At 41.3% G+C, this 72,089-nt stretch overlaps 1 protein-coding gene across 2 annotated transcripts; it reads left to right on the top strand.

The window, feature by feature from the left end:
- The first annotated feature begins 21,582 nt into the window (after positions 1-21,582).
- PUM3 (pumilio RNA binding family member 3) lies at positions 21,583-54,881 on the top strand. Of its 2 annotated transcripts, none has more exons than XM_084899514.1 (18): positions 21,583-21,683; positions 23,824-23,915; positions 25,169-25,387; positions 26,169-26,304; positions 26,904-26,979; positions 28,770-28,863; positions 29,119-29,185; positions 30,933-31,107; positions 31,992-32,095; positions 33,304-33,382; positions 35,337-35,435; positions 36,306-36,359; positions 39,346-39,426; positions 46,487-46,629; positions 47,261-47,483; positions 49,570-49,657; positions 51,407-51,497; positions 54,539-54,881. In XM_084899514.1, exons 2-18 carry the CDS (start codon positions 23,834-23,836, stop codon positions 54,669-54,671), a joined length of 1,944 nt encoding a protein of 647 aa, XP_084755640.1. In that variant the 5' UTR covers positions 21,583-21,683; positions 23,824-23,833; the 3' UTR covers positions 54,672-54,881. The 2 variants fall into 2 exon arrangements, with proteins under 2 accessions (XP_084755640.1, XP_084755641.1); XM_084899515.1 differs by lacking the exon at positions 21,583-21,683 and adding an exon at positions 21,705-21,973.
- Positions 54,882-72,089: the final 17,208 nt, after the last annotated feature.

Below are 72,089 nucleotides of genomic sequence, written 5' to 3'. Positions count from 1 at the left end.
AAATGATGTGAATTTCCTGTTTTACAGTTTTCTGTCACCCATGTTATCCATGAGGTTACAGAAGTCCCTCCAGTGGTAGTTCGATGTATAAATAAACAGTACCCAGATTTGTCTGGGCTAAGGTGCACAAAGATAAAATGATTAAATATCCTTACCCATCTTGTGCATAATGAGAAAGTAAAACAATTTACAAAGAAATTAAATTATTAACAATGAAAGTACCAACTTTAATTTGTACTATTAAAAGATAGTGTGTGTGTGTAGAATTTATCCCAGCCTCTAGTATTTGGCAACATATTGATAAATATATCCTTACTATATGTATTATACATTATTGAATGTATTTATCCTATTTCATGTTTAATAGTCCCTCATGACCCATAACAAACATTTTGCAGAGAGACAGTATAAAATACAGTGGAGTTTCTTTTTATATAATTCAAAAAGAGAGAATAAAATATTTGTTTTCATTAAATATTCCTTAGCCTATATGAAAAGTCTGAAGTGTATTTGCATTACATAAAATTAATATATCTATGCATAGTACATTATTTATAATCACCAAACCAAACCTTATTCTCTATTTACTCTTCCATCTCTTAAGAAGCCTCCTTCTCTCCTTCACTTTCTACTTTATGGAACTCATTCATGGTGTTTTTATATTTGTAGAGTCAGTCAAATACTGCAGTTAAAAAAAAAAAAAGACGGAAACGTTTGCCATTAAAGAATTATTTGCATTTGCATTCCAATCTGGTCCATTCCTTTAACAAATATCGTTTGAGTATCTTCCACACAGGCAGCCTGTTCCAGGCAGTAGGGAGTTGAGGTGAAAAGACAAGTCAGCCTGCCCTCATGTGTAGTAGCATTTCAGCTGGAAACAGACAGTCCCGGAGTTGATACATAAATAAATAATCTCAGATAAGGATAGGAACTATGGAGAAAATAAAGTAGGGTAGGGATAGAGAGTGATAGGAAGGAAAGAGGGGAAGGAGGCATTTTATGTAAAATGATGTCAAGGTTCAAAAGTTGCCCTATTTTCTGTTACTTTAATATTGGACGTTGCTGGCTTTCATCCATTACTACATCCTCCCTCCCTCCTCCACCTCTGGGGCAGAAGAAAGGGGAGGGAGAACAAAGGACAAACGACTGAGTGGTGTTAGGGACTGAGTGAGACTAATCCTATGACTTCAGGTAAAGAAAGGGGGGAGCAAAGAGGTGCCAGGAACTTGCTTTGTCTTCATCCCAAAGAAGATTGGAGAGACTCCAGGAAGAGGAGGAGCAGAAACCTTAGTGCTTCAAGGAGGACAGAAAGGAGGACTAGGGGAGGAAGAACTGTGGACCAGGGGTGGGATAATAGCAGGGAAGGGTGGGAAGGGAAAGGGAATACAAGATCTTTAATATGAGCTTGGCTAGTTTGGCGGAGGATTTTCTTCCTTCGCTTGGCAAAATGCACAATAGACTGATTAAAGAGGCATGAACCAAGGATTATTCATCTGGGGTCTTTCAATCTATTAGAGATTGTCTTTTGTTGTTGTTAATTGTCACCCAAGGATACTTTTTCCATTGATTTTTTTTTTTAGAGAGGGTTGGGGGAGAGAGAGAGAGAGAGAGAGAGAGAGAGAGAGAGAGAGAGAGAGAGAAAAGAGAGAGGAGAAAGAGAGAAACATTTATGTGAGAGAGACACACTGATTGGTCAACTCCTGCACATGCCCCAATTGGGGCTGGGAATTGAACTTGCAACCAAAGTACATGCCCTTAACCAGGAATGGAACCCAAGACCCTTTGGTGCACAGGCTAACGCTCTAACCACCTAGGCATACCAGCCAAGGCTAAAAAATCATCTTTGAACAGAATCCAAGAGATCAAAGAACTTAAATGTTTAAAAAAAGTGAGAAGGAGGAGAAAGGAAAATGGAAGGAAGAAAAGATATCTATGAAATATTGAGAACATAAAATACATCTTTATTTTGACCAACTTCTAAGACAAACTAAGCAATCTCATCAAATATGATTGCAGGCCACATTACTGTTGTTGCAGATATAAGATGCCTTGAAATATAATTTTGCTCATTATTATTTCAAAATTATAAATAGATAGGAGGCCTACTTCTGCTTTTCATTTACTGCATTAAAAAGAAGTACATAGCCGAAACTGGTTTGGCTCAGTGGATAGAGCGTCGGCCTGTGGACTGAAAGGTCCCAGGTTCGATTCTGGTCAAGGGCATGTACCTTGGTTGCAGGCACATCCCCAGTGGTGGGGTGCAAGAGGCAGCTGGTCGATGTTTCTCTCTCATCGACATTTCTAACTCTCTATCCCTCTCAATTCCTCTCTGTGTAAAATCAATAAAAATATTTTTTTTAAAGAAGCACATACATTACTATGTCTCACGTTTTCTTAAATATCCTAATGACTGCGTTTCAGTATAATTGGCTCACTTTGTCATCCAATGCATTAGGTTCTATGCATCTAAATATATAATGCTGAGAAGCTCAGACGCCAATGCAGACTGCCAAAGGGGCTAAGCACCCCTGTGTTAAACTCTGCCCGGAGCGTGATGGGGAGACCAGAATCCTTCAAATCATCGGTGCGGGATGGGGGGAGAGAGGAACTGCCTCAGAACAGGCAAGGTCACATTCAGCCCTTGCTTGGGGGGCTCCAGGTACTCAACTTGGGGCGATAAATGATGATAAGGATTCTCCTCTCTAGCTGGTTTGGGAGTGTTTCTTACTGTGGGGTTGGGAACTGTCAGGCATTTCAGGGGAAACAGTGCCATCTGGTGGCCCATGCTCCTCCTCTGCTGTGACTGCTATTTGTCTGGCTGTTCAGCACATTTCGCAGCAAAACACACTGGCATTGAGACTGGTCAGTGCCTAGCTCGGCCCCGCTTTGTTCCACGGCGTGTGTCCGGTCTTTCCAATTCCCCATCTCACAGAGCCGATGCATGATAATACTCCAGCAAGATTCTGCACAATCATGCGTTCTGTCTCCTTCATAGAAATGTTCAGCAGGGCAGGCAGTGACGGGCAGAATTGGGATTTCAGTTCTTCACAAGGCTTCAATCATGGCGAAGGTCCCCCTCCCTCAAAACCAAAGTTCATTTGTGACAGTGCTGGGAGCATTTCAAATGCACGGTGCACAGGAGATGGGAGGGCTGTGGGTAGAAGAGCAGCCATTCCCATCTGTCTGGAGGCTTCAGTGGCATTGATCTCAGTGGACTCTCTGGGCGTCTGACACCCGGATCCAGGATTTGCTGCCAAGTTTTTGGTCAGCTTGTCCTGGAAGCGTCAGTTGTGAAGTTGGCAGCTCACAGGGTTCTGGGCCTTCTCCTCACCTCCCTGACCACTTCTCATGACTTCCGCTGCTCCCTCCCCAGCCCTTCCTCTAAGATGATAGCAACAGCCTCCTAACTGGTCTCCTGTCTCCACCTCTGTCCCTGTGAGTTCACTCACCACATGCAGAAAGAGTGACCCTGTAATGACACAAGTCAAATCATAGCCCTCCTCTGCTCAAAATCTTCCTCATCAGAGTAAAAATAAAAGTCTCCACAATACCCTATAAGGCCCTGGAATAGGGCCTGTCGGTAACTTTGTGGTGTCATCTCCTACTATCTTTATCCTCACTGACAATTCCAGCATCTTCGCTCCTCAAACAAACTAGACATGACTCTGTCTCAGAACATGTGTACTAGCTGTTGATCTGCCTAAAACACTGTTCCTTCAGGTACCAATATGGCTCATTTTCTCACATTCACAGAGCCAAGGGCCTGTACCCCTACCTTGTCTTATTTTTTTTCCACAGTACTTATCACCCGCTAACCTTTTATTTTTTTAATATATTTTATTGATTTTTTACAGAGAGGAAGAGAGAGGGATAGAGAGTTAGAAACCTCAATGACAGAGAATCATAGATCAGCTGCCTCCTGCACACCTCCTACTGGGGATATGCCTGCGACCAAGGTACATGCCCTTGATCAGAATCTAACCTGGGACCCTTCAGTCCGCAGGCAGACGCTCTACTGAGCCAAACCGGTTTAGGCCACCCTCTAGCACACATGTGTCAAACACAAGGCCCGCGGGCCAAATCCAGCCCGCCAGGCCTTGCAATGTGGCCCGCACCGCGCTGTCATCACTGCACTCCGCTGTCAGTTTATGACATTGTCAGTTTATGACTGTTCAGTAAACCATTCGGCCCGCGATTTAGGCTGGATTTTAGATTTTGGCCCCTTCTCTGATTGAGTTCGACACCCCTACTCTAGCATTTTATGTATTGTATGTACTGTCTGTCTCCCTCCACCTGCTGGAATATGATCTCCATGAAAATAGTGATGGTCATCTCTTCAGTTGCAGTATCCTTAATGTCTAAAAACATGCCAGTCACAGAGCAAAAGTCCAGTGTATGATGTGTGAAACACTATTATTTCCTGCCATCAGGAGACCACATGCTACCTAGTGCACAGACCTTCTTTCTCCACCTGCAGGAGATCTGCCCCCCCCCCCCACCACCGCAGACTTCCCTGGCCCCTGCGGTCACTGGGTGACCCTCTCAGGTTCTAAACTATAGCAGGTTTCTCTGCTGCTTATAGCATTAAAGCAAGACCCCAAAAAGCAGAGTGACCCCATATCTACTGTTCATGTCTAATTTGAAACTTGGGACACAAGATCACTGAGTTAAATGCTTTGACTACGATTACTTTGGGGAAGTAATTGCATCCAGATGGACGATGCTTGTATAGGATGACTATGCTTTAGTTTCGCCTCAGGAGCTTTTAAAAAATACCAGTGCTTTAGACCTTCCCACTGAGGGCTTCTGGCCCACATAGTCTGAGCTGGAAAGTCAGGCATTCATATTTTTTTAAAGCTATCAGGTGATTCTAATGTACTTAATGACAGACAAAGCACTTTCATGCATTTTTGCATGTGCCTCTCACAGTACATCCATGTGATAGTTGGGATGGTTGATGTTTTTGTCCCCATTTTATAGGAGATATTCAAGAGGATAATTTACTTGGCAGCCAGGGTGTCTAAAAGCTAAGTTTCAAATACAGGTCTGGCTCCAAATCCGGGTTTGTTTGTTTTTCCCCACCAGAGGATAGAAGAAGTCATCCCTAAATTAGGTGTGTATCCATGCAAAGCAGCCTCTACTTCTTAATAAAGTGTTTCTAATTGCATTTTATTGTCTGTTTTCTCCATTAGACACACTTGAGAACAGAGATCAGGCTGCCTCAGTCACTCAGAGGCTAGCATATTCTAGGCCTTCCACAAATTACTTGTTCAGTGAGTAAGTGACATTTGAGTAAGTGAATGAATGAATGAACAAATGAAAGAACAAATCAATGGAGCCATTGTACCCATGATTCATTTGCCCTGTTTTCTTGCAAATTCATTGTCCATCTGGTTGCTCTTGTCCTGCCTCAGTGGCTACACTGCCCAGAAAGTTACACTCATCTGCTGACTTGACTCCAGGGACATCGGAGCTCATGCTTCACCCAGTTCAGGGGAACGTCCAGGAACCTTCTTTTCTTCCCTTTTCCTCAGAACATTTGTGCAGCTGAAAGATTGACTGGGCCATTGGCATGGAGAAATTAAATGTATCTCTGCTCAGAAATCCCAAACCTGCGGGCTTGTCATCAATAGGTCTCAGTGGACTAATTCTCTCTCCCAGCAAGCCAAAGGGAAGGGAAGAATGATCTTCCTGTAAGATGTTTCACCCAGCAACTTCTTTCCAGATGAATCTGATGGCTCCCGGCTCTGGCAAAGTCCCCTCACCTCCCCTCACTTATAGTCACATTACCAAGTCTGGAGCCTGTGGACTGGTGTTTCCCAACCTTGGCACTATTGTCTTTGGGGGCTGGATGATTCTGTTAGAGGCCTGTTCTGTGCATTGTAGATCTGTAGCAGCAGCCTCTGCCGCAGATGCCAGTCACACACACACACACACACACACACACACACACACACACACACACACTCCCACCACCATGGTTAATTTTGTGTCCTCTTGTCTGGGCCACAGTGCCCAGCTATGTCGTCAACATTATTCTGGATGTTTCTGTAAGGGTGCTTTTGGATGCGATTGCCATTTAAATTGGTGGACTTTGAGGAAAGCAGATTGTCCCCTACAATGTGGGTGGGCCTCATCTAATCAGTTACACTCTAAGCAGAAAAGAAGATGGACTTCCTGGAGCGAGAGGGGATTCTGCTAGCAGACAGCCTTCAGACTTGCATCTCATCCTCGGCTCTTCGCTAGGTTTCAGCCCGATGGCCTTTCAATCCTAACTACAAATATTGGACTTGCCAGCCTCCACAATCATGTGAGTCAGTTCTTTAAAGTCCTTCTCTATGTATATACAAAGATTTTATTGATTCTGTTTCCCTGGAGAACTGTGACTAATACCGCCCTCCCCCGTATTAATTATCCCCCAAATTGTCCCCAACAGACCCCTGGGAAGCAAAAGAGTCTGTTGAGAACCACTGCTGTGGACAGACGAGGCAGGAATTCTCTCGGGCACGGTTCCTAGAGAAGTTGACTGGATGAGAATGATTTGGAACCTAAAGGAAACTAAACTATCTCCTGGGAGGTGTTTTCTATATGTGATTTGGTTGCAGATTGTGCCAAGCTGACCTGACAGCAGAGGTTTCAGGAATATCTGGAATAGCTTAAGCTAAAAACAATCAGCCCTCGCCTTCAGCCATAAAACCTTCTTCTACAAGAGCCATAGTATATATGCTTGAATTTCTCTCAAATAATAAAGCTTACTGAGCTCTTTCATTTATAGGGCTCTCTCTCTATTTTGTTGAAACAAAGTATTGCTTGGAGAAGATGAGCCATAAAGCAGTTTAATCAATGCAGATTTTGGATGCTTATATAGAGTACAGGAGAGAATCAGTTACAAAAAGAAGAAGCAAAGGAAAATACGTAATAGTTATTATTCCTGAGTTGTAAACTTTACTGCTCTAAGTCCTTCCTGAAAGCAATATGGGGTGACTCCAAAGATGCCAGTCCTGATGACAAAGACACTTCGATCAGAAATGAAGATAAAGGGTTTACTAAATGAAATGTGAGACTCAGAACCAGCAATATTTCTAAATTTTTGTATTATTTTCAACGAAGCTCTAAATATATACATGCCATTAAATGAATATGACAAGGAGACATTTGGCTAATTTACCTATATCTGTAAAAATTTAAGTAACCAAGTTGGCCCAAAGATACTTTGAGGAATTCTCTCGCTGGCAGAGGGATGGGGCGCATATATTCAAGCATATACGGTATTTGTTAAGGCTAAAGGATTAGAAGTGCAATAAGCCTCTCTTCTTTGCTCTGCTACTTTTAACCTTTGTTTCTCCACTTCCCTTTCCCATTCTTCTCATCCTCTTCTGCTTCATCCTCTCCCTTTGACTTCTTGTTCTCCTGGATTTGCTCACTCCCCTTTCTTCCTTCATATTCCTTTCAAGTATGTGGCTTTCCAGCACCTCCACCCCTTTGGTCATAAGCACCCATTCTTGTTCACATACCAAAGTCCGATGGAAGGAAGTGAAGAGGTAGGAAAAAACCAATTCTTGTTATGTCACTGAACATGTAAGCGTGTAGGAGCCTACACAGGATGGACAAGGTGGGAAAAGTCGGGCAGAGGATGGTTCTCACCATGAAGTTGGCAACTATTGTTCACTGCCTCCCATGTGAGCCTCAAAACGGGGATCCCCGGCACACAACTTTAAAAAGCAAACGGAAAATCAAAAGTGAAGGTTATATCTTAGTTATTCCCTCTACTGCTGGTATAAATTTGCTACAAGAATCAACTTTTTTTTCTTTTCTTCTTCTTTTTAAATCAGATTGATTTGGCTAAGCTCCCACCCACCAGAGGTAGTGAATATTTTCAGTTGGGTTCCTGGAAACCACTTTCTCACTCGTGGATCATAAAAAGTTCTACAGAACTGTAGCTGCCCATAACATTGAGGGGCACAGGGACCTTTAATTCATATGGTTGCTAAGAAAATGTCCACTCCCTAAGCCCCCTGACCTCCCGAGGCAGGTGCTTCTGGCTCACCTCATGTTCCCCCACATTTCAGGAGTCCCGGCCTCCCCATCCCCACCTCCACTCTACTTTGCATCACCACCTCCTTTTGCCCTTCTAACACCTACAGTGTTTCCCTGGGAGATTCTGAGAGGGCAGGGCGGGGCAAGGATGAGCTCCCAACTCCACCCCGCAGGGCGGAGTTATCCCTAGCCCTCAAAACCCCTGGACTGGGAGAAATTCGCGCTCTTCCGCCATGCTGCCGGCGTGGGTGGGAGGAGCACATGCTAGCATGGTGAAGGCTCTTTTGTTTATTGCATCGGACTTGGCTCCCTGGTGGTCCTTGGGGGATCACGAAGTCTGGGCATAACATATGGGGGCTCGTCCGGGATCCCCACCCAGGACCATGAGGGACCCCAATCCGGAGAGTCTGACTGGCCGCAGTAGGTGTGTGAGCGCTCTGGAGGGACGTAAAACCCCTCATGGAATTGGTGCCCGAAAACGCCTGGTGGACGCACCATGAAGGCCACGGGCAGGAGGATCAGAAGACGTTCTGACCTCCCTGGAGGGCCCTAGAGGGACCCTCATGGGGAGAGGAATGAATCCTCTCCAGGACAAGGTGAGCGGCGTGAGCCGTTGCCTCACCTGCGGAAAGTGAGCCTTTCCCAGGTCTGAGTTTGGTATCTGTGGGCGACATGGCGCCCCAGGATGGAGCCGGTGAAGTGTGGCCGGCGTGGCGGTGCGGGGGGGTCCCCTGGCGGCGTTGGGTCGGAGGGGGTGCTCCCGCGGGGCTCAGTCTGTGCGGTGGAGCGCGGCTGGGCAGTGGTGGCCTGGCTCGGGGAGCAGGCACCTGGGTTAATTTGCTGGCTGCCCGGAGAAGGGGAAATGGGGCCGGGAAGCCGCTGGGGCGACCCGCACTTTCTCTCTGGGGGCCGCCTGAGTAGCGTGGCTGGGGCTGCAGTGGCAGCAGCCTCGCTCCGGGGGCCTGGGCTCTGGTGGCCTGGGCCGGCATGGAGGCATCTGGTCCCTGGCGACATCGGGTACTGGAGAAGAGCTCAAGGGCGAATCTCTGTGCTCAGTAAAGTGAAAAGGCCAGTTCAAAACGAGTGCGCATAGTTTTGGGCTGTGCTTAAAACTTTTCTGTGTACAGAATGAGCCAGAATGAGGTTTAAAAATGGTGAAGATAACCGGGAGATAAATTAAAACTAGTTTCCCAAGTCATTGTAAGCAGCTTTTGAAATTCCCAGCCTTGAGGCAGAAACTAGACGATGATGGCGGAGAGGCTTCAGGTAAAGAATGTGTTCATTTGCATTTGAATGCTGCTCCAGCAGAAGGGAATGGCAGGTAATTGGTGGTGAAGAAGCCCACAATGGTTCCTCTTCCTTGTCATTGGTATCAACTAAGCAGAGTTATATAGCTACTTAAGTATGAATTGTGATTGACCTATGATTTCCTGACATTGTCTTAAATCCTAGTAAACTGCCTCTGGTGTGGAGAGGTCTAGGGGAGGCCGGAGAGCGCAAGACTATTAGCTCTCCTACAAAGAGATTATTCAGTGCTTTGTTTGAACTTCAGAAAAAAAATTTTGAGATCTGAAAAAACTGTATGATTAGATCTGTTGCTGAAACTTTACCCTAAATAAGCAGGATGTATTAGAAATGTAATGTTATTAATCTAAAAAAACTGCCAAATATATTTGACTTGCCAGCTTTAAAAGCTCAAAGTATAAATTGAATTAGGAAAAGTTAATTGCAGTAACTAGATGCCTAGAATATGGCAGGCTAAACTGTATTATATGTGTTAAGAATAAGCAGTAATGATCAAAGATCTCAAGGGTTGATTTATTCTCATTTGTCAGATGAAAAAGTATGTAATGCTTACACTTAAAAAATTATTTTAAGTCAGTTTTTCTGAAGTAATGTTTAATGTAACATGAAACTTTTATATTTGATTTGTTTTGTTTTGCTTTTCTCATATGCCATTGCTGTTGAATTTGGGCTTGTACCTGCATCTTGTATTTTGTTTAAACTTTGGGAATCATTTTTACTTTCAGTCATGTGTATCTACTTTATAGGTTTAAGTAGACTTCATCACAAAGGTTTATAATTTATTTAGAATTGTGTTAAAACAATGTGAAAACAATTATTTGTATGATTTAACCCCCCAAGACTGCTTGGACAATTTTCACCGATGTTCTGCGTGGGGGGAGTAGAGGGGCTTAGAAATGCTGATAGATCTGTATCTGTAGGAAAAATGTGGCATTTTAAATTTCGAGAGGCCTGGGAAAAGGTACTGGACCTGCTCCCTCCTCCCTTGCCTATTCTTTAAAATTTGAGGCATGGTTATGTATTTTTGGAAGATAAGATTTTTATAAAAATTATAAAGATTATGTCCTGGCAGGTTAGCTAGGCGAGGCAAGCCTGTTAGTTTCCTGATGGGCATTGGGGCACCCTATTTAGTCTTGAGAGAGCCAATAGGACCCGTACATCAGCCCAGGAAGCCACCGGACAAATTGCCTGTTTTCCTTGGACATCAAGAAGGACTGTGGTCCTCGGAAGGAACACGTACTGGGGGAATGCAGCTGTTGAACTGGTCCAAAGTGGAACAACGGATCTTTGAGGAGCTAAAGAAGGCTCTCATCTCAGCAGCTGCCCTAGCCTTGCCGGACGACGTGGAGCCCTTCCACCTCTACGTGAGTGAGGTAAGAGGCATTGCCAAAGGGGTTCTCATTCAGACTCTAGGCCCCTGGAAGAGACCTGTTGCCTATCTGTCTAAGAGATTGGACCCTGTGGCAGCAGGGTGGCCAGCATGCTCCCAGGCAGTGGCCACCACAGCATTGCTGGTGAAGGAAGGAGGCAGATAAGCGGACTCTGGACCAGGAGCTAACCTGGATGGGTCAGGCTTTTCTCCTGGACCAGCCCTATGTCTGGATTCATAAGACTCTGACCATCAACCCTGCCGGCCTGCTTCCAGATGATGATGAGGGAACCCATTCATGACTGCACAGAGGTAACAGATGACAAGGTACTGTTCACGGATGGGAGCAGTTACGTTCAGGATGGGACCTGATATGCAGGGGCAGTGGTAGTCACCTTGGACCACACCATTTGGGCACAGTTCCAGAACTTTTGGCCTTAATCCAGGCCCTTTGATGGAGACACTGTGCCATCCACAGAGGAAAGAGGGTTACCAACTGCAGCCAGAAGGAATTGGCTGAACAGAAGCAAGCCACTGAAGGACCAGATGGTTGATGGACCCTCCAGATGACAAGACTGTTGGTCCCAGAGGCTCTAGGTCAGAGTTGCCCGGTGACACCAGGTTAAGTGTCACCAACTTCTGAACTTCTGTGAGGCAGAGTTGCTAGAAGTACTGTCTGTGCACAGGTAAATGCTAAGCAAGGTAAGGGGATCCCCCCTGGGAATTAAGGTCCCAGGGAACCTCCCCAGGAGAGCATTGGTAGGTGGATTGCAGAGATTAAACCACCAGCATTAAGGTCTAGTTTTTATAGACACTTCAGATTAGGTTGAGGTATACACCACTGTCAGATAACAGCCCCACCTTGGTAGCTAAGGTATCTCAGAGAATGGCTCTAGCCTTAGGACAGGTAGGTGCGACTCGGGAGGAAGGGGGTTTAACTAAATGTGTCTTAGAATCGGTGAAAATTGGACCAACCCCCTGTCCTTTGCCCTCTTGAGGGCCAGGTGTACCCCTTACTGGGACAAGTTTCCCCTTTTTGGGAGGGGATCATGTATGGTAACCATTTTCTTGCTCAAGTTCTTACAGGCTCTGCAGTTTGCTTGTTCCAGATGCACTGCCAGTGCCCACCGCAGACCCTGTAGCCCTGGAACACAATGTGGGTAAAGAAATTCACTGCCCAAGGACTCAAAGGGATGCTGCACTGTTATCCTGAGCACGCCCACTGCTGTTGAAGTAGATGGCACCCAGACCTGACTACATGACTCCCAGCTGCATGGCCTGGATCCTGGCAACTACAGGCCAGGAGGAGAACTGGTGCCTGCAGGAGGGGAACTGGACTTCAGTGAGGACAATACTGATGGGAACTGTGGTACTAAGGGTCTTGATAACTGTATTTGTTGTTTATGCTGAAAGGAAGTAGGCTGAGTCAATGATTTGACTAGGCACATTAGACAAGGGGGGAATGAGAGGGCAGGGCGGGGCAAGGATGAGCTCCCAACTCCACCCCGCAGGGCGGAGTTATCCCTAGCCCTCAAAACCCCTGGACTGGGAGAAATTCGCGCTCTTCCGCCATGCTGCCGGCGTGGGTGGGAGGAGCACATGCTAGCATGGTGAAGGCTCTTTTGTTTATTGCATCGGACTTGGCTCCCTGGTGGTCCTTGGGGGATCACGAAGTCTGGGCATAACAATTCCAGCTCCATTCTCCCAAGAACCCCACTGCTGCCTTTCTCCTCCTCTTCCCCCTGACCCCATCCTCCCCCTCCTCCTCCTCCTCCTCCTCCTTCTCCTCCTCCTCCTCCTCCTCCTCCTCCTCCTCCTCCTCCTTCTTCTCCTCATCTTGAGGAGCAGGGGTGTGAAAAAAGGGAATGCCTCTCATTCTGTTAGGCACAGTTGTGAGAATGAGACTAAATTAATGTCTCAGTAAATTATTCTCCCATGCTTCTATTTTCTGATTTTCAGACTTTGGTGAGTTTTCGCAAAAGCTCCTGCTTGAAATACTTGAACAAACTGTTAGATTATTTTTACTTTAAAAAAAAAAAATCTCGGTTATTCCTAAGTATTGTTTCAAGGTTTGCATTATTTCTTTATTATTTTTTTCTTTTGTCCCCATGAAAAAGACAGGATGGATAACAGAAGCAAGTCTGAATGTGGGTGTATGTTGCACTATTCTCCCAGGGGTGTGTTTAAAAGCTTTCCCTACCTTTCCCAGGTCCTTCCTAATGTGTGTAATTCATGGGTATGTTAAAAGATTAGTCTTATGAATACTTATCTTTCCTAATGTATTTAAAAAGAATGCATGTGGGGCCAGGCCAAATCTTTTCTGAAGTTAACTCCAAAGTAATTAAATGGCCAGAGTCATTTGTTGCCTTATAAGGCAAAAGTCTGTAAGACCAATCCTTGCAATTTTTTTTCTTTATAAAACTCTTAAAATCTGTTCCTTTTTTTCACTCCCTGCTGTCAGCACATTGGCCTCATGTGACTGTCTAGGGGACTGAAATAATCCAGTTATTCCTGCCTGCAGAGGATCCTGCCAGTACCCTGTCCATATCCCCCTCCCTTCCTTCTTCATTCCACATTGCCCGGCCCTCTTACCCGCAGATGCATCTTTGCAGGTTTCTCTGATGCCACCAAATACCTTCTTTCTTCCTTTTTTAAAATATATTTTATTGATTTTTTACAGAGAGGAAGAGAGAGGGATAGAGAGTTAGAAACATCGATGAGAGAATCATCGATCAGCTACCTCTTGCACACCCCCCACTGGGGATGTGCCCGCAACCAAGGTACATTCCCTTGACCGGAATCGAACCTGGGACCTTTCAGTCCACAGGCCGACACTCTATCCACTGAGCCAAACCGGTTTCGGCCCAAATGCCTTCTTGATGCCCACATGATAGCCTGGAAGTTCTGGGGAACCACAACCTCTCCATCCCCAGGAGCAGCCCTCAACCCTTGACTGGTGAGAGTTCATGTATAAACACCCCAGCTCCTGGGCCCTGAGAGTGGGATCCGTCTGAGGTGTATGATCTGCGCTGGCTCCAGGAGTCCCCCAACAAGATTCCTCTCCAGTTACCCACAAGGAAAAACAGCGTGATGGTGAACACACTGTTGGCTGCCTCTGTCCCCTGTCTCTCTCCCTCAGTCCCACTCTAGTATTTCCTAGCCTTACCCCAAAGAATCAGTTCCTTCATGCAAATCTTTGTTTTAGGGTTGACTTCTAGTGGAACTAAGATACTGCCTCTCGTGTTTATCCCCATAAAACATGGAGGCAGAGTCTTGCTAAACTTTCTTTAAAAGTTCAAAGAGATTTAAAAAAAAAAACTTTGCAAACATCACCACTTCCACTTAGAACTCATTGGCAACTTCCAGTGGGTAAGGAGGTACAAATGGCCATGGTCTATGGTAGGGGTGTCGAACTCAATCAGAGAAGGGGCCAAAATCTAAAATCCAGCCTAAATCGCGGGCCGAATGGTTTACTGAACAGTCATAAACTGACAATGTCATAAACTGACAGCGGAGTGCAGTGATGACAGCGCGGTGCGGGCCACATTGCAAGGCCTGGCGGGCTGGATTTGGCCCGCGGGCCTTGTGTTTGACACATGTGGTCTATGGCCTGAGGCTCTGTGCAAGCAGCCTTTTCTATATACATGCTCTAATCCTACTGCCCGCAACCCCAACCTAACATGGAGGTTTCAACCGCCTGAGACTATTCACCCACTCGCAAGGGACACATTGCTCCTCTTAACCCCCAACCATCTGCTGGTGCTGCTCCCCTCACATGAGCGCCCCCACATACACACACTTTAGTGTATCCAAAGCTACCAACCAGCATCCCCTCTCTGAACTTTGTCACTGAACACACCATGACTTTGGCACTTTGCCCCTACTGCTTTATTCTGATGTTCACCGTATCTTGTTTATTCCTATCCTGGCCTTCCCATCTGGGCTGTCGAATGCTCCTAGAGTAGTTGAACCATTTTTCTAGAACACCCAGAATGCGGCTCTACAAACAGTAGATGATGAGACAAAATTTGAACTCTGGCCCTGGCCAGGCCAATAACTAGGATAAAGCTCAGCATAACCTAGCTGAGGGCATGCTGAGTGAGAAGAGAGACTACACCCCAAAGGAGCTGCAGGAATTGGCCTGCATATATGCCGTCCAGAGCAGGAGAATACCTAGGTACTGGATTATGAGGGTGCCTGACCAAGGGGGGAAAGGTAAAAGTAAACAGGAAAACACTGACTAGGGGGTCAATGTTCTAGAACTGTGTATGTAACACCAGGCTGGGGAGGGGAGCCCTAGGAGATGGACGAATACATTGCTATGTGGCTTTCCCAGGCCGGGAGCGCAAAGGTGAGATGCCTACGTTGTCAGAGCAGATGGTAAAATTGGATGAAAAAATAGACGAAAAATAGGATCGGAAACAGTTCATATTCCTTGGCATGAACAGTGATATTCATTTACAGTTTTGCACCAGGGCTATGTTAGCTCACCCACCTTCTTTCTTAATATAATTCACAGAGATCTGGACCATCTGGACCACGGATCAATTCCATCAATAAAATAAAGAATGGCTACTATGCTGGACATTTTGGTAAGAAACGCGTTGAAGAAGGCGGGAGACAAACTCTACAGGAATTTAGGGACAGACCATTTCAGTAAAGCTTTCGGGAAGCATCAAAGCGAGGACTTAAAAAGGGGGAAGCAAAGACACATCGCCTCATCTTGCGGTCTCTTAACACAAAGGAGGAAGTACAATGCCTGGTGGGCCTCTTCGGGCTCGGGAGGCCGTATAGTCCACGTGTGGGAATTCTGCTTCAGTCAATACATCAGAGGACATGGGAGGTCCCATTGTTAAGTGGGGCCTGCCTCAGGAGGGAGCCTGCTCCCTTAGACCGGAACATCGGCAGGCCCTGTGGAGTTGGAAGTGCCAGTGGTGGGAAGAGGGTGCAGGTAAGCCCGACTAGGAGGATCACACTCAGAGCCTTGGGGTTCTGGAGCGAGGTCAGACCACCTGTACTGAAGCATTATATAGGGCATCCTCAAAAAAAAAAAATGTATGCACACTTTAACAGCTGATAGCTCAATATTGAAAATGAAATGTATTTTAATAAACACTGCCTTTATAATAATTCAAAGAATGTGTACACATTTTGCGAGGACACCCTATACACAGCTCAAGAAGCAGCTCCTGGTGTGTCTCGGATCCCTGAGAGAGAATGCTTGACTAGAAAGTACCAAGGACCACCCTCTGCAACTGCCTATAGGAGCCGAGTTATGTTCCACCTGTTACTTCACAAAGCCAGTGGGCCCAGCACCAGTGCACTGTCAGATGGAAATGGTGCATCAGGGACTGAGCGCGATTAGGACAGGAGGGCATGCGTTCACTGCATGAGAAACAGCACAGACCTCCATACCGCCCACAGGACTGCACCAGTTCCCCTTTCTCAGCTCTCACCTTGGCCACGAAGCAAGGTGCCATCCAAACAGCTGCAAGAGGAAGAAAGAGCCCAAGCCTAGTGTACAGGTGAGTTGGCTCAGTATGTGGCTGCATGCTGAGACTAGAGGGCATCATTTAGGCCTCACTCAGGCTGAAACTGGAGAGAAAATCTCCCAGCGGCAGGCAGTGTACATGAGCATCCACTTCATGTGGAAGGAGATGGTGCCATGTGATCACGTGACCTCCTTTGCTATGAAGCCTGTCCACTGTTCAGATGCTACAGGCACTTCATGAACTTCTAGGACTAGGTGGTGGTGCTGGCTGGAACCCTGTGGACAAGCAGGAAAGGCAAGCCAGGGCTTGGAATAGGACTCTGTCCCTGTGAGGAGAAACTGCTGGCTATTCCTGAATGAAAGGAGCCCAGTGTCCTCCACTTACCAGCAGGCGGCCTGTTGGTCTCTGGGAATAATGCCAGAGCAGGGGCTCAGCGATGGTTTCTGTTGCTGGCAGCTTCTACTTCAGAGGAAGCCATGAAAGTTCATGCTGTTGGGCCCATGTGTAGTCCCCATCTCTGCCATCCCATTCAGGTACCCATCATGCTAGTTGTCGATGCTGAAATGGACTAATGCTGAAAAGCTGACTAATGTCAACTGACTGAGTCATTTTGCATACTTGGTTGTTTAGTGTTCACAGTGAATGCCCTTCAGTGAGTATTAACATGTGAAAATGTCTACGATTTGTGTTCACTTTCCTATGTCCATCCACCTGCCTTTACCCTGGACCTCCTTATCTCCCATAACCTTTTCCTTCCAGGCCTCTGACCAGCTGCTTGAGCCACTGGCCAGTGATCAGGGGATTGGTTCCAGGGCATCCCATGGATACCAAAATCCACGGATGCTCAAGTCCCGCATATAAAATGGTGAAGAACCGTGCACACACACCTCCGATGAAGCCTAAAATAAAAATTTAAACAAAAATTCAAACCCCCCAAAAACATAATTGACATGATTGTTCCTATTCTAGCTAAAACCAGAGCTGGTACATGTCGCTTGAGGAGTTTCGTTTTTACAAAATCATAGCACAATTTAAGCGCTCTTTATATACATGACAGTTCGTGGGCTTTGAGTGATAGTAACTGATCATTATTTTTACTTTTCCATCACATGCTGATGTGATCTTTCATTAAAGGTGGCACTTTTTATTACAATCAGATCAATTTTTATTTTGCTCATATGATTTTCCTGCTGCTCCTAAACATTTCACCAAAGAAAGTAAATTAGGACAAGGTCAATTCTGTGTTTAGCAGACAGCAACCAGAACTTTTTGAATATGTAGTTCATGTTTAGACTATATTAGCACACTTTTCAGCAAATGTACGGTATTGAAAAGCATAACCCTCCCTCCGCCAAAACAGTTCTTTTTTACTAAAGGAAAAGAACTCCAGCAGTTGTGTTGGCAACTGCTCTGTTTCCATGGATTTATGATTTATGATTCTAATAGGTCCTGAAAATAAAATCCAATCTTTGCCAAAATCTCACTTATGCTTTATATCACTAACATGCTCTTTATCACTGCTTATGCATTTTGGAAACAGAGAAACAACATCAATTAGTTAAACACCCATCAATTAGAACTCTAAAGAACCCATTTTGTGGGAGGGAGATGTGTGGGAGCTGACACCTAACACACTTTATTTTTATGAAAAAGAGAAAAATTGTACAAAATCATGTGGAGTTGAAAAAAAAAGCAAAATATTTTTTCAGAATACATTTGAAAGTGTACAGTTCAAATTTAAACCATTTTCAGTATCTAATGATATTAAGTCACTACAGGAGACCCCAAAGAATAAGACATTCTATTTACAGAAACAAGTATATTATACATTTAATTCTGAATTCTGGTGCCTTGCAAAAGAGGGGTCAGAAGGTTAGAGGCTTTAATCCTCAGTTAACTAGAAAACCAAATCAACAACATGAATTGAACTCCATTCCTTAAACAAGTAGCTCTTAATTTTAGCTGCACGTTAGCATGGTCTGGGGAACTTGCCCAATGTTTAATGCCCAGGTATCACTCAGATTAATTAGATTAGAATTACTGGGTTTGGGTTTTGCTTTTCAAACTCCCCAGGTGATCTTCATGTGTGGCCAACTTTGAGATTCACTACCAAGGATACTACCATTCTTTTAAGTTTTAGCTTACTGCTATTAAATTTTACGTTTTAAACCAGATTAGTTTAAATCACAAATTAAATCTCTACCACTAGGTGGAGGCATATTTGCCAAATGACCTTTCATTTTACTGGAGTACTGGAAAAAGCTGAACTCTAAATGCCTGGTTAACATGTCTGATGGACTTCCAGTCCTGGGGGTGCCCATGAGACCCAGTTTCAGGCACTGAAATAGAAGGGGGATCTTGCTAGGTCTTTTCCTTCTGGAATAAAAGAATAACACCTTAAAGTGGGGAAAAAAGTAAATTTCATTCTCTTTTTTCCATTTCTGGCCCTGAACTCTGATATAAATTTTGAAACTAAGAAGCATATTTTGCAAATAGTGAAATAAGTCAGACAAAGATGAACACTGTATAACCCCACTTATTATATGTGGAATCTAAAAAACCAGAAATCATTGAGATAAATGAGATGGTTGTGAGGTGAAGTGAAGGAATATGGGGGTTGGGGGGGGGGAGGTAAATGAAGGTAGTCAAAAGATACAAATGGGGGGAAATAAATGAAAGTAACTGTGAAAATGAAGTTAACAAGCTGAGCATGGTGGAGCATAGAATCTATGAAAGAACATAAGTCTTTGATGACATTATGGAATCATTAAACTAGAGCAGTGATTTTCAATTGGTGTGCAACGAGAAGCACACTGGTGTCCACAAAATAACTTAAAACTTGCAATACCTGACTATTTAGTCAAGGGCACTGACCACATTTCCCTTAGATTATTAAAAAAAAATAAATGACAACAGTCAACATACAATACTCATTGGTGTGAATCAAAATTATACCTATTTTTTTTATCAGATCAGCAAAAAAATAAAATCATTTATATATATATATATATATATATATATATATATATATATATATATATTGATGTGCTGTGGAATTCTGGAAGTTTAGGTGTGCCATGAGATGAAAAAGGTTGAAAATCATTGAATTAGAACCAACTATCTTCAGGATTGTGTTGTGTGAAGAAAATTCTTGCTTAAGTCACTATTAGCTGAACTCTCAGTACTTGTACACAAAGCATCTCTAATGGACACAACTTGGTTCTATTAATGTCTCTCAAACTATGAACCACTCAACATTTACTACTGGCTAATAATTTTCCAGTTATTATCACTTTGAGTCACAGAGAAACCCCAAAAGATCAGTGTATTTATTCCCATTTTACAGAAATTGAGGCCCATACAGTCACTATCTTGTCAGACATACAGATCTTGGATTCAAAGCCAGGTTCATTTGACCCAAACGCCAATCCCCTTCATTTCATTGCTGTAAACCTCTTGGATATGTGTAAGTCTAGTTGCTCTGATTAAATTGCATCCTATGTTATTTAGGACGAGCATTTTGTGCTTCTAGGAAAACACATATTACTGGACATTAAGATTATTAGATATTTGAAGAATTGTTGGGCTTAACTTGGTTAACTGCAAAATTGCAGGATAAGCTTTGTTGCTATTCTGCAAAACCAAGAGATACTTTCAATTCACTACAAACAAAAACACAAGTGAATCTATTTTTGATAGCACAAAGGACTTGATAAATAACATTACTAATATTAACCTAGGACTTTGGTATGGAACCATTTTTTCATGTACATGTTTAAGACAGCTATATGGGTGTGTCTGAGAGGATACAAGGTGCTGCTATCTGTGGCCTTTACAAATGCATCCCTTCCAGGTATTGTGTGGTAGGGTGTATTAGTGAAGTTTGTTTTTGTTTTTGCCAGCATGTGCCATGCTATTTGCCTAATAAGCACTGTTGATAGACCTGCAATTCCTGTTCTTGAGCGTTTACTGGAGAATTAATGGATTAAAGAAAGCAGTACAGAGGCAGTCATGCTGAGACTGAAGTCAGGCTCACCAGATCAAAACTACTTTGTTTCCCCCTTTTCCATAAAAAAAGCAGAGGGCTAGGGGGTGAGAGACCTACCTGAAATGTTCTTATGAGACTTAAATGAGCTGACATGTAAATATAATGGTTGAGGCAAAAAAAAAAAAAAAAAAAAATAGGTACTTATCAAACACCTATGTGTTGAGTAGTGGCATAGGTGCCTGGAAAGGAACCATGGCCCCACCCTCAGGAAGTCTAGTGAATTACCAGGCCCAAGCCTCAAGCCTGGAGGGGCAGTAAATTGTGATTCAGAAAACAGTGACATCTGAACTTGACACACCTGGTATCAAGTTCCAATTCTTTCTTTAACTTTCCAGGTGGCCCTGGAAAAGATAAGTCAGTGAAAGTAACCTTTCTTGGGAAAAGGATCTTTGCAGATGTAATTGAGAACCTCCAGATGAGATCATCCGGGATTATCACAATGGGCCCTAAAGCCAATGACAAGTGCCCTTTTGATAGATAGACAAGACACGGACGAGAAGGCCAAGTGAAAACAGGCGGAAACCGGAGTCATGTAGCCACAAGCCAAGGAGCACCAAAGCCGGAGGGGGCAAAGGGTTCTCCCTGGAGCCTCCGGAAGGTGCACAACCTTGCCTCCCGTGTGATCTGGGGCTTCTAGCCTACAGAACTGTTAGAGGATACATGGTGTGGGTTGACCCGAGTTAGTGGCGTCCGTTTTCTCATCTGTAAAATGGGGATACTATCCGAACTAGTCTCACTTTCTGACGTGGGCAAATGGGATAAACGCAGACCTTAAAAATGGTAAACATTTATTGAGAGCTTATCATGACCATTCACTGTTACTAAGAGCTTTGATTTAGCTCTCTAGCTATCTCTATTTTATTGATCAGATCATCAAGGCTCAGAGAAATTGAATAATTTGCCCACAGCCCCAGGGCTAGCAAGCGGGGGGAAAAAAAACCAAAACAGGATTATACAATTCAAACCGGCTCCTGAGGTTTCCCTTTTATCTCTCGCGCTGGAGGCTGTCAGGGGAAATGCAAATTAACTCGCTCTAAAAACGTTAACTACTTAGTATGACTTCGGGCTCCAGAATGAACCATGCCTACCAAGGCGGCTTTAAAAAATTGACCGGCCCTCGATAAGCACCGCCTTCTTCCCGGCGCGGAAGCGACAGGGTTAATGACGTCACTTCCTGGAGCCGCTGACACGCCCTCGCCGACGGGTCGTCTCAAGGGCCAAATCCGCTTGCGTCCCTGCCATGGTTCTTCCCGATGACGTAATAGAGGTGGACCAATAGAAATGCCGAACTTCTCCGGCTAATCCCCGCCCTTTAACCCTAGCTCCCCAGCGGAAGAAGAAATCCTTGGATCCGGGGGCGGGGCAAATCCAGGAAGCGGAAGCGGCGGCAGGAGCCGGGAGCTGTCCGGTGGCGGCCACCAACACGTGTGCGGTGAGTGGGGCGGCGGGCTGGGCGACTGCTCCTGGGAGGGATTCGCCCCATGCCGGGCGCTGGAGTGGGGGTCCTCGGGGCCGCCGGAGAGGATAGAGGGGTTGACACCTGTCACTCGCTGGGCAGCCTTCAGGGATCGTGTCTGTTCTGGGAACTTGGAGCCCCTCTCCACCGCGTTGTCCTGAGAATGCAGCGTTAGCCTGGCTCCTTTCACCCTCTAGATCCCGGGCCCGGGGTAGCTGCGCTCAGCCTTTTTATCGGACGTTTGACACACGTCCGCTCTGCGCCCGGTCAGTGCGAGGTGCCGAGTTTGCCAAGTTCTGAGCGCTGAAGGGAAACTTGTTGGGAACGAAGATGGGGGACGGGGCAGTCTGACGAAGTCACCTTTAAGCCGACCTGAAACATGACGAGAGGCACCCTGAAATCCCGAAGCCAAGGGGGAAGGACTTCAAGTGGAAGCAGAAACTTGGGCTGAGTCCCGGAGCTGGGAGCTGTAGAAAAGGAATCAATGCGTTGAGCTAGGAGTGCAGTGATGCAGGGGATATGGTGGTGGGACGAGGTTCTGCAGGGCGTGGAAAGCCCTGGGAGGGGAGTTTGGATTTTCTCTTCGTGGGAATGCATTGCCATTTCTGTTCCCATTTGTAGAACACAGTGAAGGCTTCTAAGCAAGGGGGAAACGGGATGGGCCCTGGTTGTCTTTAGAAAATGCCTGTCATGTGTGTTATTATTGATTCTATAATTGGAGTTTATTGATAATGGTTTGGATTAAGGTGGCCGTAGCAGAGATCAAAGTTGGAGGGTTAGAGGTGTTTTTGAAAGGGGGTGGACAAGACTACTGAAGGCCTGAATGTAGCAGGCAAGTGAGAAGATAAATTTTAGGGTTTTGTGTGTCTTTTTTTTCCCTTGAATGGCTGATGTGCCATTGGATGAGAAGGAGAAGAGAGTGGGAAAGATGAGTACTGTCCTTGGTAAATTTGTATCTCACGGGGATACAGGTTAGCAATTCTGCACCCCCTACATGTGTGCTAGGGTTAAACAATACACAAATTGTAGATATGGAGAGGCAAATTTCTCACTGTCAGAGAAACTGTCAGAGAAAGAAGTTACAGATAAGCAGGAGAAGAGTAGAGGACCCTGTGGCACTTGATTAGAATTGGGAGACACTGCCAAAACCAGTTTGGCTCAGTGGATAGAGCGTCAGGCTGAGGACTGAAGGGTCTCAGGTTCAATTCCTGTCAAGGGCATGTACCTTGGTTGCAGGCACGTCCCCAGTAGGGGGTGTGCAGGAGGCAGCTGATCGATGTTTCTAACTCTCTGTCCCTCTCCTTTCCTCCCTGTAAAAAATCAATAAAATACATTTGAAAAAAAAAAAGAATTGGGAGACATTAGTATGAGCTTATTTAATAGGCAAGGAAACAGGTTTGTGTGTTCATATAGGCAAGTATACATGTTACTAACCCTGTTGGGTGAAAACACCCAGAAGCAGTGACACCCCAGTGACAGCAAGCACACCCAGCACTCATATAAGGTGAACTTAGAACATGTATCAGGAAGTAGGAACATGATTTTTTAATTTTTTTTTTTTTTAAAGATGGGGCTTGTCAAAAGGACACAGCAGACTGAAAGATTTCCCAGTACTATTGCTGAAGCATTGCCTTCAAATAAATGACACACTAGCCAGGGTGCACATGTGCAAGTTTGTCTGTGTGTGTTTGCTCTTATTTTTTAAAAAATATATTTTTATTGATTTTTTACAGAGAGGAAGGGAGAGGGACAGGGAGTTAGAAACATCGATGTGAGAGAAACATTGATCAGCTGCCTCCTGCACACCCCCTGCTGGGGATGTGCCAGCAACCAAGGTACATTCCCTGACCGGAATCGAACCCGGGATCCTTCAGTCCTTAGGCAGATGCTCCATCCACTGAGCTCAACTGGCTTTGGCTGCTCTTATTTTTTATGTTGGTGTTTATTTCCCATTGTAAAGTCTTAGAAGCAATGATTGTTTACTTCCTGGACATGTGTGGGCCCTCACAGGAATTGCCTTGTATGTAAGAACTTCGACTAAATGTTGCAGTGCCTACTTAATGACTTAGATGAGAGCAATTCAGCGATCCTTTTGGTTTTTTTTTTTTTTTTCCAGAGTTGCCATAATGGAAGTCAAAGCAAAACAAAAATTCACAGGAAAAGGTCCAAAGCCGTCACAAGAAAAAAACAGATTTTATACGAACAATGGTAAGAAAGCCTTTCCAAACTATGCTTCTTGTGTGATTATTTATTTGGCCTTTATAATTGGAGGGAGGAATGTCAGCTAGTGATATTATTGCCTCACATTAGCCACACTAATTCACCACATTGTATTTTAATGTTTGATAAATTGTGGTTGGTTAGTATATAATACTGGTAAACTATATACTTTTATCTTCAAGATTTCTAATTTTGATGTCTTAATATTCCATCAGGTGTCAGTATTGCAGAATAGAAAAGTCAGTCTGTGTAGGTGATTAAATGTTTCCTAAGCAGTCTTTGCTTGTTTTTCTTACAGCCGTCTTAGGGCATAGCTGTTGCAGTTTTCATGTCATTTGTTGGGTATTTAATTGCAAACTTTGTTGACCAAAGATTTTTGTCAAATAATTTTATTATAGTGTTTGAAATTGTTTTCAAAAACTAGGATTTTTGAAAAATTAACATCTTTAATTTGCTTATATGATATACCTCCTAAATTTCAAGTGTTTGTTCTATTTTTAGATTCCTACGATGTTATTGAACTTTTAGAAGTTATGTGTAAAGACTAATAATTTGGAGTCATTAAATTAGAATACAAATGCATATAAATAATACCTCACTTCTACTCTATGCGTAAAATAGAGAAATATACCAAACTGGATACCTCTAGAATATAGTTTTTAATATGCATACTTATACTTTATAGGTTTTCTGTAATGAACCTGTGTTGTTATAATTTTGTAATCAGGAAGTTTTTAAATTTTGATTTGGTATTTTAAATCCTACTCTGCTCCATATTTGAGAGTAGGACAAAGTATTTTCAATTAGAGGGTGTAATTTTCTGTAACAAATACCGTATTTTTCGGACCATAAGACGCACCAGTTTTTAGAGAAGGGAAATGAAGAAAAAAAGATTCTGAAACAAATAGTGTCCTAAAATATTTTATGTGCATTAAAACCCAACATCACAGTCATAAACACATGTAATCAACCCTGTAAAGTAAACAGCAGCATTTAGAACCATTTTAGAGCCGGGCAAGCACACAGAGACCACACAGAGCCGGGCAAGTAAAAATACTTTTTTTTTACAGTATATGTGTAGGCTATATTTGGACCATAAGACGCAGGGACTTTTCCCCCCCACTTCTGGGGGAAAAAAAAGTGCGTCTTATGGTCCGAAAAATACGGTACAACCCAGTATTGGATATAAGAGATCTAGGCTCAGGATCATTGAACTAATAATTACTTTGTATCGTCACTAGATTCTGGTTCTTCAAAGACATTCCCCAGAAAAGTTGTTAAGGAAGGTGGACCTAAAATTGCATCTAAGAACTTTCAGAAAAGTGCCACAAAACCAGGGAAAAAAGGTGTGAAACAGTTCAAGACCAAGAAACAAGGGGATAAAATACCAAAGAACAAATTCCAGCAGGCAAATAAATTCAACAAGAAGAGGAAATTCCAGCCGGACGGTAAAAGTGATGGTAAGCACTGGTTCCTTTGGCGTGGTTTCTGTGGAAGCCTTGCCCTACCCGAGCCGTTGCCAGAACCACTGTGCACAGGACTCTGGAAATCTGTTAGAGGCTTCCTATTCTTGTTCCGTGACAGGCAGCATTTGGGGTGGGGGTGAAAAGTATATGGGATTGCCCTGGCCGGTTTGGTTCAGTGGATAGAGCGTCGGCCTGTGGACTGAAGGATCTTGGGTTCGATTCTGGTCAAGGGCTCATGCCTGGGTTGTGGGCTCGATCCCCAGTGAGGGGCTTGCAGGAGGCAGCCGATCAATGATTCTCTCATTGATGTTTCTATCTCTTTCCCTCTCCCTTCCTCTATGAAATCAATAAAAATATATATATATATTTTTAAAAAGAACTAATTATACCTAACGTCCGATGAACTTGATGTTTCAGTACAATTTATTTTACAATTGAAAAGGATGCTTAAAAATTCTGAGTTGTTTTTTTTTTTTACCATCCTTTTGTTTTCTTTCTTTCTTTCTTTTTTTTTTTTTTTAAATAGATATCCTCTTAAGAATCAATAAATAGCTACTGAATGAATGGATGGCTAGTTTGAACCAAATTTAAAATGTATAAACTTTTTAGAGAATGAAATAAAGTATAAGCATATAGAGTGATATTTTCCCTCTTCTAGTTTCCCCATTGAGTATATATAGATCCTGATCAGTGATTGCCCTATGTACCCGACTCATACTTGTTTGTGGCACTCAGAATGTTAAATGTAATTGGAAATAATTTCTATAATGACTAGAATCAGCAGCCAAGAAACCCAAATGGGATGATTTCAAAAAGAAGAAGAAAGAACTGAAGCAAAGCAGACAACTAAGTGATAGAACCAACTATGACATTGTTGTTCGGGCAAAGCAGATTTGGGAGATCGTGAGAAGGTAATGCTCCTGAGTGGCACCTTTATTAGTCTCTTTGAGATGATGGAGGAGTGAGAGTATGCCTTGTAGATAGTGAGATGTCCTAAAACAAATGACGTAGTACTTGGGTTATTTAGGGAGCACTCATAACACTCCAGTGGAGGTATCATATTTGGATATCTTGTTTTAGAAATGTGGAAATCACTAGGATGGTGTCAGATATGTTTATGAAAATGCATTCGAGTTAAATTGGGTTTGACATCTTTCCTGAAAGATTTCTGAGAAAATGAAGGACAATTTCTTATCAGCTCTGTTTTGAAATACTTAAGTCTTTGGTGTCTTGCACTTGTTTTATTACTTTCTTTACTTTTTGAAGTTCTGGCTGTGAAGGTTTAGATTGATGCATGAAATTATACCTTGTGAGATGAATTTCTGCCTTTGAGAAAATTACTTCTCCCTGGCTGCTCTGGAAAAGTAATGTTAATGTCAAAAGATTTGCTGCCTTGGAAGAGAAAATCACACTTAACTGGGTGAACATACACTAAAGCAGTTTTTAGTTTCCCGTGTATAAAATGTCTTCACTTAAGCTATTTTCCGCCCTCTTTAATTCTCTTTTATAGAAAAGACTGTGACAAAGAAAAAAGAGTGAAGTTGATGAGTGATTTGCAGAAGTTGATTCAAGGAAAAATTAAAACTGTAAGTAGGGCAAAATTACATTTGCAATTTCAACTCTTGAAATTGACTTACTCTGTAAAGGGTAGCTGGACATTTATGACAAGTGTAATTGTTTTAAATGCATTTAGCCAAAAATTTCAAATAATGACTAAATAAAAAATTTAATAATTAGAGAAATTATTGCTGGGAAATTGTAAAAAACAACAATACACACACACAAAAAATAAGTATTTGTCTGTGTCATTTTTTCTTTTAAATATATTTTATTGATTTTTTACAGAGAGGAAGGGAGAGAGATAGAGAGCTAGAAACGTCGATGAGAGAGAAACATTGACCAGCTGCCTCTTACACACCCCCTACTGGGGATGTGCCCACAACCAATGTACATGCCCTTGACTGGAATCGAACCTGGGACCTTTCAGTCCGTAGACCGACGCTCTACCACTGAGCCAAACCGGTTTCGGCTTGGCTGTGTCATTTTTAAATAATTTATTTAATATAAATCAGTGTTCTTGAAAGTTATCTTGAAGAATTTGAATAGTATATGGTAAATGGTCTTGCTATCTGCAGTCAGCCAAACTTTCTTAGATTTATAAAATCATAGAATAGAATTTTTGAATAAGAAAATCCCTTTTTCAGAGAAAGTAACTTTCAGAGAAATGAGAACTATGGTATGTATAATCATTAGACAAGTTTGGTTTGATTTTTTGTTTTAAGTAATAATGATTGGAATCTTGCAAAATAGTTAAATCTGTTCCTGTCTCAGTGCTGTATTGTAGGCAGCAAAACCAAAGAATGCCATTTTGTACCATTAAAACAGATATTTTTACTCTTCAGTAGTCTAGATTTAATTTTATCCATGAAGACCCTACATTTTACCTAGCAAGGAATTCTGAAAACGATAGCAATAAAACATAATACTAGAGGCCTGGTGAATGAAATCTGTGCACTCGTGGAGGGGGAGTGGGTACCCTCAGCCCGGCCTGCACCTTTCACACCCTCAGGGAGCCCTCAGAGGATGTCCAAAGCCAGCAGTCAGACATCTTTAGCACTGCCCTGGAGGCGCGAGAGGCTCCCACCACTGCTGCCCTCGACAGCTGTGAGCCCAGCTTCTGACTGAGCGGCGCTCCCCCTGTGAGAGCGCACTGACCACCAGGGGGCAGCTCCTGTGTTGAGCATCTGCCCCCTGGTGGTCAGTGCATATCATAGCGACCAGCCATTCAATAGATTTGCATATTAGTCTTTTATTATATAGAGGCCGGGTGCATGAAAATTCATGCACTGGAGGAGGGGTCATTCAGCCCAGCCTGCCCCCTCTCATAGTCTGGGAGTTCTCAGGGGCTGGAGGCAACCTGGTGATCAGGGGAAGGTGACGCCCGAATAAATGTCTGCTGCTGCCACTGCCGGCAGCGCAAGCCTTGACTAACCCTGGTTATCTGAGCTTCGGGCAGCCCTGGGTGGCTGGGCAGCCACCTTCTGAGGCTTGCCTGCTCTTCGAGCTGGCCTGGGAACCTGGTGGGCTGAGGGAACTGTGGGACTCTGGTGGCAGGTTGCCCTGGTGGGGCTGAGGGGACTGGGTGCCGCCACCTTTGAGGCAGGGCAGTTAATTAGTATAGTCCCTCCTTATTGGCTGTAGGTGCCACCATCTATGAGGGCAGGGCAGTCAATTAGCATATTCCCTCCTTCCTGGCTGTGGAACAGCGTGAGGGTCAATTAGCATATTCCCTCTTTATTGGATAGGATAGGATAGGATGATAGAAACATAAATCTCACAGAGAATTAGTCTAAGGCCCAAACTGTCTTTTCTACAGATTGCATTTGCACATGATTCAACTCGTGTGATCCAGTGTTACATTCAGTTTGGCAATGAAGAACAGAGAAAACAGGCTTTTGAAGAACTACGAGGTATTTCTTATATTTTGAAGATTAATTGTAATCATTTATAATGAGTCACTTGTTTTCTCTTGAAATACCCAAGACTGTCTTGCATAAGAATTCTGTGTGGGAAAGCAGTTTGTCCTCTGTAGGACTTTTTAAATTTTTATTTGTTCTTTGCCTGGGATAGACAGGGGGCTAGTTGTTTATATACCTTGAATGATGTATTTATTTAGTTCTTTCCTTTGTTTCTAAGGAGCCATTATAATATATTTTGTTTTCCAGATGATTTGGTTGAATTAAGTAAAGCTAAATATTCCAGAAATATTGTTAAGAAATTTCTCATGTATGGGTGAGTTGTTTTATTTATAAAATATATTTATATTAGTTTTTTAAAGATGTGGGTATTGATTGTGTGCAAATGTTTCTTGAAAGTCTGTGACCATAGAATGACCCTCAGCAATTGTTTGTAATGTTTTCCAGGGAGTGTGATCTTAAAAACAAATGCAGAAATTAATGTAAATTGATAGCACTGCCTTCACCATTCTTAGTGTATATCATGAAGCCCTAGAAGAAGAGAATTAGGATAATTAACTTGTAATTTGTTACCAGTATTTGGAGGGAGAGGGTTGGGAGGCGCAGGTGAGTACACACAGAGGCAGAGGCAGAGCCAGTGGTCAAGAAATGTCAAGATGGGCCCTAGCCAGTTTGGCTCAGTGGCTAGAGCATCAGCCTGTGGACCGAAAGGTCCTGGGTTTGATTCCGGGAAAGGGCAGGTACCTTGGTTGCAGGTTCCTCCCCAGCCCTGGCCTTGGCTGGGGCACATGCAGGAGGTAACCAATGGATGCGTTTCTCTCACAATCAATATTTCTCTGTCTTTCCCTCTCTCTCCCATTCTCTCTAAAAATCAATGGAAAAATATCCTCGAGCAAGAATTAAAAAAATAAGAAGAAGAAATCTCAAGATGGGAGGATTTCTTGAATTAGGTGGAATTTATATTTGTCTTGATTTCTCTTTCTGAGTGTAATAATGTGCCAAAATATGTTAATCAACAAAAAAGTACTGCTGACAAAAATTTTCAACAGCTATTCCTGACTATGATTATCAGCTGCTTGATTTTAGGATGTAATGTAACTACCCTGTTTCCCCAAAAATAAGACAGTGTCTTATATTAATTTTTGCTCCCAAAGATGCACTAGGTCTTATTTTCAGGGGATGTCTTATTTTTCCATGAAGAAGAATACAGTACACATTTATTGTTAAATGAAAATAAAGGAAATTTATTACCTGTATACGGTACGGTAATACGGTAGTTGTCAACACAAACCAGACAAACTGTAAATCCTACAGTATCAAGAATTTACTCATTTATTCCATGACAATCATGTCATCATCTTCTGGAACATCATCATAACAATCCAATTCCTGAATTTCCTGGTGAATTTCTTGTGACTCCATTTCTTTCAGAATTAGTGGACCAAATCTCTCATGTTTAGCCTAGGGGGGCCTTATTTTCGGGGGGTGGGGGGTGGGGGAGATGCCTTATATTTCACTCAGAAGGAAACCTGTAAGTAGGTCTTATTTTCGGAGGATGTCTTATTTTCGGGGAAACACGGTACTTGTGAATAAGTCCTGTTTTGAAAGAACATCCTTAGAATATGTTTTATTCCTATTTCTATGCATTTTTGACTTTTACCTTCTCCTTTTTTCTTTCCCTGCTTTTCTCAAGCTGAATAATTTAATGGGAACTGACATTTATTGAGCACTTATTATGAGCTGGTCACATCTTAGCTCATTTAATGCTCACATTAACATTATTCTTTCTATTTTATGAATGAAGACACTGTGGCAGAGAGGTTAAATAACTTGTCCAGGGTCTTGCAGCTGGTAAGCAGAGCCAGGTTTCAGCTACCTTGTAACTTAGAAGCTTGAGGTAGAAATACAAGGCAGTTTGATTTTCTTTCCCATAAGCCTCTCTCTGAGGTAGACACCCCTCCCCCCATGATGAGTTGGTCTCAGGAGTTATGATGGTGTCAAGTTATGTTTTGTTGTCACCCAGCCTTCTCTGTATCATTTACCTTTTATCTCATCGGGTTTAGGGGTAAACCACAGATTGCGGAGATAATCAGAAGTTTTAAAGGCCACGTGAGGAAGATGCTCCGACACGCCGAAGCCTCGGCCATCGTGGAGTACGCGTACAACGACAAAGCCATTTTAGAGCAGAGAAACATGTTGACGGAGGAGCTCTATGGGAACACGTTTCAGCTTTACAAGGTAGCCCTTCTAGCGTTTCTGCTTTTCCTATGAGCTGTTACTTACCTTCTGATGCCCTGTTTTCAAACTGTATTTTTACTTTGGCTGGTCCTTCAAGAGACCATCTTAAAGCACCCCCTTTTTTTTTCTCATGGATTATTTTGTCTTTTGTATAGTGAGCAAGTGATTATACTTTCTCTTTCATCCGGACATTATTTTTAAATCCCCTTTAAATTGAACTACTGTTGTTACTTCCTCCCAAATGCCGCGTGTAATGCTTCAGTACTCCGTCTCTGCAGTCAGATAGGCCAAGGTAGAAGCCTCTTCACAGAAGTGAAGCTGTGTCTCCACCCCGACCAGCTCTGGCAGAAGTGCATTGGGCTCCCTGTTGCTGCCTTTTCCCGTGTTTCTTCATGTGTGTGGATTTCTCTTCTCCAGCTTGTATCTAGAGAGGAATGGGAGTAGAGAGGCCCAACCTTGGATACAGTCACAGGGATTGAACCTGGAAAAGGCCAGGAATGGGTATAGGACATTTAAAGGGTCTATTTCAGATTTGGGAGGTAAATGCCCACACTTACCTCCAGGGATATGGATTAATTCCTGGGTTGCCTCTACCAGTCAGGTTCAAGTCCTGGGTTGAATTTAGTGCTTTATTTCTAATGTAACTGTCACTATAGGTGAGTACACAACACAAGTTGGCAAGGATTTTCAGCTGACTACTTGATTTTGTGATTAGGCATGTGTGCTAGGTGCTTGACCTGTTGGCTCGTTGAGTTGGTTGGTTAGCCTGGCTCTTTTAAGTACGTTGGTGGGCGTACACACTGAGAATGAGATAATAGAGAATTACTCCACAAGTGTATCTGCGTCATTAAATTTAGAGGGGTTTAATTTTTCTTCTGTTGCAGTCAGCAGATCACCCAACTCTGGACAAAGTACTAGAGGTACAGCCGGAAAAACTAGAGCTTATCATGGATGAAATGAAACAGATTCTAACTCCAATGGCCCAAAAGTAAGAAAGCTGTTGCTGTTTTGTTTTTGTTTTTTTCTTAACAAGTAGCATTTGAAGGAGGAAATTTTATATAGCCCTTGCATAGAATGATGGATAGTTTTCCCAATGTAATGTTATTTCAGTTGGATTGTAAGACTTAGAAATTGGACATGTGACCTTCTTGGCATTTGGACCTTGGTGAAGGGATTAAGATGTAGCCTCAGACCAGATGGCCTGGCTGTGAATCCTAGTGCCTCCTCAGTCACTAACTATGTGACCTTGGGCAGCTTAACCTTTCTGTGCTTCAATTTCCATATCTATGAAATTGGGATAATAATAGTACATATTTTATAGAGTTTCACGAATATAGGTTTATATTTCCAGAATACTCAGAACAGTGGTTTGCCCCTAAAACCAGTATGTTTCTGCCATCTATTTAAACACTCAATGTGAACTTGAAGTTGTTGGTGCCTGATCATCAGCCTCCACTGTAATACCTGAATTCACCAAGTGTCACACTAGGAAGTTTGGGTCAATTAGGTGTTGCAGTTGCTGGTAATGCTTTGATCTACTTGGGTTTTAACTTTACTAAAATTATTTTATGAAAGTGATGCAATGTGAAGGGTGCTTGACAGAAAGAAAATAGATTTATAATCATGTGTCCATTGTTGGGTAAAAAATATATTTAAGAGAGTATATTTTGAATGATTTCATTTGCTGGTTAAATATTAGCAATCTGTATCCTGGTTTTGATCATAATGGCAAGCACTAAAATATTTCTATAATCTAAATTATATAATCTATAATATATTTTTTAAAATTATATAATCTACATTTAAAAATATATATTATTATTGATTTCAGAGAGTAAGGGAGAAGGAGAGAGAGACAGAAACATCAATGATGAGAGAGAATCATTGATGGGCTGCCTTCTGCACATCCCATACTGGGGATCAAGCCTGCAACCCAGGCATATGCCCTGACCGGGAATTGAACCGGGACCCTCCAGTTCACAGGCCGATGCTTTATCCACTGAGCCAAACTGGCTAGGGCTAAAAGTTATTTTTTTAATCTTAATATTGCTGAAAGATATAATCTGTCTTTTGATGAATTAAATTTGCTAAAACCATTTTACTTGCTTTGATTATTTTAAGACAACTGAGGTTACTATGTCTATTAGTGTAGCAGCAGATCTGATGTATTCTCTTTTCCCTTTTTCCTATTTCCAGGGAAGCTGTGATTAAGCACTCTTTGGTGCATAAAGTGTTCTTGGACTTTTTTACCCATGCGCCCTCAAAGCTAAGATCAGTAAGTTCTTGGTTTTAGTTTTTAGACCAAAACATAGAAGAGCCATGTTAATATGTAAAATACTGCTTGGACAAACGTTGTCTTTTGGGAATTTTGAAGAGCTTCTTATTTAGAGAAAATAATGCAGTAAACTTTCTTTAAGCAAGTCTGCTAATTGCCTTTAGATTTTTACCAGAAGGCAATAGAATTGACCATGGTTTTATCAACTCCATTTAATTTTTATATTTTAATTATATTCCAGCATATTCTCTAGCTAACTTAATTTAAAAATTAACTAACAAATAGAGTTATATTCAGCATTCAAGTAGTTTGAAATTCACCTGTAATGATACAAAAAGAGAATGTTGGTGTTAACAGATTAGAGGAGGAAAAGGTTAGAGGAGAACAATTATGTAAAACTAAATGAACCATGAAAAACTGGACCTCATGTGACAGAGAGCAAAGAAACAGAGACCAAAGGTAAATTGCACTGGCCTTCAAGTCAGTGATGGGAGTACAAACGAGAATTCATCGTAGTCCCTTGAACTTTGCTTGCCTCACCGTACAGTGAGCTCATTGTCTTCATCCTAATAAGGGATCACTCAAATAATAACACTGACTTCCTAACACATCTGCCAGACTAAACATTCATAGGAATGTTGACCTGCCAGAAATTAACATACAAAATAATCTCCCAAGAATGACCTGAGCTTATAGTTCATGACCATAGCAGCTGCTGCTTCTTTTGGGGGGAATTATCTCCCGTCCCTGCACAGTACAGTGTCTCACAGTTCTAGATGTATTGAGGTAGGACTATTTTCAGAACTGAAAAATTATCATTTCAATACATTCAGTGGTGGGAAAATCTTTCTTTTTAGTGTTAAATGTGTTTTAGTAATAGCAAAAACAATCATTGGGAACCCTGTGTCAGTATAAAGTATAAAGGCAACTCTTCTGGCCCTGAGGGCCTTTTCAAAAGAGAGAGAAAAAAACCCTTTGGGGATAGTGGAAGCAAAATATATGTATAGCTCTCCAGCTGGAGAGCTTTGAAGAGATTCATAAGTTTAGGCACATAAGTTGAAATCTGTGCTGTTGAGATTCATCCTGGGTAAGGATTGTAAGGAAATTAAGGATGGAATTACTTGTTCCTTATTGAAGAAAATAGGCACCCACCTTCCTCTCTCTGGAAGGAGACTTTGTACTTATTTATTTAACACAAATTTTTTCATTAGGAATGGACTAAAATGGGTCCCTGCAGTTGTCAACTGCCAGAACTCATTTACATCTATATGTTTAGCTTCCAAAATATAATTTAAGCCAGACTACCTTGTAAGAAATTAACAATTGGGATTTTTGTTTATTTTTTTAACTAAAGAGTCATTGATAGTGTTGGCCTAGTCTAATATAGAGATTAATTTTATTAGGGAAATAATGTTTATTGCTTTGATGGTGAATTATTAATGTGATTTCTTGGAAGTAATCCAGTGATAAACTAAAAAAGAGAGACTTTTTAGCCCAAACTAGTGTTTTGGTTCTCTTCCCTTTTATAAAACAGCTTTTTATTTATTTTACCTGGCTTTTCTATTACCTTTTTGCCATAGCCACTTCCTAGCCTTCTTTTTCTTAAAAAAATCATTTAGAATATATTGTATATATGCATTTTTCTTTAAATAGACATTTTAATACAGATATAGTTGACAAAATAGAAGTATATCTTAATACAGATATATTTGATAAAATAGAAGTACATTTTAATAGAAATTGCTTGTCAGCAGTATTTGCCACTCCTGATGGAAAAGAATATTCCTAGAAAGATTATATGTATGCATGTGCTTGTCTACAAAATGAACAATTAAATTGTTTGCTACCTATAATCTTTTTCATCCTCTGTGCCTAACTGCTCCCTAGTGGACAGATTAGTTTTGAAGGCAGAAAGAAAGAATAAACTGAAGTCTTGATGGCATTTGTTCCCCAGGAAATGATCGAAGCCATCCGTGAAGCCGTGGTGTACCTGGCGCACACACACGATGGTGCCAGGGTGGCCATGCACTGCCTGTGGCATGGCACGCCCAAGGTAGGTGTAAGGGCTTGACCTGCCTTTCCTTAGACTCTCTGTCTCCTTTGGTCCAGACCTTGTTGTGCAGAAACTGCTTGTCTTTGCAAAGTTGTGCCTCAGGGCCTCTCAGGAATTGGCCTTCTTTGGGCCTAGTCCTAAAAGGTAGTAGTAATAAAAGACATTTTTAAGTAGTGAAGTCAGATTATTTTAACTTTATAGTTTATTTATAACAGCAATTGTTTTCATGGCTGGATGAAAATCTTGAGTTGTCATTATTTGGGAAGGGATCTGTCAATCAAATCAATACAATATTTATTTATCTTAATGGGAGAGGAAGCAGGGAGAGGAGATAGTGAATAGTTACGCATTTGTTCATACAGATGTTAAGTATTTGAGCGTGAAGACCATACTAACTACAGAAGTTTAACAGAACTGATTTTCATTTCTTTGATCAATATAATTCTGCCTTCAAAAGACAGTTGTACTTTGTCCACTTTTTACATTAATACAAATTTAATTTCTACAAATATGTATGAAATGCCATAGACTATATATTTGAATACTGTTCAGACATTGGAAGTCGGATCTCTCATTTCTCACTGTAAAAGAAGGTCATTTCACTAAGTTAGCCTTGCAACTGATAATTTTATGGCTCATATTTATGTCTGAATGGGTATCACATACAAATGTAAGATTCTAATAGCTCTGAAAGGGCTAATATATTGCAAATTTTTTTGTTCTGTCTGTATGACTATTTTCACTAATGAAAATAGAGACCAGAGGATAGTATAAAGCCACTCCAATGACAACTTAATATTAAATCAGAATTTTACCTATGAAATACCTTTAATCTATAATTAAAAGTTGAGACAATTTTTCTTTTTTAAGGACAGGAAAGTGATTGTGAAAACAATGAAGACTTATGTTGAAAAGGTGGCTAATGTAAGTATCATAATATTTCTTTTAATTGCTAATAAAATGAAATGTTTATTATAGAAAATTTGAAAAATTAAGAAAACTACCAAGAATTTTATTCTTTATTTTATTATAATCTTATTCTATGCATTTGCAGGTGTTTTTATATAATAAACTTACACAAAATGAGATTTCTCCTTTAACATTGCATAGTGACAAATTTTCCACTTTTATTAGATATTTTTCGAAGACTTGATATTTGCTATGTTATTTAGTGAATTTGTTCAGTCATGTTAATTATGTATGGAAATGCTGCCTAGAATAAATTCTAGATAAGTTTTTCAGTTCTTTGGGATCCTTTGGAGTTGTAACAGCGTTCCTGGTGAATTAGAGGATATACAAAGTTTTTGTAAGACATTAATGACCTCATTAATGTTTTGCATACCTACAACTATAAACTTACTTTTCCCGCCCTGTATTTGTAGTAGCAAATCCTATAACATTTTTTGAGTTATTTTATATAATTTTATATAATATGTTTTATAGCCTCTTATTTATTGGAGAACTAAAAGTAGTGATATCAACAACTTTTTCCTATGAAAAATCTAATGAGAACTACTAGCATCTTAATATAGTAAATACTAATTCAAGAACATTTGCTGCTGTGTGAGTGCATACATACCTATTGTCTTCTGTAGGGTTGGAGACCAGGAGGAGAGTATAAAACCACTTAAAAGGCAGCTAACTTTTCTGTAACAAAATGAAATCAGAATCTCTAGTGGGTTGTTTCAGAGCATGAGAATAATTTATGATTTATTATTCATCATCAAGTAAGTCTTTTTGTATAACATTTAAGTTTGAATATTTTAAATTAGAAATGAATTTAAACAAGATGTTAGTAGAAAGTTCTAAAAGTTATTAGTAGTAAAAGATATATTTAAGTAATAAAATTAGATTATTTTAACTTCATAGTTTATTTATAACAACAAATTTTTTGAAAAAACTAATCCCCGCATGGTATTGTGATGGTAATAAGAAATTAACAACGCAGTGTATTTTTTATCTCAAGGAGTTCCTTCTAAGTGGAGAATTAAATTAATACAACCCATGGATTTGACTTATGGGTTATTTAAAAGTGTGTCATTTCCAAATATTGGAGGTATCTTGACATACTCTATTATTTCAGTCCTTTTCTAAATACTTATTTTATGGCCTAACATGGTCTATTTTGGTATCTTGAAAGGAATATGTCTTGTGGAATTATAGGGTATAGTACTCTATAATGTCAATTATGATAGATCAAAGTGGTTGATAGTGTTGTTCAGATAATCAAAGTCTTTACTAATTTGTTTATCATTGTTCTATGAGTTGCTGAAAGAAGCTTTAAATCTCAACTGTAATTATGCATTGTCTATTTCTCACTTAAATTCTGTGTACCAGCTATTTTTGTATTCAGACGTTTTGTGCTTGGGCATGTTCCTGTGTGTCAGACTTAAAAAATCAGAAACCAAAGCTGTATACTATATGCACATTGTTCTCTACTTTGCTTCCTTCACTTAATTTGTCTGAGGGGATATTTTATTTCAACATATATATGTACATCTATCTAAACTCACTTTTTTGATGACTTCATAATATTTCATTATGTGAGTTTCATAATTTATATAACCAGCCCATACTATTGGATACTTAAGTAGTTTCTAGTTTTTTGTTATTTCAAATAGTATTCCAGTACATGTCCTCCTTGCATATGTGAAAGCATGGCTATAAGATAAATCTAAAACTAGAATTGATGGGTCAGAAAGTACATGCATTTTAAGTTTTTCAGATATTATCAGTTGCCTTTTGAAATAGTTGAACTACTTTGCATTCTCACCAACAACATAAAAAAAGAGTGCTTGCTTTTCTCCAGAACTTTGCCAAATTAGTATATTATCAAGGGTTTTCACTTCTGCCTATAGAATAGGTGGAAAATGATATTTTATTGTTTTAATTATTGCCCTTCATTAATGAGCATTATTTCATATGCTTAAAGCCATTTGTATTTCTCTTTTTCAATGAACTGACTCTTCATTGTCTTTGCCCAATTTAGTAGATTTTTGGTATTTATATAGTAAAGATGTTAGACCTTTGTTATTTGTCTAACTGAAATGTTATTTTTTTTGCCATACTCATCAGACCGGGCTCTGAAGAGAGTTATCAAAATCAAATGCCCTCTCAAAATAAAAATAAAAAGTTTCATATTATCTAGGATACAAGAATAGGCCTCAAACTCTGAATGCACTTTCTTCTTCTTTTTCATAAAGTAGTTCTTTAACTCTTTGGAACTATATCAGCATCCTGGAATAATTCTATCGGTTCATTGTGAAATTCACAGTTCTACTTTTTAAAAACAATTATTTTTATCTTATTCTCATTCAGTATATAAGTATGTTCTTGTTTGTTTTTAGTATTTCTAGTCTAATTATGTAGAATTATTTTAAAGAAATTGGACAATATATAAAGGAAAATTAAAAGTTTTTGTCCTTCAACCCAGAGGTGACTATTACATTATAATGTTCTAGGATTTTCTGTGTACATGTATTTTGTATACTTTGTATATATATAATTATATTTGAGTTTATATAATAGTGTTGTATGTTTTATATTCTTGGATTTGTTTGTTTTTAAATCTATGGCATTTCTTTTTTAGTTTAATTTTTTTTAATAGCTATTCATTAACAGAGTACCTGTTTTTTTGAAAGATGTTATGTCCTGGTTAGTTAAAAATGAGTCCAGGCTATTTGATATTGAAGAATGTGCTTTTCTGTTTGTTTTTCTTTTTTTTTTAATCAACCTAGAATATTATTAACTAGGTCCTGATAAGAATTCCTTTGAATGGCTTTTATCCCTCTTATTTGTATTGTGTTGTCAGGTTACCATATTGGTAACCTTTATAAAGTGACCCCATGGGTGGAATAAAAGGGAGAAGCTGTGCATTTTTTTAACCTTTCCTTGCTTTCGATTCTTACAGGGCCAATACTCCCATTTGGTTTTACTGGCGGCATTTGATTGTATTGATGATACTAAGCTTGTGAAGCAGATAATCATATCTGTAAGTAATTTTCATGGTCTTGAATTTAAGTTACATTGACATATCATTTGTGGATTTGTGTTATTTCACATGTATATGTGTAAAGACTTTGAAGTATTTGCTCCTTGGTGGTATTTCATTATTTATTAGTTGACATTAAATCTCTTTGGGTGATTTGCTTGATTCCTGTATAAGCCATAATCTAGTAATTTAATATTAATAATTAATATTGTTTTAAATATGTAAAAGAATGGTTAAATTATAATAACATGACTTTTTAGATCATATAATATATTAAATGACAATGCAGTACTTAGATTTGATTAGCAATTCGTGGACATAGTAATTCTTCAATTATTCAAGAGCTCATATCTAGGCAGAGGACACCTGTGACCTTTCTCCCTCTCTGTGGAGAAACTACCACTGCACAATTACCCAGCCTGTCCATACATCTGTCCTGATTGAGCTGGAGAAGCAAATCTAATAAAACTCAATTGTGATCCTTCCTAGAGCTTTCATGAAAAAAGTTTTTGTGGAATCAGAATAAAAATTATTATGAAAGTAAAAATTCTAGTTGCCTTTTTACATTTCAGCAATTCCTTCTAGCCTAGTATAATGACCACAAAGTGGTAATAATTGATTGCAATTTATTTAACCCTAAATTTGCCTTCAGAAAACTGAGCTGTCCTCTTGAAAGAATTACTCCAAAGTAAAAACTGCATTCTGAAATCATTTCCTTCATTCTGCAATGATTGACTTCTGAATCTGTGCTCTACTCTTCTCTTCCTTTATTTCTAGTGTGCAGGTAGTGTTGGATATGCAATAGAGGTTGCAGGGGTGGGGTTCAGAAATTGCAGCATTGGTTGCAAGGACAAAACTTGGGTACATTGTGAAAACTACATAATCTGTATAGAATTATTCATCTGAAAATTACACAAACGTTTCTCTTTGATACCATGGATGGGGCCCTTGGAGAAATCTCAGTGACAAAAACTATTTTCATGCCATCTGCAGAGAGAAGCAGATGGAGTTCAGAAAGAGACATTACCTGTTGGCATGTGTCAGTGCTGTGGCCTCTCTGCAGCCTGTCTGGACCAGTGGAGCTGAGTGTATGGGAAAATGTAAGAGCTAGCAGAGGGGAAGGAGATTTTTCTTAGATGCCAACTGTCGGTCCAGTGTGTGTGAGTTTCTCATGCCCTTACTGTCATTTTCCAACTTTCCCCTTGACTGTTTTAAGATTGTGATGACTTCTCTTGGGATAAGATTGTGGGAAGAAACAATTTGGGAAGACTTTCATGTCACAAACTGAGTTTTTTGACATGTTCCTGGTAACTTTATTACCCTTTTGACTCCAATCAATAATGATTGTTTTTCATTCCAGTAACAGTGATGTGAGGCCATAGATTTTTTTTTTTTTTTTTAATGAATAAAGTTGTTTCATGAAAATGGAAACAGGCTGGGCTATTCAAAATTTGCTTTTGTTTAATATTTTCAGGGCAAGTAAAATTTGCATAATTGTTCCAGATAGATTTCAAGAAAAAGCAGACTTCCTTCAGGATTTGCCACAATTTGTCTGCTGGATTTTTCCCAAAGATTTAGCCCACTGAAAGTTGCTGTTGAAACAGTTTCAATTCTTTGTGCTTATCAGATTGATTCCCACCACTATTTAACCCACATTCCTAATGGCTTGCTCATACTCAGGGCAGCTTTCCGAGAATGGCCTGATTTACTGATCTCTTGCCTCTGACAAATACTCAATTGCTTCTGTGTATCATTACACTATGTAACTAGTGATGAAATTCTGGAATGCTAATTGCTCTTGCATTTTCTACCAGAAAACCTGTTGCACTATGCAGTTGCTTTTCAAAGTACACAAGAAAGTGTTGCTAAGGATTCTCTTAGGGTGGTCAAACTTCCTGAAATACCAGGTTGAAATAACAGCCTGGTCAGCTGAGCCCTCGCCTTTCTAAATGGACACGCACACCGCCCTGGCCGGTGTTGCCCAGTTGGTTGAGTGTCGTCCAATGCATCCGAAGGTTGCCAGTTCATTTCCCCATCGGGGCACACACCCAGGTTTAGGTTCCGTGGATCAGGATGCATAAGGGAGACACCCGATCAATGTTTGTCCCTCTTAATGACGCTTCTCTCCCCTTCCTTTCTTCTCTAAAAATATCAATAAAAAACAATTTTAAAAAATCAATCTAAAAAAGATACACACTGTTTCCCACCTATTTTACTTTCCAAAATAAATGTACTTAATCCAATTTTATACATTTACCCTAGAATTGTTATGATGCACCTGCTTTGATGGCAGTTTCTCTGAAAAGGAAATATTTTATCTTTAAAACATACAGAAAGGTATAAAGAATTATACAGTGGACATTCAGCTGACTACTGTCTGATAAAGAACTGAAACTTGACAAATACAGTAAAAGTTTAAGCCTTTGTGTACCTGTTCCTGATTGCATATCCACCCCCACCCACACCCATGGTGATGAATTTTGTGTTTATTATTCACATGCATTTCTTTTTCCTTTTGCTTATAAGTAGATGTATTTAGTACTATTTTGCATGTTTACAGATTCCATGTCAGTAATATGTATATTTTCTCATGTAACTTGCTTTTTCTTTTGATACTGTGTTTGTTGAATTCATCATAAGTTGGCAAGCCTTTTTTAAAAGGGTCAGATAGAATTTAGGCTTTGTGGGATATATATGATTTCTGCTGCCTGTTTATTTTGTTTTTATTCTTTAACCCTTTAAAATGTGAAGACCATTCTTAACTTGTAGGATGTACAAAAAGAGGCTGCATGTTGCCCATGGGCCTTCATTTGCCCACTCCTGTTCTAAATCATTTGTTTCAATGCTAAATAGTGTTTTACTATGAATATACTGCAGTTTATTCTTCCATTTTCTGTAGCTGGACACTTAGATTGTTTAGAATTTTAAAAAGTCACTACTTTTTGCTATTCCAAATTATTCCATGAGCATTCTTGTATGTCTTCTTGTTTCTCTAAGTATTTAGTTAGCACAAAATTACTGGGTTGCCAGATATGCTGCATATGTTTGTATACAGAGTCACGTGTCTGTTCCACTGAACCACTGCAAAACCTGTTGCATCGTGTAACGTGTAATATATATATATGTGTATGTGTGTGTGTGTGTGTATGTATGTATGTATATATGTATATGTATATGACTTTATAGCCGTTTTCAGTTTGCAGTATGAATTTTCAGTTTGCTCCTGGTAATGGCCCACAAGTCAGGCAGGTTCATCATTTCCTCTTACAGGTAAGGGAATTAATGTGTGAGGAGGTTAGAAGATTTGCCAAAGGCTACTCTGCTTGAGCTTAAAGACTGAGTTCAGCAAAAAAAGTCAACCATATCAATAGTTGCAATAGTTGACTGGTTCTTACCTATTTCTCCATGTACTCTACTCATTAATGTTCTCCTCGCTAGAAATTTCTCTCCTCTTTATAACTAGGTTAAAGAGAAATGAATTAATACTCTAATATGAAAGCACTCACACTGTTTCCTTTTAGATATGTTTTTGTGGTAGGAAAGCTGAAATGAGGGTGAAATCAAGAATTAAGTGATTTTACACTCAAACATAACTTTAGATTCTTAATTCCTTAATTACAAACTGAAAGGCAGTAAAGTTCAATGAGTTTGGGCACTAGTCCTTGAGTAGAGTTTGTACATGGAAATAAGCTTCTCTCGTTAAGGTGAAAGCTTTTCTGCCCGTGTCTATGTATATTATTACCCTAGTCCTTTAAGTGTGGAACCCACAGAGAAAGTAAATATATTGAGGATTAATAGCAGCCATTTATATTTCTTCACTGAATACTTCACCCATTTTGAGTTTTTGTTCTGTGTGTGTGTTTTTTATTGTTTTTTAAGCAACCGTTTTAAAGGTATTATAGCCAATAGTAGTATTTTAGGACAGCAAGGTTGTGGGGTTTTTAAATGATTATAGAAATTGGCCTAAGCTATGTATTCTCCTCACTCTTTTCTTTCAGCAAGTTAAACATCTGTCCTCTCATGAGTTGGTTGGTTAAACATTAAATAGGAAAATCCATACTAACGGTAACCCATATTTGTGGCACTAAATGCTTCATTACCAAAAATGCATATGTTGAGCCCTGACCTGTGTGGTTCTTTTGGTCGGAGTGACTTCCTGGGTACTGAATGGTTGAAGGTTTCATTCCTGGTCAGAGCACAAACCCAGGTTGTGAGTTTGAAACCCAGTCAGGGTATGTGGAAGACAACCAATTGATGTTTCTCTCTTCCTTCCCCTCTAAAATCAATAAAAGCATGTCCTCGGGTGAGGATTTTTTTTTCTTTTTCTTTTTTTTCAATGCATATGTTGAATCCACTTTGGGTCATGTTTACCTTGAAATTACAAAAGAGCTCCAAAATTGTGAAGTGTTCAATTTTGTACACACAATCTTGCCCTTTTTATTGAAATTTTAAGTTCATTTTCCTTGAAGTTTCTATTCTTTTTGAGGTGGTTAGGTCTATTGCACCTGTTCTCTGAAAACCTTTATGTTATAGAGGGAAATCTTTATACATGACTTTCAACTTCTTCAAAAGTAGAAGAGCAGAGTGGGGTTTAGAGTCATGAAAAGAGGCGATCATGTCCTGGGTGTGTGACCTTTACTTATCTACTTTAAGTCACCTTACTTGTTAAACCTTGGGCTTCTTACATGTAAAATAAAAGTAATTTACATGTAAAATAAAATAAAAGTAATATAGTACCTTTGTCATCATGCTGTGAGGCGTGTTTAAGATGATGGACATAGCACTCTCAGATAGGGTCTGGTTCTTAGTGAGCACTTAAGTGTTTTGTGCCAGAAATGAGGGATGTTTGAGACTTTAAAAAGAGAAAATGTGTCTGAAATCTGGGTTTGTGTCATCAAACTCAGGGTCATGACTTTGCTGTATCATGGCCCCATACTTGAAGACTAACTTAATTTTTTTCTTTTTAAGATTATTTTATTTTTAATTAAATTCATGGGTGTGACATGGACTAATAAAGTTATATAGGTTTCAGGTGTACTGTTCTGTAATACATCTTCTATATATCGCATTGTATGTTCACCCCAAAGTCAAATCTCCTTTTGTCACCATATGTTTGACCCCTTTTACTCTTTTCCATCCCCTCACCCCCTTTCCCTCTGGTAACTACCATACTAATGTCTGTGTCTATGAATTTTTACTCATTTGTTCATTTATCACTGTCAGTTTTATATCCACATGAGTGAAATCATATGATTTTTTTTTTTTACTTTTTCTTTCTGACCTCTTTCACTAGCATGATATTCTCACAATCCATCCACTATCACAAATGGCAGTATGTCATCTTTTCTTATGGATGAGTAGTATTTCATTATATGTTGTACCACACCTTTATCTATCAAAGGACACCTTGATTGTTTCCATATCTTGGCCACCATGAATAATGCTACAATGAACATAGGGCATATATCTTTATGAATAAGCATTTTCAAATTTTTCGGGTAGATACCCAGAATAGGGATTGCTGAGTCATGTCTATTTTTTAATGAACCGCCATACTGTTTTCCATAGTGGCTGATCCATGTTACATTTTCAGTGAATGAGGCTTCCTCTCCACATCCTCTCCAACACATGTTACTTATTTGTTGAAAGTAGCCATTCTACAGGTATGAGGTGGTATCTCATTGTTTTGATTGCATTTTCCTAATAACTAGTGAAGTTGAGCATCTTTGCAAATATCGGCCATTTTTATATCTTCTTGGGAGAAGTGATGACTGACTTAATTTTTAGTTTGGTTTCTTGCATTAAAATTACTGATCTCATTGTAATAAATAGGCACTTAAGAGTATAGCAGATCTGGCCAAAACCAGTTTGGCTCAGTGGATAGAGCATTGGCCTGTGGATTGAGAGGTTCTGGGTTCGATTCTGGTCAAGAGCATGTACCTTAATTGCAGGCACGTCCCCGGTGGGAGGTGTGCAAGAGGCAGCTGATCAATGTTTCTAACTCTCTATTCCTTTCTCTAAAAAATCAATAAAATACTTAAAAATAAAAAGAGTGTAGTGTAGCAGATCTGAGTATATCACCTCATAGAGAATTCATTTCCTTTAGAGCTTCTGTTTTCTTTGAAAGAGACTAGAGTTAGAATCAGGGACCAGAACTTGTCAGAGTCCTGCCACTGATACTCTACATCCTGTGGCAAAGTTACCTCTCCTCTTTCTGGTTCCTCATCTATAAACCTGCGTGATTGGACCTAATTCTTTCTATGGCCCCAGCCAGTTCTGGAGAATATCTGGTGCTAAAACCCACATAGCTGTGGCATGAAATAGGAATGTTAGAGGGGAAAATAGCTGATGATTTTTCTGTTGTGCATTCTTTAAGTGTAAAGGGATTTTTAAACAGTGAATTTTCTGTCTTGGAAGACAGCAAATTTACACAGGAGCTTATTTGAGGTAGGGATGCCATTGCCATTGTTCCTTAAATTCATACAACTAGAAGAGGTTACTGTTCATAGAGTGTAGTTACTTGTAACTGCTCTGTGTTGTTTTTCTGCATGTTTCCCTCCCCCCTCTTTCTTTCCCGAGTGATACTTAAGTAGCCTTCATTTGCCATGAATGAGCAAACAAACTATAAAAGCCTTTATCCACTTGTTCTGTTTAACAGAGTTTCTTTATCTCCTTCCACATACATCTCAATGGGAAATTCTAATAAGAATGTTCTTCATCAGTGCTGATGCTACACTTAAGTGCAGCTGCAAATTAGCTGATCTGCTCTGGTAATGGTGGCCTAAGACATATCAGTTATATAGTTAGTGACTGAAGATAACTGCTCTAAGTGTTTTTAAATCTCCTTGGATTTTCAGCAATGCTAGTCACAGCAGAGAATCTGTTCTGTGTTCTGAGTGTGTATCTCTGGTGCTTTAATGAGACGATTTCACAGCTTGCTGCACATTTTCCATTAAGTATGTTGGGGGAAACAGTTCAGTATGTATCCTTCTTTGCCATTCGGATTCCAAGCATCCTTTGAGCATACAGATTCACTTTTTTTGTTTCTGTAATTTTACAGGAAATTATTAGTTCCTTGTCTAACCTATTAAATGACAAATATGGGAGGAAGGTCCTGTTGTACCTACTAAGCCCCCGAGATCCTGCACACACAGTACGAGAAATCATTGAAGTTCTGCGGAAAGGAGATGGAAACGCACACAGGTAAGCACGGTAGACGACTTGTGCCCTTTGTCCTCTGGGTTAATAATTTCGGTAGTACCTGCTTCCAGAAATCTCCTGCATGCAGGCCCCTTCTCATGCCCCTTCTCTCTCCAAAACTCCAAAAGAGAATTCCATTTTTAAACCTGTACTCATTTTTATTTGAAAATATCAATAAAATAAAAGTGCCAGAAGAATGCCTGTGAGCCTCTTGTACATAGTAGGTACTTAGGTGTGTGATTTGTTTTGGTTTTGCTTTATTTTTAAAGCTACTGGTACCACATAATTGAGTATTTTAGAGAATAGAGTTCATAAAATAGTGTAAACATGGGTTGTCTTAGAAGATTCTTGGTCGTCGTTTGGGTTTTGGATTGGTTTGGGTTTGTTTTTTTTATTACGTAAGGCAAGCTTCACTTGTTGAGTGCTGGTTCTGTGTCAGATGCTAGCCACATCCTGAGGACACAAGCATGAAAGACACATCCCACCTTCAAATCACTTATGTGCATGCATAACAGAAAGATACAATTACAGTAGTGTGTGCTACAGATGGTTTAGTGGTTTTTGTGAAAATACAATCACCATATTTCCTTGGTCATTTATCTCACCTTACTACTCATTTAACCTGTTCCAACAGTAAAAAAGATACAGAGATCCGGCGCCGAGAGCTCTTAGAGTCCATCTCCCCAGCTCTGTTAAGCTACCTGCAAGGTCACGCCCAAGAAATGGTGCTAGATAAGTCTGCCTGTGTGTTGGTGCCTTGTATTCTGGGAGCGGCCATTGGAGACGTTCAACCTGCCATGAATGCCGTCGCCAGCTTGGCTGTAGCAGAACTGCATCCCGGTGGCAAGGATGGAGAGGTATGTGCTCTTAGCCTGGCAGGAGCACTGCAAGGGGGATTTCGGTGATAACTGTATCACTCACTGCATATCGGCAGTGTGTTTGAAAACGGAATTCAAAACAGTGCTTTTGCAACACTGCCTTGCAGTGACTCCATGAGTAAAAATAAGTCTCTCTGTTGTCCATGACTGGCCCCAAGCTGTCTTTCTAGTGTATTCTATGCTCTTAATTCTGTTTTGAATTTGTTCTGAACTTTTGAACCTCTTTGCATTCGTCCATGCTTCTTCCCTCAGTCTCAAGTGTTGCCCATATTCCTGTGGTCCTATGCTTTCCATGTAGAAAGCTTTCTTACCCTTCAGGGTCCCTAGAATCCTCTGTGACATCTTCCCTAATTCCCTCTTAGTGAAAAGTCTTCGCTGTTTCTGATAGGCTCTGCCTATATTTATATGAGTCAACGCTGCCCCTCTTCCCCAGAAGCTTACAATTTTAGTGAACATGTACATAATATTTAAATAAAAAATAATCATTTCAAAAAAATCATTTCACAATGAAATAAGCGCTGTGAAAGAAAACTACAGGTTCTATGGTATTGTAAGTGGGAGTCATCCTATCCCAAGAAGGCTTCCCTGGGGCAGTGAAAGCTAAACTGAGACCCAAAGGATTAATAGCTCAGTGAAGAATGGTAGGAAGGCCGAAACCGGTTTGGCTCAGTGGATAGAGAGTTGGCCTGTGGACTGAAAGGTCCCAGGTTTGATTCCGGTCAAGGGTATGTGCCTTGGTTGAAGGCACATCCCCAGTAGGGGTGTGCAGGAGGCAGCTGGTCAATGTCTCTCTCATTGATGTTTCTAGCTCTATTTCTCTCCCTTTCTCTCTGTGAAAAGTCAATAAAATATATGAAGGGAAAAAAAAAAAAAGAATGGTAGGAAGAAGATTCTAGGCAGAGGGAAGAGCATATCCAGCAGCCTGAAGGAAGGAAGGAGCTCAACTTGTATAAGAACAGAAGACTTGAGGGGTTGGAAATCACTTAGCAGAGAGGAGAGGAAGGCAGAAGCCAGATCATGCAGGACTAGGTCCTTGTCCTGCACTAGGTGCTAAGTCCCTGATAAACAGATAGATGTATATGGGAGCCTGTGGATCTTAGAGAAGCCCTGGCCCCTTCTGTCATAAAGCTGATCATACTAGCAAATAGGGAGCATGCATTGTAAAAGTTTCTTTTTAAAGAAATTGGGCCCCTTGTTTCCCGTGCTTCAGAAGGAGAGATCCTAAGTACTGTGGGAACAATGATATGGCCTTGAAAAAGGAGTAAGATTGAGCTAAAAAGCTGCTTTCTTGGCTGAAATCAGAAAATGCCTGTATGTCAACATTCAGCATTAGGTTTCAATGTTTCTGCTAAAGGGTTCTGTCCCATAGGTGTATTTGTACCTCAGAACTGCATATTGCAGTATGAAAAGTGGTAAGTTTATTCTCAAGATGAACTTTTTGGGAGTGCTTTTAAAACCAGGATTCATGAAGCCCAGCCTAAACTAGTTCTCAGTGGCTGTGTTGTCTTAAACAACTGTCTTCATTTTATTTTATTTATTTTTTAAATATATTTTGAATTTTTTTTTACAGAGAAGGGAGAGGATTAGAGAGCTAAAAACATCCATGAGAGAGAAACATCGATCAGCTACCTCCTGCACACCCCCTACTGGGGATGTGCCCGCAACCATGGTACATGCCCTTGACTGGAATTAATCCCAGGACTCCTCAGTCCACAGGCTGACACTATCCACTGAGCCAAACCTAGTCGCCCCAAACTGCCTTCCCTTGCTGGCCTGGTAACCCCCAACTGCCCTCCCCTGCTGGCCTGGTCACCCATAACTGTCCTCCCCTACTGGCCTGGTTCCCCCCCCAGCTGCCTTCCCTCAACTGCAGGCCCGGTTGCCCCCAATTACCCTCCCCTGCTGGCCATCTTTGACCACATGGGGGCAGCCTTCTTGTGTGAGGGTGTGAGGGTTAATTTGCATATTACCTCTTTATTGTATAGGATGGTGATGTAGAATGGATTGTAGGCCAAGACATGGATGAAAACAGCTTGTAAATTAATGTATTCCTGATCTTTCCCAGCTTCACATTGCAGAACATCCTGCAGGACACCTTGTTCTAAAGTGGTTAATAGAGCAAGATAAAAAGATGAAAGAAAACGGAAGACAAGGTAGGTTGTTAAACTTGACCTCTGGGTTGTAGCCTAAGTGAGATTTCAGTAATTCTTGGCATCCCTGAACTTGATGTCAGCCATGCAAGTTCAAATGAGTTTCTTGAGTGTTCAGAAATAGTGTCGTGTGAGTAAGAAATGATTTGGTGGTTGTGCTTTAGTAAATGCTAGAAATTTGTGTCCTAAAATCGTTTAATTTTTTTTTCTCTTTCCTTCCCTCCCCCCTTTTACTCCTCTTTTCTCTGCTACTTCAGAATTCTGACTGGGCTTGGCTAGCTTTCTAAAACACCATTCTATTTCTTGAGGATGGTGAGAGCAGTGCATTGGGGGTGAGGGTGAGGGGAGATTTGTGAGTATCATTACTCCAATTGAAAGGCCTGGTATTTATCTCTAGTTTTGAGGAAGGGATATGCAGAAGAAAATTATCCTTACTAGAGAATTTTGAACGGGTGCCTATTTGGCATTGTAATACATATGACCAAAGAGCAAGCCAGAGCTTCGTATTTATTGGTTCTTCATAAACCTCATGGCTGTTCTGTAAGCTTGGCCTTGGAGGAAGACAGCATCTCTTATCTAATTGAAAAGTTGCATACCATTCCCCTCTCAGTCCTGTCTTTGACCAGAGCTTCTCCTAGTAAATTCAACTCCCTCTGGTATTGGAACCACTAAAGATACTTTCCCCATTTGAGTAGTTTGGGCTTTCTATTACTGTATTTGAAAAAAACTGACAGATTGTGAACATATGTCTTTGGGCAAGTTGCAGTTCTAATGGTTAGTAAGGCAGTCAATATAGCAGAGCTGTCACTTCTCACTCTTCCTTTGAGAATAGAGACTTACAGCTATTTTCCACTAAATTTTTTGTAGAAGAGAAAAGCTTCTTATATTTTGAAGAAAAAAGTGTATTGAATCATCTTTTTCAAAGGCCAGGAATTTTCTAGTAGTTTCATTCCTCTTAATTAAATGCACTGACAGCCCTGTCATATGCCTTTGAAGTGTTTGTCATTTTCACGTAGCACCACGTGAGAGTGGCTAGCTGCCTTGGTTATCTGTTGATGTATAATAAGTTACCTCAGAACAGTGGTTTTCAAAAAATAATCATTTGATCAGGGTTTGGTGGAGCTTGTGTTTTCTCTGTGCAGAGTGCTGCTCAGCTAGAGGTTGCAGTCTACTGTCACAGTGATTGGCGATGGTTGAGGCCAACAACCTCAGTTTCTCTCCCCAGGCTACTGCTTGGGCTTCTTTACAGCTTGGTTGGGTTTGGTTTTAAAAGAACAAAGTAGGTGAGTGATTCTATCATGATTTAGCCTCAGAATTGTTTAGCATCACTTTTATCATACTTTCTTGGTTAAGTGAGACATAAAGGCCCACCAAGATTCAAAAAGTGGAATACATTGATTCCGTGTGTTGCATAGGTGCTGCCGTCAAATATTTACTTCCTGAGTACCTCTCAGGTCAGGGGTAAGTCATTGAGTACGCCAAAGAAGCACAAACATGACCACGTGAGTGTCTCCCTTGAGTTATTACTGCTAACATAGCTTAGGATTTGAATCAGATTAGGAAGAAATGGCTTTACAAAAAATGCATTACAAACCTGAACATGAATTTTTAGTCTTAAGGGAGTTTGGGAGAGAACTCTTTTTATTAGCTTTTTTATTAAAACATACTCACAGATTTTAGGGCAGTAGAGAGGAAGATTGGGGGTTTAAATCTTGGCATACGATGTTCACTAAGTTTCAGTATATTTTACAGGTTGTTTTGCAAAAACGCTGGTAGAGCATGTCGGTATGAAGAACTTGAAGTCGTGGGCTGGTGTAAATCGAGGTGCCATCATTCTTTCTAGGTATGTGTCATGTGTGCGTTTCTCTGTGCAGGGTCCTCATCCAGAATGCTTGTTCATGCAAAAGACTTCTCACGTTTATTTCTTCGTTCCACCATTTGCTCCCCATTGTCCGGTATTACTTTCAGTCACTCATGATTTATACAAGTATAGCAAATAGTAGAAAGCAGATATAACTCTCTCCATCAGTCCTTCTAGTTTTTTTTCATCTGCCCTCTTTTCCATGTCAGGGATCATAGAATTATAACATTCAAAGTAACCATTTAATTGTCACATCACTTATGGTTTTGACCAAAATGTATTTGTATGTTTTAAAAAGAAACATGTTTTTATTGATATTTTTAGAGAGAGGGAAAAGGAAATTGAGAGTGAAACAGTGATGAGAGAAGGAAACTTATATTGGCTGCCTTCTGTATGACCCCTACTGGGGATTGAGCCCAAACCCAGGCATGTGCCCTAACTTGGAATTGCATGGGTTGATACTCAACCAACTGAGCCGTACCAGCCAGGACTGTATATACTTTTTAATGAATTAGTCTTGTCCTTATGAAAACATTGACAGTTATTTTTCAAATTGTGACTGGATTTACATGTAATCTTCATTCATTGTTTTCAACTATTTAAAAAGCATTTGCTTCTGAAGTCTGCATGTGTATTGTTTATTTCTAATTAAAATGGATAGAAAGCCGATGATTTGTGAATTGAGGCATATGCTTAACTTACATATTGTTCTCTAGACACCGTATATTAAGTTTATAATTTACAGGTCATTGAAAATTTATATATTCTATTCCCAGATGAAACCGTCTATTAAGAACATTCATTTAAAGTAGGTTTGTAGATTGTTTTAAAGCAATCATTGTTGATTTTCCTTGCTGCATTACTGAAGCTTGGAAAACATACCAATCTTAGTTTGAATTTCCCTCAGTATTTCACATGCAAGTGCTATGCAATTTCATCTGTAATTATGGTAAATGTTATGTATTTGTTCAATATATGATTTAATTATATAATATACCCAAACATACACATTCCATATGAACATTTCTTTTTTTTTCAGGTATATTAGTATCTACACACATGGGTGACATGTATCATTTTGTTCATTTCCCATTAAAATTAATTTTTCAATTGATGTTTAACACCCAGAATCTATAAGCTGAAACATTCTCTTTTTTTTAATATAAATTTCTTTATCAGGCATTTGAAATGTGATCATTTACTCACACGTTCTTTCATTATACTTAATTAACTGGAAATTTCAGCAGTGCCATAACATTAATTTATAGAGATCTCTCATCAATCTGAGCTGCCCTTGGGTGGATTGCAAACATATGGGGGGTGTTATAGGTTCTTATGGAACACTGCTTAGAATTGGAGCAGGAGCACATGAAGTATTTGGGCTTTCAAAGGAAAGTGGAACCATAGATATCCTAATAATTTATTAATACAGTCATCATTTTTGTTTGGTTCTTTGAATATTGTCAGTGCTTGACTTGTTTGGTAAAATGATCTGTTTACTTCAAACCCTTGCAATTTTCTTTTTTTTTTCTAAATATTTTTCACATTAAGTGAAAAAGCATTCTGGGTGAAGAAGAAAATCGGCCTTGTGTGCAGTCTGAAAGCTAACCCAGGGAAGCAGAGTTGTCTAGCACTTAAAGGCATGAGCTCCAGACAAACTGCCTGGGTTCCAGTCCCAGCTCACTGTGTGGCCTTCAGCACTTTATTCAGCTTCTGAGTCTTAATTCCCTTGGTTGTAAAATGAAATAAATAATAGTTCTGTGTTGTAATGAAAACATTAAATGAGATGATACATATAAAATACTTAGCATTATGTCCAATACACATGCTCAATAAATATCAACTTTTATCACTGTGCATTAGGTGACTATATGCTTAGCCAAGGTGTTTAAAATAAAATTGCCTGGTGAGTCACAGATCTATTGAAAGGGCACTTTACTTTTCAGTTTCGTAGGTAACAAGCAGTACTTGTTGCTTATATCCCATGAGTGAGAAAATGCTGCTTGGGGCTGCTAGCTTATCCTCCTTTTTCTCAACATGATGAAAGTTACAGGGACCAGGCACTTTAAACAATGCTAACCAAGCATATGTTTAAGAAGTTCACATGTACATGTCCTGCTGAAGTGGGGGGGAGAGAGAGAGACAGGAAATTCAGCCCTGGGGTGCTGCCTGAGTCACAAAGGAAGAACCTGCGTGTAGCCCGCCTCAGCATGATGGGTCACTCCAGCAAGGTCTCCGGAAGCAGAGCTGATGTTATTTTTGCTTAATGGCTCACACTGATTGAATGCTTACCGAGTGCCAGGCTCTGGCTAGGTGCTTTACACACAAGATCATTTGAGCCCCCAAAACAACCCTGTTAGGAGGCAGGTGATTCTGTTGTTGATCCCACTTTACAGGTCAAGAGTGTTAGAGAATTTAAATAGCATTGCTTATGGCTATACTGTTCTTGAGTGACAGAGGCAGGTTTCAGATGTAGACGGTTAAGTGCTAAGGTAAAGCTCTTCACCCCTTCACTAAATGATTTAGCTGCAGAGTTCAGTAAGGAGGCCATTAACTGCTTCCCTTTCATGGCCCCACCTTTCTCTGTGCACCTGTTCATTCATGTGAATTCAGAGGCTCAGTGAGCACTCGTGGCCATCTGTTCTGTACTCGTGGTGCCATGGAGAAAAACACCAGGTTTCTGCTTTTGAGTTCAGGTGGAGAAGCGGAGATAGAATACATGTAGTGAAATAATTTTAATGCAGAGTGTTAGAACTAAGAGTGTCGGAGTGAAAGCAGGACCAATTCTATATGGAACAGAGTTGCTCTTGGTTTTCCTTGAGTGACTATGAAATAGTTTTTTTATTTATGTGGTTTTAGAACATAGGCTCTACTAGCCCTGTCATTTATCTGATGGAAAAATGTGTTTATAGTTACAAGGCTTGTCTCACAAGTCAGTAAATTTTGTTTAATGTGGCTGCAGGTAGCACTGGCAGACGATTTAGGGATTTTTATGAAATTTAGTTTTCGTCTTCTCTCTTCAGCCTTCTCCAGAGTTCCGATCAAGAACTTGCAAGCAAAGTCAAAGCTGGACTGAAAAGCCTGATCCCCACATTGCAGAAAAACAAAAGCACCAGCAAAGGAGTGGAAATGCTGCTTGAAAAACTGTCTGTGTAGATGGAAACAATTAACAAGATGGAATCAATGTTTCTCGTCTGATCTGTTTTCCAACAGTGGAGAGAGGGGCTAGGGGTCCACCGCACTGGTAATATGTGTACTTAGTATATGTGCTTCTTCTTTGTATCAGAATTTATTTATAAAATGTTTTCTAAAAATGCCCTTAAAAAAAGAATTCCAGCCATCTTCTTTATCATCTTGAGTAGTAAGTTAATCGCAGTGTGAGGTAGTAATGCAAAAGGTTTAATGGTCAGATGCAGCGGGACCAACCAAATCCATAGAAAGTGGTTGCATGAGTTGCTTCAGGGGAAGACATCTTTTGTAAGCAGCAGTCTGAAGGCTCCAGGAGGGGCTGGGACTTGAGAGGGCCTCAGAGGAAAGCAGGATGTAGAAAGAAGAGCTAAAGCGACTTTGGAGGGCAGTGAGGTGGGACTTACCGGTTGTGAGCTGAACTTCAGGAACTGTTCACCTTAGGGCTTTGATGGATATAGGGAGGGGAGGGTACCCTACATCCAGGGCAGCCACATTCCCAGCTGCTTTATGAATTGCGTTCCAGTTAGATTTTGTTTGAAATCTACTCAAGGAAATTAGGGCTAGTAGGGAGAATGTGCTAGGTGAGTTAGGGCAGTGGTCGGCAAACTCATTAGTCAACAGAGCGGCAAACGGCGGCGGCTCACAAGCCACGGTTTGCTGACCACTGAGTTAGGGGATCACAATGGGTAGCTTTGTTAAGGTCAAGGTCACTGGGGAAATCTGCCTATCTTTGGATCTGGGCTTTCCCTATAAATAGTTTCCTTTGATGAAATTTTCTTCTTTGGGACTGTCCCTCAAGTAGTTGAACCTATAGGGTTTGAGTTAGGAGGTAGATGCTAATTTGTTAACAGTGCAGATGTTTTAATTACATTCAGTTAGGATGTTTAAATTATATAACTGCACTTGGCATTTAGCAACAAAGCTTGGAAGGTTTGGTAGAGCATTCATGCTCACATAACCCTCCCTGACTACCTTCAATATCAAGCTTGGTGCTTTATCCAAGTAGCCTCTGTAACATGATGCCCACGGGGTCTGTCACTGTAACTACACTTGCTGGAGAATTGCTGGGCCTTTCCTGACAAGACAACAGGGTCCCAGGACTTGACCTGCCACCTTCTCCTGCCTGGAACATTGAACTCCACCCAAAGCAAAAGAGCTGACCCATTTGTATTTCTCTTTGGCATGAATCCCCTTAACCCCCACTTCCCAGATCCCTGCCACCAGCCCAGTATAAGGGTGGAGGTGAGACAACTGGGGGAATGGGATGTGTCAAGAAGTGAATGGGGGGAAAGGCAACATCAGAGCTTGCTATTGTTTGACTAATACATTGTGAGTTGTGTTTAACATATAGAGTCCATTCAAAAAGTGTGGGGAACCCTACTATTTTCTGTCTATGAGACTAAAAAAATAAAATAAAATACAGAATTTTAAAAATTAGAGTACTATTTATACTAATAATAGACGATTATGCAAATTGTCTGGGATGCCATCACACGATGACAGCTGCATGGGGCGACCAGGCAGGAGGTGGGGAGAAGTTGGGGGCGACCAGGTGAGCAGTGGGAGGGGTTACCAGGCTGGCAGGGGGGCAGTTAGGGGCGATCAGGCAGTCAGGCAGAGGCTGTTAGGGATGATCAGGCAGGCAGGCAGGTGAATGGTTAGGAGCCAGCAGTCTCGGATTGTGAGAGGGATGTCCGACTGCCAGTTTAGGCCCGATCCCTAAACTGGCAGTCAAACATCCCCCGAGGGGTCCCAGATTGGAGAGGGTGCATGCTAATCTGAGGGGACCACTCCCCTCTCTCCCCACCCTCCCCTACACACACACACACACACACCCTGCACAAATTTTTGCTCCGGGCTTCTAGTAAAGTATATAACAAAAGCTGCAATCCTTCTGCCGTCCTACTCCTCACCCCTGCTAGGCCCTCCCCAGAAGCAACTACTTCCAACTTGTTTAGCTTTGCTAAAATTTTAAATATATAGCTTTTGGTGGTTTGTTTGTTTTTGTTTTTTGTTTCTAAGGGGGAGGGATTTGCATAGCAGTTCAGGCACTTTCTGTTGACTTCCTGTTATGGGACAATATAGATTAACACTTCACCACCACTCATCCGCCACTTCTTTTCTCTTCATGTTCCCGGTATAATTATATCATTTTTGATAAATCGGTTATACTGACATGAATTATTAAATATTGAAATAACTAGTATACTGTCATTACATTTCCTAAACCATTTTATTTACCCTGGAATTAATAACTGCCTCATTTATTTTTATTTGCTTACTTTACTACATTCCTCTTATTTACTAAACTTTTAATGAGAATCACTTAAATTCTGCTCTAGCAGGTACCATTTTCCTCTTTTTTTTTTTCTTTTTCTTTTCTTTTTTTAAATTTATTCAGCCCACTAGCCTCCCATGTTATTCTGATGTTCACAATCTTTACCTTGTGGCTCTGATATCCTGACTGGGTCTAATTCACCATTTTACACCCAATGTGATGAGTGGGTGCCAGATGGGCTGAGATTTTTCACAGCTTCCTTTATTATTCCACTGGGCTTAGATATTTCCCTGGTGGGTCTAGTGCAATAGACCACCACTGTGAACTAACCCTGGGCCCATCCCTTCAGCCAGTGGTGGGTTGGAAGGAGCCTTGCCAGGGAGCCTTAATAGAGAAGTGTTGTTTCTGGGGAAGGTTTCCTAATAGAGCCTCAGGGAAGAGAGCCCCTGTCCTGTGGCCGGCTTTGGTGTGTGCGGATCAGAGGCTTAGAGTTGTGGCATGCAGCATCTTGCAGCTATGAGACGGTCAAAAGCATGCAGAGGATGGATGAGCAGCAACAGGTAGGAAGAATCTTGAACAATGGTGATGCTGAACTGCCGAACAAATCAGCTCCTGAAGTTGCCTCTTCCTGTACCTCTGGTTATCAGGATGGCCATTTATCATTTAGGCCATCCTGAATCGGATCTTTAGAAACTTGCAGCCAAACATGTCCTAAACTGACTGTCTTTGAATTCTAATTTCCACACTATTCAACACAACTCAACTAGCGTTTTTACTCTCTTCATGCGCCCTTCCTGGCCACCTGGCTTTCTGGATGTCCTGAAGAATAGTTGCACAACCAGCACCATCATCGGGCCTTCCCTTCATTTCTGCTTTGCAAAGCCCATTCCCGGATCCCATGCATTTCCTTTTCTTGCTGAACACGTTTGCTTGTTGCTGCTGTTTAATAGATCAGTTGATTGACTGATTAGGTTAAAACTTGTTGAATTTTTAGTAGCTTCCTGAGAAAGAATGCATATGTGGCAAAATGTTAAAGACTGCATGTCAGAATGTCTTTATTCTGCCCTTTCATATTTGGGTACTTAATTTCGCTGGCTACAGAATTCTAGTTTGAAATTAATTTTGCCTCAGAACTATGATGACACTGGATAATATTTTCTTTCTTTGACTTGCAGAATTGCTATGAAAGTCCAGTGCCACCCTAGTCTTTTGTATGTGGCCTTTGGAATGGGGGTGGGGGAAGATTCTGAAAAGTCACAGGACTTTCTTAAATCCCCATCTGCCTTATATGTCATGTGAACTGATATGTGTTGTTTGTGTCTTTATCATTCTTAATGCTGACACTTATTGAACTATTTTAGTTAGAAAAACAAAACCTTTTTTTTCTTTCTTCATTCTGGGAGCTGTATTTGTATTGTTTCGCTGATCCTCCACCCTTGTTTTCTCTCTTCTTTCTCTTTGGCACTCCTCTTGTTGAGATTTTGAATGCTGGTTTGATCCTCTGGTTTTCCTTTTCAGTTCTTTGGCTTTTTGTTTTGCTTTTCTGGGTGAGATATTTCCTCCACACACTCTGCCAGTCCTTTCTTTGTAATATTCTTTTGTTGTTGTTTCTGGGATAAAATGTCTCTTATGTCTCTGGGGGTGTTATATTTTGTGTTAATTTGTTTTGTTTTACTTTGCTTTGTCTCTTCTGCAATCTGCTTTTTATTTTGTTTATTTTGGTCTCTTATGTTGGAGGCTTTCTTGGAGACCTTTGTCTTTGTTTTTATACTAAAAACTGATCAGAAAGGGGGCAGGCTCGCTGAAACCGGTTTGGCTCAGTGGTAGAGCGTCCATCTGCAGACTGAAAGGTCCCGGGTTCGATTCCGGTCAAGGGCATGTACGTTGGTTGCGGGCACATCCCCAGTAAGGGGTGTGCAAGAGGCAGCTGGTCGATATTTCTCTCTCATCGACGTTTCTGGTTCTCTATCTCTCTCCCTTCCTCTCTGTAAAAAAATCAATAAAATATATTTTTAGAAAAAAGAAAGGGGGCAGGCTCAACCTTCCTGTTGACTATTCATTGCCCAGGTAACTGGGTGTGGATTCTGCTGTTTCACTAGTCCTTCAGATGTCAGATCTGTAAGCCTTTTGTCCTGTGCCACTTATCGCCTCTAGAGAGAAACCTGCCTGGCAGCCAGTATTCTGTTTACTCAATACATGGTGCAGATTTTCATTAAGCCACCTGCTCTCACTTCAGTGCCTCTCTTTCATGTTCTCTTGTATCTAAAGTCCCTGGTCTGTAGAAACTAAGCCAACATGAGTCCATAAAATAAACTGTCAGCCTTCTGCCAAGGTGTGGGGTGCTGGTCACCAGTTTTAGCCACTACTCCTGTTTTCCATTCCAGGCTTCGTCAGAGTTTTCCCCAGCATCTGGCATCTCTCTTTGCCGGGACTTGCTGTATGTTCCTGTGAGAACTAACCATCTCTTCTGCACGCACTTGGTACTCAGCTTTCTCAGCCCTGCTACTTTCTGCACAGCTTCCTTTGTTGCTATTGCTCCCCATCTGATGGTCTCTCCAGTTTCCTTTGTTCCTGTGAGTTTATGCCATTCTAAGCAGAAGTCTACAAATAGTTTCAACCACACTGAAAATAACGCACCAGGAGGGTTCATTTTCCATGTAAGAGCTTGCTGGGTTTGAAATGTCTTTAATTTTTAAATCGAACTTTGTGTAGTTTCCATATTTCCCCAGGAATCAGACACTGCCTGGAAGGAAGGACCTTGTTCTCCCTTTAAGCGGGGGGTAATGTCTGTTTGCGGAACAGAAATAGGGGCCTCTTGAAGGAAATGGCTTCCTGCATTCCAAACCCAAAACTCTTTAACATATGAGATGGCACTTCAGTTTTTGTTTTCAATGAAAATTTGAAAAGGTTACATCTTAATTATAGCAGATTAGTAAGAGCCGTGTATATTTAGAATGATGGTTAAGAGAGCACAAAATCTCAAAAAGCATAGCAGTTAATACTGAGTCACTAATCATAAACTATTTTTATACCAAAACTGAAGAACTAAACACACACAGAAGTCCACCTCTTGCACTCTTTTTCTCACCTCTGGATTGCTTAACCCAAGGGAACTAAGTTTCTAATCACCTCCGTCTGTTTGTGTCCCCTCAAATTTGTGTGTAGAAATCCTAACCCTCTGGAACATTAGAATGTGACTGTGTTTGGAAAAGGGCCTTTACAGAGGTGGCTAAGGTGCAGTGAAGTCATGGGTTGGCTCTCATCCACCATGACTGGTGCCCTTGGAAAAAGAGCGTCAGACACACATAAAGAAAAGGCCGTGTGAAGGCAGAAGACGACCATTGACAAGCCAAGGGATGAGGCCTGTGCGTGCCATCCACCCTGCTAACTCCTTCATCTGAGACTTCAGCCTCCAGAACCTTAACCATTTCTATTGGTTAAGCCCACCAGTCTGTGGTGTTTGGTACAGTAAACTACACCCTATCTCCTTTTCCAAAGTGCCCCGAATTCCCTAACCTTTTCTCAGATGAACAGTCTTTTTTATATATATACTAGAGGCCCAGTGCACAAAATTTGTGCACTGGGGGAGGATGGGGAGGGTCCCTCAGCCCAGCCTGCCCCCTCTCACAGTCCAGGAGTCCTCAGAGGATGTCCTACTGACTGAGCAGGCCTGAGGCGCAGTCTGGCCTTCCTTTGTGGAAGGTGACTGGCTGATCAGGGGAAGGTGCCACCCCCATCACCCCACTGCTGCTGCCACTGCCGGCCATCTCAGCTGCCAATAATAGACGATTGATAGAAATAGATGATAGATGATAGATAGATAGATAGATATCTCATGATGAATACTTTTTGTTTTTTTTAAATATATTGATTTTTCACAGAGAGGAAGGGAGAGAGATAGAGAGCTAGGAACGTCAATGAGAGAGAAACATCGACCAGCTGCCTCTTGCATACCAGGGATGTGCCCGCAACCAACGTACATGCCCTTGATCGGAATCGAACCTGAGACCTTTCAGTCCACAGACCGATGCTCTACTGCTGAGCCAAACCGGTTTCGGCTCATGATGAATAGTTTTAACCATGGGATACAGTTTGCTGTTTGCATTACATTTCTAATGACTAGTTACTAAATGTCTGCTCTGCCCCGCATTCCAAAGTGTCCCAGCAGACAGTGACTGCTGTGTACATGTTTTTACCCAAAGGGTTGCCTTGGAAGATAGGGCCCATATTCCCACTCCAATCCCCTATAAAGTGATGGTGTTTGGAATCCTTCATCAAAATGTTTTATTCACTTTTAAATATGGAGTCATGCCGATTGTTGAATGTAAATGGACAGAGCAAGCTGCGATAACGTGGTAATGGGAAATATTGGTCCATGCTGTCTTGTTCTTAGGGGAATGGATTATGTCCTGGGGAGGAAACGATTACCGCTTGGCTGTACTTGATAATGTGACAACTACTTGAGCGGAAGGCTGGGAATCTGGTAGGGTTATAAGAATCATTTTGCCTTGTGCTCTTGGTGATTGTAATTAAAAATAATGAGTAATTTAGATGTTTTAAATGACTTCCAGGTGCTTAAAAACAGACTTTCCTTTTAGGTAGAAATTCTCTTGCATTAAAAACTCATTGGTACAGAATAAACTGGTGAATATAACAGAATCAGGGGCATAGAATGGGAGGGGATTGATAATTCTGAGGGGGAAAGGGGTGTCTGTGTGAGAGGTATGGGAAGAGATTGGACAAAAATCATATACATTGGATGAGGACAGTGGGGGGGGGGTAGGTAAGGGCAGAGGGTGGGGTGGGAACCCGGTGGAGGGGAACTATGGGGGAGGGAAGAAACAATTGTAATAATCTGAACAATAAAAATTTATTAAATTTAAAAAAAAGAAAAGAAAAGAAAAAACAACTCTGGTATATGTACCAGTAAAGACATTGGCTTGCTGCTTGCTAATCCACCCAACAGTGGACAGTGATAGAAAGAACACACATGATTTTTAAAGACCTGTGTAACAGCATGAAAGTGCTTCTGAGGAAATGGACAAGTCTTGAGTTTTATTTTTCTTGCCAAGTCAACTAGTCTACTCTATCTGTGTTGCTCAATATTTAAGTCTAGTTCTAAATATAGGTCGATTGGAATTAGCTGTGCCTGCTTGTAATAGCTTGGTGGTCGCTTGTTTTGGTCTGTCTCCCACATCTCGCAGTCATCCTGTTTGGGTGGGTGAAGTCATCGTGACCTGCTTCTGCTGGCTGCACATGACCCCGGTCTCCCAAGTCAACACCGTTCCCTTGGCCACAAGGATCAGTTCATGGGGTGAAGTGGACTCATTAATAAGTAGCATCAAGTCGGAATTTGGCAGAGGCCCCAAACCCCAGGCATTTGGAGTTCTGGGGCTTATGTGAGATAAATCATGAAAGATGCTCTCCCTTTCCCTAGGATCTCAGCTCCTTAGCCTGTTGCCTGGTGCTGCCTGCCTTGGATGTATGTCATCCGTTGTACAAATGAACTGTTTTTGTCTTATTTTAACCTCTGAAAGGATGCATCTTACAATTGATGGCATCTTGGCATGATTATTTTTAATAGACAACTTTTTTCTCTCTTATTTTTTAAATATGTTTTTTATTGACTTCAGAGAGAGGAAAGGAGAGAGAAAGAGAAACATCAGTGATGAGAGCATCATTTTTCAGCTGCTCCTGCACGATCCTTGGGAATCAAGCTCGAAACCCTAGCACATGCCCTGACTGGGATCGAACTGTGACCTCCTGGTTCTTGGGTTGATACTCGGCCACTGAGCTATACCGACAGGGCTAAGCAACTTTTTTCCTTAGGGACTCAAAGTAATGGTGGGTTTTTACAGTCAGGCATGTCACAATTGGTAACATACAGTATTCCATCTTTTCCTCTACCTGGCCTGCTTGCTTTTCGGTACATTTTTACCCCTCTCAAACCTTTTCTTCATTGCTACATTCTTATATGTCTCCTGCTTCGCTGCTTTGGAAATTGAAAATCAAATAAAATTAGAGACATGCAGGAGCTCTGGCTCAACCACTTTGTGATTTTTGAGCAAGATACAGAGCCTCTCTGCTTCTGTTTCCTCATTTATGAAAAGATAGTGCACATTTCACTGGGTCACTGTATGAAGTGAGCTTATGTATTGATACATACAGGACCGAGAACAGGGCCTGACACACACATGGGGCTCACTTTTGGGGCCAGGCTTACATTTGGGCAGATAAAATCATGGGAGATTTGGGGGTTGCTAAAAAGGCCTCTGTGACAACTATGAAACCATGACATGGAAGTCAAAGTTCCCATCTTTGAGATTTTTAATGTCAAACATTTCAGCAACCCTTGCCCCAAAATGCAAAATTACATTTGTACTCTTGAGTATATATTGGCTAAGAAATCACATAGAAACCCCTGAATTCACCATGTTTAGATGCTTATTTTTACTATCTGAAACAGCTGTATGCATTTGAATCATACTTAAACGTGTGAGCCACTGTCATTCCATTTGTAGCTGGTACCTGGGTTAAGGTGGGGTTTGCAGGCTCTTTGCATTATTTCTGCGCACAGGTTAGCAAGCAGAGAGGGTGAAGGCACTTGAGACCAAACTGACTATTTTTAAAAATGCAAACAATCCTTGTAGGAATAACACCTTTAGCTGTTACCTGTAACTAACATCTTCCTTCAAAGTCTACCAACTTGTTCCAGTAAAATGCTGAGGGCTAAACAGGTTGGAAAGGGAGCTTGTGTCCTTGGAGAAACTTTGTGGTACTTTGGGATCACTTTCCTGGGCCAGTAGGCCTACGTACAGAAGAGAAGGGGAGGGTTTCACCTTAGATAGTGGTCTTGGCATCCAGAGATGGTGTGTGGGTCACACTAGGAGATGGGGTGCGCTAACTCCAGGAATGGTTCTATAGAATAAGGTGACCAGGCGTCCCGCTTTTGGCGGGACAGTCCCGATTTCTAACAATTTGTCCCACGTCCCGCGGCGTTTTAAAAAAAAAAAAAAGTCCTGATTTTTGGGAAGAATCGGGACTGTCCCGCCAAAAGTGAGATGTCTGGTCACCTTATTCTACAGAGGAAACAGCCTTTGACTTGCTGGGGAATCTTGGTCCTTGTGTGAGTTCTGCCACTTGCTAGGCAGGTGATGTTGGTTCTCATTTCTTTCATCGACAAAACAAGGCACCTGCCTCACGTTCCCTCAGTTTACTGAGTCTTTTTAAACAGTAAGATCCTCTACCGCTGTGGAGAGCCGTACCTCGCAAAAAGCGCTTGGAGGTCATTTTAGAGGATCGGCTTTGAGGTTTGGCCCCGGCTCTGACCAAGAAGGTGGGTAAGTCACAATCTTTAGGAACTTCTGTGTTTTTTTAATCTGTAAAAATAGAGATAATACCTGAAAATCTCAGAGGGTCGAATCAAGGAGATTGTGCTTGAGAAGGTGCCTTGTAAAATTTGCCGGAGTTTATTCGATTCCCCAGGTAGAACAGATAATCAATCCGTGCTTCATCTGATTCCCAAGTCACAGGATTGCAGTGTACAGATAAAGTTTTTTTTTTTTTTTTAAATCAAATCTTAAGTAAAATTATCCAAAGCTTAGGACTAAGGCGAAAAGATTTGCTCCATTCTAAGACCTCCTACAGCACTATTGACAAAACTACAGTCTATTTGATTTTTCAGAGGGGCGGAGAGGGGGGACTTTGACATATTAGTCTATTATTTAGGGCCCAGACTCTGGAAAGGTGAGTTATATAGAATATCAATAAGTTTCAAATAATTTCTGTCTAAAGTAGGGATGAATGCAAAGATAAATTTGATTGCCTTGCAGTAAGAACATGAACCAGTGTTGATATGACTGCAATCTTATTTTAGTAAGCTTGTGTTGAATATATAAATATATATATATTTCAGAGGAAGAAAAAAATAACTTTCCCTCTACTCCTCTAAGATGGAGAAGAAAATATCTGTGGTGCCTACATGTGACCTGTCTTTAAATCTCCGTGTCTTCTTTTTCATACTATTGAGATAACTTCTATCTATGATCAGTTTATAAATATGTTCCCATAAACCCAGATGGGTTTCTCTCTTTCCCTCTGGGTGGTACAAACACTGCCTATCTGCTCCGTTCCCTTCCTCTCATCTTTCCCCGGGACTTGGCCAGAGTTGGGAATAACTGCCAGTTAATTACATGGAAGGGGTACCCAGTCCTTCACCAGGGCTGCGGTGGGCTTGTTCTCGCCATGGAAGCAGGTAATGGCTGTGCTTTGATTCTGCAGTATAACACACACTGCTTTGGGGATTAGTGAGAGACCGCTTGGCAATAGGCAGTAAGGGCTGGCCTGGGGATTGAAGGATGACTGTGGTAGAGTGAAAAGATCCCTATGCCCCCAGCAACCAGTGTGTGCGGTAGGCTGAACTATTCAGCCTTTCTGGGTCTTCTGTCCTCTGTAAGAGTGCCTGGATGCCTTGGGAGTTGTGGGGTGGGGAGAGGCAGGAGCAGAGTAGATGGGGCTCCTGACCAACGACCTGGACTCCTGTGGGCGCAGCCCCACTTACCTCTGTTTAACATGATCTGACTTTGAGGAAGGTTTCCTTTTGTAGCAGGGTTCTGCTGCTAAAAAACAAACAAAAAGCTAGAAAACTACTCATCAGCATCATCTCCCCCATCTGGACGGAACAGTCCGAGTGCCTGATTGCAGGCACCTGCACGCGAGCTCAAGGCGAGGCACTCTGCCCCGTGCAGCAGCAGTGCGGGGAAGGGAAGTGCGGGCAGCGGATTTCCTGGGAAGCCAAAGGTGCTTAAGTATCAGGGCCCCTCTCCAAAGCCTGCTACCTAATATTTTATTCACAATTTAATTTTCTCAAAGGGAGATCCTAAATTGTACACGATTCAGGCCCCACAAACCCTGAACCTCCCTCGCATTAGGCTCGAATTTCTCTTGCGCAGACACTGCTGCAGACCTGTCCGGTGAGCTGGAAATGCAGTCTTAAGCCAGTCACCAGGAGTGGGTGGGGCCGCTTTGCACTCGGCCTTATTAAGTGACGGCAAAACCAATGCTCCATTTTTCCTGTTAATGAGGGACGGGTGTAAAACATCGTTATTACTCTTCTTTCATCTCTTCCACCAACACTTTCATCTGAGAAGCATGGCTAAGCTGCCTCGGTGGAAATTCTGCTCCACCACTTTCTAGTTATGTGACATCCTGCACATGAATCGACTTCTGCAAGCATGAGGTTTTTGTTGTTGTTTTTCTTCATCTACGGAAAATGACAATTCCCCATAGAATTGTGAAGCTTAAATAAGATACTGTTGTGATGTGTTTAACCCAGTTCCTGGACACCCAGAAAGCACTTATAAGATTTAGTTTTTCTCATTGCCGGCAGGCATTAAGTCCCTAGTTCAGGCAGAAACAACTAGTTGCCTATTTTAGTACCTCAGAAACAACCTCAGTTTTTAGCTGGGGGCCTGCGCCCAACTCAGACATTTTTGTCAGTGAAGTGTAAGAGGAAGTATAGCGGATAGGAAATCACGTTAAAGGAGACAGAGCCGTTCTCTGGTCTTTTCTCCATCCTGCTCTTTTGAACTTGGATGCGATGGCTGGAACTCTAGCAGCCACATTGGATCACAGAGACAGGTTTTTGCCCTAGAAATGGAGTGGTGAGCAGAAAGGAACATGGGACCCTGACAATTTCATGGAAATGCTGTGCTAGCCGCCGAATGCAGCTCTGAAGATCTCTTATAAAGGCAGTTCTCAAATCACCTTATGAAAACAGAGTTTTGAGCTCCACCTCCAAAGTTTCTGATTCAGTAGATACAGTTTGGAGCCTGGGCCTGAATTTTTATTTTTTATATATTTTTATTGATTTCAGAGAGAAAGGCAGAGGGAGAGAGAGATAAACATCAATGATGAGAGGGAATCATTGATCGGCTGCTGCCTGCACACCCTACACTGGGGATCGAGCCCACAACCTGAGCATATGTCCTGACCAGGAGTAGAACTGTGACCTCCTGGTTCATAGGTCAGTGCTCAACCACTTAGCCATGCCATCTGGGCTGGGTCTGCATTTTTAACAAGTTCCTAGGTGATGTGGATGGTCTGCTGGTCCCAGGACCATGTTCTGAAAACCAAAATGTTATGTGTTAGGGAAATGAGCATTTATCTTGTTTAAGCCACTATTAGTTTGGCCTCTTCTGTTACTTAAAATGAGTTCTATGAATTATTTAACTTCAGTAGCTACTTATTCTGCTAAGTGATAAAAAACAAAATGATTAAAATGCCACTCAACATGAAACAGAGATGGGGTGAGTTGCAAATAGAATTTTTGGCCTCTGCCCCATTCTTTTGTCAAATGAGTCCTGAGCCCCTAATATTTGCTAGGCATGTACAGAGTACATAGTGAACCATGCTTGAACAGCAGTTCCCTCCTCACTGCCACGCATGTGGATTCCAGCTGAGACAGACTCACTGTGACCAGTGTCTGCAGGAGAGGGATGAACTAAGCCAGCGACTTCCCATCCACCACCCAATTAGTCTGGACATGGGGAGGACACAGGGCTGGAGGGGTCCTTAGAGACCACGCAGTGCGGTGGCGATCAACCTCACCTGCTCACTGGAATCACCTAAGCAGCTTTAAGTACTATCGCCTCGGCCTGTCTCCAGGGTTTTCATTGGTCTGTGTGTGCTGGGTCTCTGGGTTGTTGGAAGTTCCCTTGGTGATTCTAGTGTGCATGCTAGGTTGAGACCCACTGATCTAAACCAAACCAGAGAGAGGAGGTGACTGCCCCAAGGTGGTATAGAGGGTCAAAGGCAGGTCTGCCATCCCACCAAGTGCCCTTCAGATGCCTGGCTGGCTCTGGAAACCTGGCCGAGGCTGGGTACCCCACCAGGCCAGTCCTCCCTCGCCCTCAGTGACAGGATGTATGGTGCTCCAGGCGCGCTCCTGCTCCCAGCCTGGTGACAGAAAGCTCGCTGCAGCTCATCAGTTTTCCTAACAAGATTTTCCTTAGTGACAGGGAAACAGATCATTTTAATTAGCGTTAGATAATGAGTTTAAACAGCACTGAAGTAATTTCCAGAGTCTCCCTTAACTGCCCTAAATAACATCATGCAGGAGGCATCGAGGGGGACTTATTGCAGAGAAATGTCTGGTAAGGACCCAGCTGACAGTCTCCTTACCTGGGTTGTTTTCCCTGGTTCTACTTGGAACATGCGGTTGAGCTAGAATGAGGGGCTGTGAAGGCTGCAGACTTGGATACCATCTGGTGTGTGTCCTCACCCCTTTACTAGGTATGCACATCTTCCTGTCTGCTGGTCCCCTGTGACCCTCAGCTCAGACCCTGCTGGTGACAGGGTGTTCCTTCTCAATCTCCCAGGAATCTCTCTCCACTCAGAAAGTCCTTATTATATTCAGTTGAGAGGGTCCCCCTGTAACTTCCCCCCTTTGATCCCAATTCTGCTCTGGGAATTCGTTCCTACCCTCCACTCCCGAGGGAGCCGGGCAGCCGCTAGGGGCATCCTGAGGGATTGGATGGATGCTGTGTTTGGGAGGTACAGTCCTGCTATCGCCTCTGACTGCAGGGACTGGGGCAGTCTCATTAACCTGTGGTCCTGGAAGAGCCTGCAAGTGGATTTCCCCTTCTCCTAAATTTCTGTGGAATTGGCAGTAGATATTTTTGATTCATATTTCTCTGAAAAGAAAAAAAGAAAAATCTTGCCAACCTTTAAGGCATTAGGCTGTGGACATGCTCATCTTGTCATTACGGTGTTAGGGTCTCCCAGGCTCTATTCTGACCTAGAAAGAGGGGTCAGCCCTCCTCCCAGTCTCACAAATTGTTGCATCACCAGATGTGAGCTGCTTTATGGCAACATGAGTTGGTAACTTGAAATTACAGGAGCTAAGGACTCTTAGGTTCCAGTTTTCTTGCATTTTTTGAACATAATTTTCATAAAGTGAGATAGTAAGAGATAATCACCTAATAATGGCTTTTTGTTGTTGTTGTTGGCATAGATAAAATGTGTTCATTTTGGTTGGTCTTTGCTTTAAGAAAGAATTTTTGAAGTTTTAACACTCATTTGAGGTACTGTACAACCACATCTCTGTGTCTTTAAGTTACTGTTGCTATGACATCAACGGGTGGCCTGCTGTGCAATTTTGACACTAAAAGCCTAGTTAGCACTGGACTCCTTAGGTTAAGGGCTTGGTTCCCAGCAGGACTACCTTTTCTTTAACTGCCAGCCTCCTGCACTTCTGACCACTGACTTCAAATTCACAGTTTCCCTCAATAGCCTCGGGTTCAATCTTTCACTAGAATGACTCACAAAACTCAGGAAAGCACTATGCTTATAACGACAGCTTTCTTACAAAGGGTAGCCAAATGGAAAAATGCATAAGCTGAGGCGTGGAAGGATCTGGAATGCAGAATCCAGTGGAGTCGGCCCATCACCCTCTGTACATATTTGTGATCACCAATCAGGAAGCTCCAGTTAGCTCAATGTCTAGAGTTTGCCGGGTTTTATTTGACGGGCATGAGTGATGGAATCATTAGATTGAACTTAATCCTCCCTGGAGGTAGGGCTGTCTTGAAGTTTCAACCCTCTGATCACATTGGTTTCCCAGTGACCAGCCCCCATTCTGAATCATGTCATCTCTCCACATAAACACCCGTGTGATCCAAGCATTCATGAATAATAAAAACACTCCAATTACAAGGATTGAGTTTCTCCTTTCTGGCAATCAGGGGCAAAGCCAGTCAAATTTATTGTTCAACAGAATGACTCAACTAAACGTGCTGGTAGAGTAGTGGGAGGGACAAGTGCAGTTCTGTCTGTATCCACGATTCACTCTGTCAATGTGTGTCCCATAGTCAGTGTGAAATAGGCTTGAATCAGTAGTTGCATTATTTGGTCCCCACATACTTCTCTCAGGGTTGTATGACACTTGTGTTTAAAAGATTGCCCCCTTTATTATACAGTGAATTATTAAATGTATAATATATTTACATATATATATATATCACATGCACAAACTCATGATCTATCATTACCATACTTTATAGGCCATAGATTTCAAGGTGACTTCGGCTATACCTGATTTTCTTTACTGACTTTAGAGCCCAGCCTCCTTGTAAAATGCTATTCTATTATGCAATCTCCCAAGAAAACTCTCCCATAGCTTCCCAGAAGTTTGCTCATCTAAATTCGAACATTTCTGGTGACACAGAGTCAATCCATTCCATTGCTGGGCAGCGCTCATGGTTCCAGAGTAGTTTCTTATTGTTGAACCAATTCTGTCCCCTGTTCTATGGGTCTCACATTGGACAATCTCTGTTAGAAGAGGACTTTCAATATTTGAAAACAGACATCCTGAGTGTATAAGTCTTCTCTCCAAAGCAAACATTCCCTGGTTTGACCAGCTTTTCATACATTCTTCTGCATGCATAATTTTAGGACAACCTCATTAGCCTTCTCATGAATATTTAATGTACCTTTGTATAGCACAGGGCCAAGAGCTGAATACAGTACTCCAAGAGTGGTTAAGCAATTTCGAATAGTTCTTACATTTCCTGATTTGACATAATATGCCTGTTAATTCAATCATTCTATTATTACATTCCTTAGATGAACTGTAATTCCTCCACCATTTTATAGATTAAGTAAATGCACTTGGTGGACACATGTCCCTCAGATACCTAGCATCCATTTCCCTTTCTCCTGGTAACTTTATGAAAAAACATCATGATTTTCCTTGGCTAGCCACTTCCTCATTGTCAGTCTCTGTACGCAGATATGGGAGTATAACCCAGGATTAAACAGTCAGCATTCTATTCATCTCATCAATGCGATGGGATGCTTGGCTTAAATTATTGGGAAAGAGGGGTTCTCTTTCCACATTGTTGCAATGCTGATATGGTGAAAAACAAAAGCAAAACAAAAAATCCCCAAACCTTGAGTTACTAATGAAGAAAGCCGACATGGAAGAAAATTGAATAGAGGGAGAGAGACTGAGTTTTTCTGACATCACTTGAGCTCAGGTTCCAACTCTGCCTGTAGATACCAGTAGATTTAACTTGGACTTGTCAGTTACTTGAAATTGCTGGGATTTGTTTGTTAGCTTAAACCAATTTTAGCTTTAGTCAAAAAGAGTCCTGACTAACATATCTATTTTCTCTTCAGAGGTGTGGTGGTACATGTTAACCATTCTCTTGTGGCCTACTTTGCAGTGCTTATTATTTCTGTAGTCTAAACACCCCGCCATGACCCATTACAGTCTAACAACATGGTGTCGGCCTGCTCACATGGTTTCTGAAAATGTAATGATCTCTCACAAACCAGCCTCAGCACACCGAAGCGTCTGAATTCTTACTCAAGTTACTAATAAAATTTTGATCGAGCCAAGGATTAAGTTCAGAAGCCAATTAGAGAATTTTCTTTTGCTGCCCAGGTTGTCATGGACACACCAATCGACACAAAAACTTTAGGCAAGCCCAACAAACCACAACTCCAAATTTTACTAAAATCCAGCTCATATTTCTACTTTGTCCAACATCATGAAAGAATGTCAGTAATTTTGCTAATGGCCAATCCTCTATATCCTTATATCCTTTGCTCTGTCATTCCAGTCACCGTGATAAATGAAGTCGCCTTGTCATGGCTTGGTTTAATGACTCTGTTCCCCTGGAGATCACTGCTTTCCATTCTAAAGGGCAAACCCTATGCTAAATACTCCAGGCTTGGATTTTTATTGCTTGCCATTGGTCTATTGTTTCTGGAATCTGTCCTACTCCCCACTTGGAAAATTTGAACATTGCCTGTGTCCAGTCTTTCCTCACTTTCACAGATTATTTGGAGTATGTGTCATGGGAGAAATCAGAAATGATTGGACTTGGAATTTTGTTGTTTTTATTTTTGTAATTTTGCCAACATCTATTTTCCCTCCAACAGATCTGCACGTTCTTATGGGTCTAGAGGCCTGCCTTAGAAAAGAAACTGGAGTTCTTTTTTAATCTGTTCAGTCTGGAAATGTGTGACTTTCTTAATGTTTGCTGTAGCCTTTTGATAAGAACATACTCCTACTGGTAGAATTTCTCTCCTTTTGCTTCACT

The sequence above is a fragment of the Pipistrellus hanaki genome (genome assembly GCF_964339955.1).
Source record: "Pipistrellus hanaki genome assembly, chromosome: 11".
NCBI classification, from domain to species: Eukaryota; Metazoa; Chordata; class Mammalia; order Chiroptera; family Vespertilionidae; genus Pipistrellus; species Pipistrellus hanaki.
The sequence above is the reverse complement of the archived record's forward strand: the minus strand, read 5'-3'. Positions and strand labels throughout refer to the sequence as shown.

What these genes read in the sequence shown, in the direction of transcription:
- PUM3 (XM_084899514.1), top strand. Translation starts at nt 23,834, where the DNA reads ATGGAAGTCAAAGCAAAACAAAAATTCACAGGAAAAGGTCCAAAGCCG. An exon ending in TTCAAGGAAAAATTAAAACT is followed by an intron (nt 26,980 to 28,769) that starts GTAAGTAGGGCA and finishes TCTTTTCTACAG; the next exon opens with ATTGCATTTGCACATGATTC. An exon ending in AAGAAATTTCTCATGTATGG is followed by an intron (nt 29,186 to 30,932) that starts GTGAGTTGTTTT and finishes CATCGGGTTTAG; the next exon opens with GGGTAAACCACAGATTGCGG.